The 72,089-nt window shown below is 38.0% G+C and overlaps 1 protein-coding gene across 2 annotated transcripts; it reads right to left on the bottom strand.

The window, feature by feature from the left end:
- Positions 1 to 6,107: 6,107 nt before the first annotated feature.
- On the bottom strand, positions 6,108 to 14,352 carry DYNAP (dynactin associated protein). 2 transcript variants are annotated; one of them, XM_055292315.2, is made up of 3 exons: positions 14,257 to 14,352; positions 10,481 to 10,645; positions 6,108 to 7,782 (listed from the first exon to the last, which is right to left on the bottom strand). In XM_055292315.2, exons 1-3 carry the CDS (start codon positions 14,311 to 14,313, stop codon positions 7,450 to 7,452), a joined length of 555 nt encoding a protein of 184 aa, XP_055148290.1. In that variant the 5' UTR covers positions 14,314 to 14,352; the 3' UTR covers positions 6,108 to 7,449. The 2 variants fall into 2 exon arrangements, with proteins under 2 accessions (XP_055148290.1, XP_055148302.1); XM_055292327.2 differs by lacking the exon at positions 10,481 to 10,645 and having other exon boundaries at positions 6,466 to 7,782; positions 14,257 to 14,328.
- Positions 14,353 to 72,089: the final 57,737 nt, after the last annotated feature.

A 72,089-nucleotide genomic window follows, 5' to 3' on the forward strand; every position in this document is an offset into this window, starting at 1 on the left:
AGGGAAAGAAGCACGCTTTTTGAAAGGTCAGAAGGCTCTGCAAAGCTTCAGGGGAGAATAAGCTGAAGGCAGCTGTTCTCTTACCCTGGGGCAGAGGGTGAGAAATGGGTATAAGGAAGTATAGGGGAATTTATCTAAACAGGGTTGTTTACACATGTCGTCCAGAAACCCACCTTTGGCCATCCACGCATGACTGCTCCCTGTAAGGGAGAAAATACTTAATTACTCACAGTTTGTGTTTGCTCCAGGCTTTCAGCATTATGTCTGTACTAAATAAAACCAAGTAGCGCTAGCTTATCAAGTCTGCTGCTCTCCCTTTGGCCCCGAGTACCCGCAGTCCCTTAGTGGCTCTTAACACTGCATACCTGTGTCTGAGTACTCCTCTCATCCATCGCTCGGCCAGGATCTGTGGGAGAGACCTGGCAAAAAGGGTGCCAAACCACCTAACCCAATTGGCGATAACAGGAAAGGCTTTCTGTAGGATTCAGCAGCTAAGCTGAGTCTTAAAGCCTTCATAAGGAGCAAGCCAGGTGAAAGAAAAGGAGTGATTGCTCCAGGAAGAGCTGGCAGCCTGTGAGGAGACTGACGGATCTTTCAAGAGCTCGAGAGCTCGTTAGGAGCAAGGACAGATGGAAAGGAAAGAAGGAGGCAGATCACGTGGAGCACACTGGTTCTCATTCTGAAGGCTATTTGAAACCACGGGATTCATTTAAGCATGCAAGTAGCAAAATAGAATTTGTAATTTTGAAAGCTCCCTCTAGCTGGTGTAAGGAGAATGGTTGAAAGGGCAAGAGGAAAGAGAAGGAGCTCATGCTTAAGGCTGAGAGAAAGAAATTATTTTAAGAAATAAAAAAGCAGTGTTTGCTAGTTTTCCTTGTAGAAGTCTTTCACCTTTGTGGTTAGGTACATTCCCAAGAATTTTATTTTATTTTTTCGCATCTATTGTAAAAGGGGTTGAGTTCTTGATTTAATTCTCAGCTTGGTTGCTGCTGGTGTATAGAAGAGCTACTGATTTGTGACATTAATTTTGTATCTGGACACTTTGCTGAATTCTTTTATCAGTTCTAGGAGCTTTCTGGAAGAGTCTTTAGGGTTTTCTAGGTAAATGATCATATCATCAGCAAACAGCGACAGTTTGACTTCCTCTTTACTGATTTGGATGCTCTTTATTTCTTTCTCTTGTCTGACTGCTCTGCCTAGGACTTCCGGTCCTATGTTGAAGAGGAGTGGTGAGATTGGGCATCCTTGTCTTGTTCCAGTTCTCAGAGGGAATGCTTTCAACTTTTTCCCATTCAGTATTACATTGACTGTGAGTTTGTCATAGATGGCTTTTATTATATTGAGGTATGTCCCTTGTATGCCGATTTTGCTGAGAGTTTTAATCATAAATGCATGCTGGATTTTCTCAAATGCTTTTTCTGCATCTATTGAGATGATCATGTGGTTTTTAATTCTGTTTATGTGGTGTATCACGTTTATTGACTTGCGTATGTTAAACCATCCCTGCATCCCTGTACGAAACCCACTTGATTATGGTGGATTATCTTTTTGATACCACCTGTTCCCCAATAACCTATGGAAATAAAAAAAAATTTTTTTAATAAAGAACAGTATCTGGCACACAGCAGGAATTCCATAAATATTTAAGAAAAGAAAAAGAAAACTTTTAGTGTAACCAAACACCACCTGTTCCCCAAAAACCTTTTGAAATAAAAAAATAAAATTTAAAAAAAGAAGATTACATTATTAAAAAATAAATAAAAAAGAAGAGCAGGTGCAGGGGCTCACGTCTGTAATCCCAGCACTTTGGGAGGCCGAAGGAGGTAGATTGCTTGAGCCCAGGAGTTTAAGGCCAGCCTGAGCAACAATGGTGAGACCCCATCTCTATAAAAAATACAAAAAAATTAGCTGGGCATGCTGGCGCATGCCTCTGATCCCAGCTACTCAGGAGGCTGAGGTGAGAGGACCACTTGAGCACAGGAAGTCAAGACTGCAGTGAGCCAGCCACAAAGGTGCCACTGCATTCCAGCCTAGGTGACAGAATGAGACCCTGTCTCAAATGAGTTTTTAAAAAGAGGTAAAATCAATATATTTTATAAATTTAATTATGGGTTAACCCAATTTCTGAAATTAAAGTTTCAGCTAATGGGATTTTCAATGTACGTAGCTTTTGTGATTAACCTAGCTTATTCTAATAGCTAAAAATATCCACTAGTGTAGCTAACCACGTATTGGGGAATCTAAGCTTATACAATTTACACATGAATTAGGTATATATTTTATCAAAACTATACAATGTTGAGTCCATCCTTGCCAATGGGTGACACAGTGCTTAATGACACTTTAGCCAGTCTATAATTTTTCTTTCTTTTGTTATTAACAGTCTTATTTTGGCATTTAGGCCCCAATCTTGACGAACTAAAATAAAAATGAAAACAAAAAATCCTTTAATCTCAAATTCAATTCACTACTCATCTCCCTCCTTTCTCCATCTGGGTCCATATTATTTTCTCCAGTATCTCTCAGATACTGAGGATGTACCAAGGGTAGCACACAGATCATAGTGGGTATGGGAATCTTTTATCTGAATCACCTCTTCCTCTTCTCTCTTATAAACTCTAGCTCCCTCCAGTTGGGAGCAGGGAAGAAGGATAACAAAGGCAAAAGTGGTTTACCTGTGATTCCACACAGCTCCACCCTTTGCTGGTGGCCTATACCCATATGGTCTCCACTGTATGAGGGACATGTACAATTTTGGAGTGGGTGCTGTATTCAGCTTCACTCCAGCCCCTCTGTAGCTGAAGACCCTATTAAACTCTACTAATGTCCTTAGCACTACCAGCAATCTCAACATATCCAGGAGTCTTTTCCTTACCCCAGAGGCTGACAAGGTCAAATGCTTCTGTCCCTTCATTAACCCTTTATCTGCAGCTAAGGTTACTCAGATACTCTTCCTACCTTCAAGAGCCTCACAGATGCTGCCATCGGGGGATGTTGCCATGGCTTTCTTAAGCAGATTCCAGTAAGGTCCCATTAAACCCTGCTGGTAAGGTTACTCCAACCAATGAACCAATCTTCTTCCTTCTTTCCTTCCTCCCTTTTTTCATGCTTTCCTTCCTTCCCACCAGCAATGTTCATCAGTTCCAACTACTCTGCTCTGCTCCTTGCTAGTAGCACTTGCTGTTCAGCACTTTTTGCTGTCAAGGTTTCTTATTTTGGTTTTTTTTTTTTTTTTTTAACTATTATAATAGTGCAGTATGTCTCACTGTGGTTTTAATGACTAATAATGATGAGCATCATTTTGTGTAGTTACTTGCCATGTATATATTTTCTTTGATGAATTGTCTGTTCAAATCATTCGGTTATTTTAATAGGTTGTCTTTTTGTTGATTGGTATGAATTCTGCATATATTCTAGCTGTAAGTCCAGTGTTAGATATTTTGTAAATATTTTTCCCAATTTGCAGGTCGGATTTTCATTTTACTGAGTGTTTTTTGAGGAGGAAAAGTTACTAATTTTGGTGGAGTCAATTTATAATATTTTCTTTTATGAATTGTGCTTTTGTTATCAAATACAAGAAATGTTTGCCAAACCAAAGACCACAAAGATTTTATCTTACGTGTTCTTATAGAAATTTCTTAGTCCTAGGTTTTACATTTAGGTCTTTATCTATCTTGAGTTACTTTTCGAAAGTGTGGGAAGTATGAGTCAAGGATCTTTTTAAAAGACATGTGCATATTTACATACACTGAAAAATTAGACAGTTGTACATATATGTGTATGTGTATAAAATTGCCCAATTGTTCAGCACCAACTATTGAAGACTATTCTTTTCCCACTGAATTGCCTTTGGACATTTGTCAAAGTTGAATTGACCATATGTTTGTAGATCTCTTTCTAGATTCTCTATTCTGGTCCATTGATCTGTGCTTCTTTCCATTTACCAGTATAACACTCTTGATTGCTGTAATTTATGGTAAGTCTTAAAATCATTACTGTGATTCTTTCAGCTTTTCTTTTTCAGAATTGTTTTAGCTATTCTAGTTCCTTCCCCTTTCCACATAAAGTTTAAAACCAGTTTCTTGATTTCACAGAAAATATTCCTGATATTTTGATTGGGATTACATTGAAACTCTAGACCAATATGGAGAAATCTGAACATCTTAACATTGACTCTTCCAATCCATTAACACAGTATATTTCTCTATTTAGGTCTTCTCTGATTTCTTTCAAAAGTACTTTGTAGTTTTCAGCAGATAGCTCTTGCACATATTCAGTTAGATTTATATCTATGCATATCATGTTTTGTGCTATTGTAAATGGTACTAGCAACTCTAATAGTATATAGAAATATAATTGATTTTTGTCTATTGACTTTATATCCTACACCTTTTCTCAACTTGTTAATTGTAGAAGCTATTTTGAAGAGTCTATGGATTCTCTTATTTTTTATTTTTATTGATGGAGAATATAATCTCTTTTTATTTATTATACTTACTGATATATTAATATATTTCTTTTTTGATATTAATTTATTTTTTAAAGATTGAGGTATGATCGATGAAAAATTTGTATATTTTATATACTTAAGGTGGAAAACATGTTTTTTTTTCATAAACACAGCAATTCCCAGGAATACAACATGGTGTTTTCATATAAGTATACCTTTGTAATGATTCCCACAATTGAGCTAATTAACATATTTTTTCACCTGACACAATTATCATTTTTCTTGTGTTTGCATTGGGAACACTTGAGATCTATTACCTTAGCAATTTTCAAGTATGCAATACATTATTATTAACTATAGATACCATACTGTACATTAGATCTTCAGAACTTATTCATCTTATAACTGATGTTTGTACCCTTTGACCTGTATCTGCCTATTTTCTCTATCCCCCATCCACTGGCAACCACCTTCCTACTCTCTGTTTCTCTAAGTTTGACTATTTTAGATTCCACATGTAAGTGATATCAAGCAATATTTGTCTTTCTGTGTCTGGTCTATGTTACTTAGTGTAATAGACTCCAAGTTAATTCATGTTGTTGCAAATGTCAGGCTTTCCTTCTTTTTAAAAGCTGAATAGTATTCTATTGTGCATACATATATAGTATACATGTGTCATACATATGATAAATTGTGTATATATAGATATATATATAAATTGTGTGTGTATATATATATACACACATATGTACATATATATGTATGTATATAAGATTGCCCAATATTTCAGCACCAACTATTGAAGAAACTATTCTTTTCCCACTGAATTGCCTTTGGATATTTGTCAAAGTTGAATTGACCATAAGTTTGTAGATCTCTTTCTAGATTCTCTATTCTAGTCCATTGATCTATGCTTCTTTCCATTTACCAATATAACACTCTTGATTGCTGTAATTTATGGTGTGTGTACACACACACACACACAATGGAATACTATTCAGCCTTCAAAAGTCTGAATATAGACAAATATTTTATATATATATATATATATATATATATATATATATATATGTCACATGTTCTTTATCCATTCATTCACTGATGGAAACTTAGATTGGTCCCATGTCTTGACTATTGTGAATAATACTGAAGTGAACATGGAAGTGCAGATATCTCTTCAAGCCACTGATTTTATGCCCAGCAGTGGGATTGTTGGATCATATGGTAGTTCTGTTTTTAATTTTTTGAGGAACCTCCATACTATTGTCCATGATGGCTTTATTAATTCACATTCTCATCAACAGTGTACAAGGGTCCCTTATTCTCCACATCTGCAATAACATTTGTTATCTCTTTACTTTTTGATAATAGTCAAACTAAGAGCTGTGAGGTGATATCTCACTGTAGTTTTAACTCTAAATTCCCTCATGGTTAGTGCTGTTGACCATCTTTTCATATACTTGTTGGCCATTTGTATGTCCTCTTTGGGAAAATGTATATTCCAATCTTTAGCCCATTTTTAAATCAGGTTATTTGTTTTTTTGCTATTGAGTTATGTGAATGCCTGATATATTTTAGATATTAACCACTTACTAGATATACAATTTACAAATACTTTCTCCTATTCTGCAGGCTGCCTTTTCATTTCATTCCCTTTGCTTTGAAGAAGCTTTTAATGTAGGCAATAATGTTATGTTAGCTAGAACTAGACTCACATATTGTACAATTTCAACTTTGGGGAAGAGCCAGTGTGGGGAGTAGTTGTAGGCTAATATTACTGGTGATAACTAAAAGTTAACTTAATGTAGAACAGGTCATTTTGATGACTGATGCTAGTTCTATCAAGTTTTAAGTGGTAATGGTGGCATTTGTGGTTGCAAGTTTGGATGTGTTGACAAAAAGAGTCAAACGCTGTAAAATATTTTAAGAGATTTATTCTGAGCCAAATATGAGTGACCATGGCTCATGACACAGCCCTCAGGAGGTCCTGAGAACATGTGTCCAAGGTGGCTGGGGTACAGTTTGGTTTTATATATTTTTAGGGAGGCATGAGACATCAATCAAATACATTTAAGAAATACATTGGCTTGGTTCAGAAAGGCAGGACAACTCTAAGTGGGGGCTTCCAGGCTATGGGTAAATTTAAACATGTTCTGGTTGACAATTGGTTTAGTTTATCTGAAGACCTGAGATCAATGGAAAGGAATGTTCAGGTTAAGATAAAGGATCGTGGAGACCAAGTTTTATTGTGCAGAGGAATCTCTCCGAAAGCAGACTTCAGAGAGAGCAGGTTGTAAAGTGTTTCTTATCAGACCTAAAAGGGTGCCTGGCTCTTAGTTGATTATCTCCTGGATCTGGAAAGAAAGGAGGGAAAACAAAAGGGGAAGGATATTCTCTATAGAATGTGGAGTTTCTCCACAAGAGACTTTGCAGGACAATTTCAAGGTATGGCAAGGAAATATATTTTGGGGTAAAACATTTTGATTTTTTTCCCTTGTTATGCCAGAGTCAGATTAGAAAGTAAGTCACAATATATAGGGTTAAATAAAACCCATCTGATGAGAATTTATGGTTTGTAGGGCATGACTCCCCACACCCCTTAGAAAGGAATTTGGGCAAGATAAAAAATCAGAGGTTAGTCCTCAGATGAATAGGTGGAGATTATACATTGTTGGAAAAGAGTGATGAGCATTGTTACTGTAGGCTAAGTAGAAGTTACAGTAGTTATAGGTTAAGTGGAAGTGGTTGCAGATTCAGTTGAAGGGAATGTAGTTGTTGATTCAGTCAAAGAGATGGTCGAAGTGGTGATTGAGTTGTCAAGTAAGTTGAAGTTGAAGTAGGACTTGATATTGTTGAAGTTGTAACTGTTATAGAGTCTGTTAAAGTGACTGCAGCCATGATTCCACTTGAAGTGATAGGAGTAGCTGTTATAGTTGCAAACTGAGTTGAAGTGGTAGAGGTTGAAGTTTCAGTTGAAGTGATGGCCATGGCTGTTCAAATTATAATTGATTGGTAGTTGCAACAGTTATAGGTTCTGTGGAAGTGGTGGCAGTTGTAGCTGTTGAAGTTGTACTTTCAGTGGTTGTACTTTCAGGTACAGTTGAAGTGGTGGTCACTGTAGGGGGACAAGCAGGAGAGGGTGTTCCAGGTTTGACAGTCACACACTCTCCATTGTTTGTGGATAGCTGGATAACAATGGAGGAATTGGCAGATCCTTTGTTATTCACCAAGCATATTATAAGTACTCCAATTGCTGTCATTATCACACAGGCTAAGAGACAAGCCAGGAAGACTTTCCACGTAGACCAGTCATTGCGGCAATATTCTTTTACCTAAGCATGTATATAAAAATATCAGCAATGAAAAACAAAAATGCTTGTAAGTTATCATCTCTTTTATATTACTTATAACTTATTAAGTTAACATCATTTGAGTCACTATGTGTCTCTGAAAGTTGGGCTTGAAGTCCATGTTTTCATGCAGGTGGAAATAATTGTCTGCTGCCCCTTACATTAGAAGAAAGACAAATCTGCAAAATCTCATCTTCTCTTATTCTATTTTCCATTTGTCTTTTTTCTTTTTAACAGACTTTATTTTTAGAGCAGTTTTAGGTTGACAGCAAAACTAAGCAGGAAATACGGAGATTTCCCACATCCCTCCTGCCCTCACAGATGTTCAGCCTCACCAGTTGTCAACTTCTCCCATCAGAGTAGAAGATTTGTTACAATTAATGAACCTACAATGATATACCATTATCAGATTACTTTAGGGTTCACTCTTGGTGGTGTATACTCTATGGGTTTGGACAACTATATGATGACATGTATTTACCATTACAGTATCATGCAGAGCAGTCTCACTGCCCTAAAAAATCCTCTGTATTCCTCTTATTCTTTCCTCTCTCACCCCTACCTTTTTTTTAATGCAGGAACAACATCTCATATTGTTGTTGAGAAGATTAAAAATAACATACATAAAGTCATTAGTTTTCAAAAATAATATTTTTGTTTTGGATGCAGTATAATATAGAATTTAGAAACAAGGGCTTTGGAGTCCAACAGATTATTTCAGTATTACCTGGATGAAAGTAAGATCTTCAAGGAATAGAATACAAAACTCATACCTTTCAGACAGAATACAGTAGTCTGAAATATTACAAAATATGTGCCATGGTATTTGTTGGAAGACAACAGTTTCATGAAAAGCCTGATGACACAAGACAGCAGCGAAAGAATGAGGGCAGTGGCCACCAAGGCCAGGGAAATGAGGGCCACTAAGACCAAGTTAGCCCTAGGACAAATAATGTCCTCTTTCCTTGATGGGAGGCACTGAAAAGGAGGTTCAAGAAAAGAAAGTGGCAAAAAGACTTATGTACATCCGGGAGAGGAGTCTATAATACTGCATCACAGAAACTTAAAAAGAGCCCTTTAGTGAAATAAAATGCACATGATCAGACAAAAGGAAACTAAGTTCTCCTCCTGCTTTGGCCCCTTCTGGCAAAAACCGTGTGAGTTCTAGCAACTCTCTAAACTTTCCTGAGCCATATTTTCCTTAATTGTTAAATAATTTAATGGGACTAGATCAGTCATTCTCATCACTAGTTGTACATTAGATTCATCTGGGTAGCTTTTAAAAACTATTGTTGTATGGGCCCCACCCCCCAGAGTTTCTGATTTAATTAGTCTGGGGTGGCGCTCAGGCACTTGATTTTTTCTTAAACAGTCCCCAGGTGATTTTAATATGCAGTCAAGTTTAAGAACCAGCAGAGGCTGGGCATGGAGGTTCATGCTTGTAATCCTAGCATTTGGGGAGGCTGAAGCGGGTGGATCCCTTGAGCCCAAGAGGTTGAGACCAGCCTGAGGTACATGGCAAGACCTCAACTCTACAAAAAATACAAAAATTAGCCAGGCATGATGGCATATGCATGTGGTCCTAGCTACTTAAGCAGGCTGAGATGGGAGGATTGTTTAAGCCCAGAAGATTGAGGCTGCAGTACGACGTGATTGTGCCACTGCGCTCCAGCCTAGGTGACAGAGTGAGACCCTGCCTCAAAAAACAAAAAATAAAAATAAAAAAAGAGCAAGCAGACTCAATGTTATTGAAGACCTCCTTCAATTCCATGATTGATATGGGTTACTTTACCTCTGCAAACAAGAAGAAACATTTTCTAACTCCATCCTACTGAGCTTACTTATTCTTTCAAATTGTCCCAGAAACAGTATAAAGTTCATATTGTTTTGTCCAGGATCAAGAAACAAGGCTCAGAGGCTCTCTACTGAGTCTCTATAGCAAGACTAAGCAGCAAAAGGAAGGAATTCCAGAGTCTGGGGAACCAAACCAAACTGCCAAGCCATATTGGTAATACATAGTCAATGTTAAATTTCTATACAAGGGCTGAAGACTTAAAGATACAGTCATGAGGTAAAGTTCATTCAGCCTACAGGACATGAGGTCAGGAACCAAGGACTGCTGAGTCTGGTCTCCAAAGCTAGTGGAGATGCTCCAGAGAACAGTAAGGTTTCTGTGTTAAGGTCATATACACCAGAGGCCAGAACCCAGGGAGCTAAAGAAAGTGCCACACACAGGTTCGGAGGCTGCACAGAGTAAGAAAATAAGGTAATCGCCAAAAGAATAGGACCCGTGAAACTTTAAATATGACAGTCTCCCATCAGAGTCTAATGGTGAATTAAACCCTAATATTGCCAACATTCTTATTCATCTGCCCTTCCCTAACCTTGCATTTGCACCTTACACTTATTCCTTTGATTTTCATGTATGTTCTCTATCTATTATGGATGTTTGAGTCCCCGATTAGAATATTAGCTCTTGGAAAACAGAGACTAGCAAATATTTATTTTCTTGTGAATTGCCTCACAGTGACTTGTACCTATACTGAGAATACAGCAAATGCTTAATACAAATATAAATGAATTAAGTAATTAAGTACATTTCTTGGGAAAGAATAGGCAAAGTACATGCCCATATAGAGCACATCCCAACCTGAATAAAAGCTCCTGTGCTAAACATTACCTGTGTGTTACAAGATTCTGACTGTAGACATCTTGAATGTGCAAGGACTCCTGGGTTCACGCAGACCCCAGTTAAGTTGGGAGAGACATCACTGGTTGTATCATTTGAAGGTCGACACCAGCATATGGAACTGTGAGCCTCTTGGTCATTTGGAAGTGTGATTGGCTACAAAGGCAGAGTGGAAGTGAGGAGGAAGCCTAGGAAACCATGATGTTGAGTTGCTAAAATAAAATTTTTCTATCAAACATACCTAAGAGTATGACTTTTAAAAGTAATAAATGTTTTCTTAACCTCTGAAGATAAAAAAATCTAGACAGATTATTATATATCATACTTTAATTTTGGTAAGTTACTAAAGTTCTAGTTCAGGAATGTGTATCCTCTTCCTCATGATATTACATAAATGGATTGAATATCCTTTTGTTGCAAGCTGCTGTATGTGCAGCATATATTAAGAAGCCTCTATAAGGAAGAGGATGGTGAGCTGAAGTCCTTGCATCTTACTGGGTACGACCTGTTCAGGTCATTTTGGAAATGAAAATATTGAAGTGAAAAGAGTTGAAATGATTTGTCATCATGACACAACAGCTAGCATGGGAGCTCGGACCTTCCAGTGTTAAGGCCCATGTACTCCACTACACTATACTAGGAATAGTATATTGTTATGCTGTGCCATGCTATGCTAATATAGTAATGTAGTATATACTATACTACATGATACTAGTGAAAAATTCTTACACAAAGTGACTGCTTTACATAATTCATACCATTCTCTATCCAAAGGAACTTGCAAGCCTATGACAGTGACACAGAAGACAAATCATTTGTCGAATTTGCAGTATGTTTTTGCTGGGTCCCTCTTGGGCATAGAGCAGTGTAAAAACAGTCCACAACAATATAGGTCTCTACTCTCAAGGAGTCTATTTGCTAACAGGGAGGCAAAACAGGTTAGTGTATAATTAACAAATAAATGCAATAATTGTAAATTATTCAGAAGAAGAGGTAAATAAGGATTGAAAACGACTGAGTTGGCAGGGAAAGACTTTAGGGAAGGGGTGTGTTAAAAGAGGGGAAGGATAAGATAAAGTGAACATGAGAGAGGAGTAGATTCAGGAATTTATGGATCTTGTGGAAAAGTTTTTTGTTTTGTTTTGTTTTGTTTTGTTTTGTTTTATTGAGATGGGCTCTGTCTCTGTAACCCAGGCTGTAGTGAAGAGACACAATCATGGTTCACTGAAACCTCAACCTCCCAAGGCTCAAGCAGTCCTCTCATCTCAGCCTTCCGAGTAGCCATGACTACAGGCGTATGCCTTCATGCTCATCTAATTATTTTTGATGTTATTTTTTGTAGCGATGGGGTCTCCATATGTTGCCCAGGCTGGTCTAGATCCCCTGGGCTCAAGCAATCCTCTGGCTCTGCCCTCCCAAGGTGCTGGCATTGTAAGCATGAGCTGCTGTACCCAGCCAAAAGTTTTGTTACATATCAAACATAATGTAGAATGATCTAAGGCTCTTCATCTCACAGGATGATAATGTTTACTTTCTAGCTGTGAATCAAGGTTATCTTTGGCCACTCCTATCAGCTTCAAAAGGAGAATACTAAAATTACCCACTTACAGATTTGCTCATATGATCACTGAGTAAATAACTACCAAATGCTTGGAGCAATGTCTGGCACATAATACCCCCCAGTGAATAGGTGTTAACTATCATTCTTGTTATTAGTAATAATATTTTAATTACTACCACTACTGCCACTAGTTGTCTTTGTGTTGATTTAATAACCCATTACCAATAGTTATAGAAATTACTGGCCAACCAACCAGTGAGTTCCATGAAAACTGTCAAACCAGAATGATACATAATCTTTGACCCATTAGGAATTATTATTAAAAATACAAAAATATAAAATTGTCATTAAATGTAGTTAAGATGGGATACTCCTGGCAGTAGACAATTAGCTAAGTTAATTTTTTCTGTAAGTATAATATAAATGAAATAGATATCAGTCCCATGCTTATCAAATATGAATAAACAAAATTCTACCTACTATACATTATACAAATTTGAAGAAGTTGAATTTATCTTTGTTAATACCCTTGCTTATTTAACTAGGTGCTGATCCTGTTGTTTTCATTACATCCAATTTGCTTGTGGCTGGTGAACCTGAACATTTTAATGTACTTTGCAAACAAAGTGAAACTTACTCAGTGGGGCAGTTTCCCAGAATTTTCTGGCCCTGTTAGAATTCCAGCCCTTTCAGAGAGGAAGGTGATGGGTGGGTCTACACTAAGGATGGGGAACCTGTGATCTAGGCCCAGTTTGCAGCCTAAGTAATAATTTTACTGTGTCAGGTTGCTCTGACTCATAGTATAGGTGGAGTCTCTATACAAAACTGGAAGAGTTGAAGAGCTGTAAATAATGTTTAACCAGCATTAGCATAATCAGCATTAGCTAATAATGGCCGCAGGCAACTGAAATGCATTAGTTGTACTTACTAAAGTACATTCTGTAAGTTTTTTACCCTAACTTTATAAGGATTAACTTGAGATTTCTTAGATCCCTAACAGAAAAATAAGGACACCAAAATTTATTTTCTGTGTGTTTATAATCTTCAAATACTTTTTAAATTCCATTATTGAATTTGAAGAGAAAAATATTGTTATATCTATGCCTGAATAATATAATAAAGTAAAATATTTAGTCAGCTATCCAGATATATGCTGTAAAAAAAAACAATGTAAGCTAATATTTGTAAACATCTTTACATTTGTTATTATCTAGAAAAACTATCAAGATGATACATACCTGGCCAAGTATAATTTTTTTTTTTCCATCTGAGTATTTGGACATCTTGAAGATCCGATTACAGTGTTACCCGAGCAACTGACCAAGCAGACTTCCAGACACCAACCCAGGGACTGAAGATCTTGGTTCTTTTGGTGAACCAGAAATCCTCTATAGGATTCTTGTATTAACACTTACTGAGAAACGGGACTTTCTTCTTTGGTATATCTCATGAGTTACACAGGCTGATTACCACAGTTCCATATGACAAAAGCAAGCTATTTCTTCACACGTGTTTCATTCATTCTTCAGGCAGTGAATTTTAACTCACTATTTTAATTTTCATTACAAGTCCTTCCTCTTTTCTGAAGTCAAAGATTATTTGGTTGGATATAAATAGATACATAAAATCTGTATGTGATACAGATATATGATTATGATAACTATACACTGAAGGCTTGGTTTTTGGTATAAAAATATTTTTTTTAAAAAAAGCAGACAAAATAGTCATATTTTGACACAGAGCAGGTATTTTTGGAGGTTTTCTTTCTTAGGAATATTAACATCTAGAATTAATATCTGGTTTTTCAGCATATTAAGAAATCTGAGTTCTGACAGGTCTAAAAATTCTAAGCATCCAATTGTAAAAATAGAACTTAATAAATAAACACTGACATCATTGGAGTTTATGTTTACATGAAGGTGAATATAGAAAGTTAAATGGATCTATTTGTATATCCTATGGCCATAGAAATATTTCTCATACTTTATAGCTATGCATATTTAAATTAATATCTAAATATATAACATAGCAAAATAAAACATGAAAGTTACAGCACAAAAATTGATACAGGGTTGCTCTTTATTTTGGAGAAGAATGCAAAATTATGATCTTGTCTAGAGAGTAATAAAGAGATTAAACTGCTTTTAAATGCTGAAAATGAAACTGTAATATAGGCAAACTATCAAGATGGAGCAAGGACACTCACCGGCTGGTTTTCAGAGTGCTCAACATTCAATACGTATTTTCCGTGCTTTCTGTCCATTCTTGAGCTGCCAATATCACAAGCTTCTCTCCAAGAATATTTTTCAATTTGTTCATTGCTCTTTATATCTGCAACCATGAAACAATTAAAACACTGGTGGAAATCAACTATGATGCATCAGTACAAGCGTGGATTAAACTAAATACTAATTATTCACTAAAACAGGATCCACCTTAGAGGAGGAAATGAAATGTTAACTGCAGAAAGACGCAAGAAAACCAATACTTCCTCTGAAAGGTATTGTGACTACTCCCTCTGAAAACCTTACATTATTCTTCTGTCTCTCCTCTTTAGTCCCATCATTCAGGAACTCACCTTTTATTTTAGGACCGACCCCAGAAAAACGTTCTGAGATAGAAATTTACCATTGCTTGCTTTCTACTCAAGCACGAAAGCCTCTCTCCCCTTGTTGGCACCATCTCTTAGTTACCGATGACCTTAGGGACACTTCACCTTTTCAGTCCCTGGGTTGGTGTCTGGAAGTCTCTTTGGTCAGTTGCTCAAGCAATTCACACTCATTAAAAACTATTAGAATCAATTTCCTAGAAAATAATGTCAAAGGAGTGATGGAATATTGAAAATCTTTAAGAAGAGGGTTTTTTTATTTTGGTCAAAAAATCTAGTTTGTCTTAAATTGTAAAATGTTCAACTCTTTTATTGGTTTATTCACTCAACAAGTGAGAATATTGAGTTTCAAAAGTGTGCCAGTTATGTTTGTAGTGCAGAAAGTTCCATAATAAAAAAAAAAATTCCTATTCTCTTTGTATATGACACTTTTGGATTCTGAATATTTTTAAAGTTTAATCTTTGAAATTTCTCTTATAAATGTATTCAATACCTTCAGCTTGTAAGTTTTACCCTTGTGCTGTAGAATATAAAGAACACGGAAAGCTGTCAAGGAATTGAAGAACTGGGAAAAAAAATTGTTCTAAAGAGGAGTTTAAAATATGATGATTTGCTACAACATGGATGAACCTTGAGGACATTGTGCTAAGTGAAATAAGTCATCACAAAAAAGAGAAATACTGTAAATTTCACTTATATAACATACCTAGAATAGTCAAAATCATAGAGACAGAAAGTAGAATGTTGGTTGCCAGGAGCTGGGAGGAGGGGGAAATGGGGAGTTATTGTTTAATGAATACACAATTTCAGTTTGGGATGATAAAAAGAGATCTGGAAATGGGTAGCAGTGATGGTTGCAGAATATTGTGAATGTATTTAATACTCTTAACTGTATACTTAAAATGATTAAGATAATGAACTTTGTGTTATGTGTATTTTACCACGAAGTTACGTGTATTTAAAAAGTGAAACACAAACAAAAACATAAAGATTTACTCTTCTTGAAGCAAAGCAAACAGCCATGGGGTACAAGGGACCAACATGGGTTAAAGGTGTCAATAATATTAAAAATGACTTTTGAATGACTTTTTCATTCATTTGAAAATCAGAAGAATATAATTAAACCAATAATATATATTTAATTGTATATTATTTAAAATATTACTATAATTTTCTTCTGCAAAAACATTTCATTTTGCAGTAGAGCCACATAGCCACGGTGGAAGTGAAACTCCATTACTATTGATGGCGTTTACACATTACATCAATGGCATAAAGAATGGAAGATTATTCTTGTCTCTGGAGTCTCACCCTCACAATCTCTAACCAGCCAAGCAGTTACATGACTCAGTCACAAAATTTGGGAGAAAATTTTAAAATTTAAAATCAAAAGAAATAGTAACATAAAAATGAGACAACACATTGTTCTATAGCTAAATATACCATGTGAAAGTCAGATTTTTATTTTGCAAAGAATATTTCTTCACCATGTATTATGAACAATTCTTTGAATGCCTCAATCTAAACCTTAACAGAAAAAGCAGAGCACACCTGGATTGTTGGAATGACAGACAGCATGGATACCTCTCATTACCTTGTCAGAGTCGCCAATAAAGGATCTTTGTTCTGAGCAGGATTTATAACCAAAAAGAAATCTGAAAGTCTTGCTGGCTGATATGTGGTTGAGAGAACTCTGATAGCTGGCCATTTTTTTCCACTCTAAGGCGGCAAGAGGAGGCAGCTGTTTTTCAGTCATCCAATAAAGAAGTGAATTGGCTGTTGTCTCAACGCCTAGGTCAAAGTTGATTTTTAAAAATCATCTTACTCAAAAATTTTCTTACCTGAAATTTTGATATGCTCTGATTATTATTTCTTTGGTCTATTGATAAACTGAGAGGCAACATGACAGCTTCGGCCATGTGATCTTAGACATTTTAGGGAAAGGGATTATTATATTTCATCTTTTTGTCAGACACAGAATTTCAAAGCCTAAGTAAAATGCTGACATGCAACCCAAAAAGCATGAAAGATCCTTGTGAAAAAGATAGAAACTGAACAATACATTTCCAAACTGACCTGTCAAAATTACCAAAGAAATTTGAACCAATCATTAAAAGGAAGAATAAAAACCGAAACATTCCGTAAATTCATACATTTTTTTCACAACACAATTAGCACGTCCTTTATTGTATGTTTTACAAAGCTGAGCCAATACTTATACCAAGTATTCCTTTACTGAATCAAAAGTAATGACAAAGTATTTAAGCAATACAATTGGATTAGAAAAATTAGTCCTATTCAAAATAGAAACTTCAGGAGGAAAACGTTTTGATTTATATCATTGAATTTTCCAATTCCAAATATAAAGTTTACTTATAACTTTTAAATATGGTTATATCGACAAAGCACAGTCTTCCATTAATTTATTCCCAACTGAAGGCCGGGCGCGGTGGCTCACGCCTGTAATCCCAGCATTTTGGGAGGCTGAGGTGGGCGAATCACCTGAGGTCAGGAGTTCAAGATCAGCCTGGCCAACCTAATGAAACCCTGTCTCTACAAAAATACAAAAATTAGCCGAGCATGATGACAGATGCCTGTAATCTCAGCTACTCAGGGGGCTGGGGTGGAAGAATCGCTTGAACCCAGGAGGCAGAGGTTGCAGTGAGCCGAGATCTGCCATCACGCTCCAGCTTGGGTGACAGAGCAAGACTCCATCTCAAAAAAAAAAATGATTCCCAACTGTTTATTGAGTGCCTAATGTATCATAGGCATGTCTGAAAACTGGATATCAAATTAGCAGCAACCAAGACAGACAAGACATCTGCTTACAGTCTATTCTTTATTTATCAAAAGCTTGACTTTTAACTTTCAAATTTGTTTAAAGTGTTACTATTTTTGTTCAATCAAAGAGAATGTTCTCTTTTAGCTTTTTGTATGTTGGAGTTAGAGAAAGGACCATAATGATAAATATGTAACAACTTCTACAGAATAAAAGGCAACTGTATAATTCACCTGTGTTTGAGCACAGTGACTAGGAATTCATGACTTACCTAGGAGTTGGTATTCAATTTTTGAGTGACCTTTGCTCTTTGAAAGTTCTTTCTCCTATAGATCCAAAATTTTCCTTGTCTCTCTAGCTGACTTACACCCTGGTCCTCCTATCTGGAGAGACCTAAAATAAAACAATTTTTTCTTCAGAATATGGATCTACAATCCCTGATACACAATTTCAAAAATCCAAAAGGCTTTGCAAACTGAAAATTAAATTGTATGTTTGGCATAAATTTATTTGGCAGTAAAAATTAATATAAACAAGAATACTTTGGGTCTTTAATAAATTTAGCATGGTTATTTATATGTTGAATTACAAAAATATCAATGTGTGTTGCAGGCTACTAATATGTGTTGTGTAATATGCAATATATGTATCATATTTCATAAAATTTTAAAAATTTTGAATTATGAAACATATCTAACTCAAGCTTTTCACATGAGGTATGATGGGTTTGTAGAAACTTTACATTTTTTTTATAGCCAGGACCTCACTGTGTTGTCCAGGCTGGACATGAACTCCTGGGCTCAAGCAACCCTCCCACCTCAGCATCCTAAGTAGCAGGAACTCCAGTTGTGCGCTATCGTACTCATTTGTGTAAAATTTTACAATTTTTTAAAGACAGTTACGTCCCTCCTTATTCTCATTGTGCTGAAAAACTATTTCATAAAAGACTTGAATTAGTAAACTGACTCTCTTGACTGCCATTTTAAAACTGTGAATGAGAAGACAATATAGCTTCATCAATTGTGAAAAAATATACCATTCTGATGGGAAATGTTGATGATGGGGTAGGCTATGCATGTGGCAGGGACCATCAAAACATATTTTTCCCCTCTGTACCTTTTACTCAATTTTGATGTGAATCTAAAACTACTCTAAAAAATAAAGTCTATTTGAAAAAAGAAGAAAAGAATAGCTTTAATTGCCGGAATGCAGGAAATGGTGCTACCCTTAGGCAATCTCTGATACAGATTTGATTTTACCATAGTATTACTGACATTATAGAAACGTTTATGTCCCTTCCAATTGGTGTACCACACTGCTCAAAGCTAATCCTTGTAATACCTACAAGAATTAAGTAGTAGTATCCCCACTTTTCTGATGAGACATGTATGCTTTCAGTGATCTTTTACAAACTCAAGTTAAGATTAGAGTGTGTGGCTCTCAAGATACCCATTCGTTTCTGGTCTGTGGCCATTTATTAGTGTCTAGTGTGTACCACACTGAGCCCTAAGAAGGATAGGGAGAAAAGGTGAAAGACAACTTAGAGCTTGAATTCATTGTCAAGATCATACAACTGTGGCACCTTTAGAGATTCTGATGACATGTATCAAGATTCATCAGGGAGGTATGGATATTTACTGGAAGCATGGCCAGGGTGGTGCTGCCACCTGGAATTAGACCAGCCCACGAAAACAGAGATGGCTGAAATTCAGGTTTTTAAATAACACAGAATTTAGCAACTCCCAGGGTGGAGACATGTCTCATCATCCTTGCTGACTCTCCAAGTTCTGTCCAAGCATGAGACAAATGTTAGGAAGTTCACAGAGTATGAGGATAGGCAATCAGCTGTGTGGGCCTTATTTTTGAGAACATCAAGGCCCCAGCTTTTGGAGCTGAGGTTTATTCATCAGTGGGACTACAGTTTTCAGGGATGAACACAAAAAGATTAAGGCAGGGATCCAGGCCTCATGAAAAAATTGCGGCAGATAGACTGCTTATTAGAATCAGAGCTCAGAATGAAAATCTCAGGAAATGTCAGGTTTAAAAGATGGGGCAAATAGAGAAACTGGGATTTATAAGGTCCGGAATCATAGCTGGGTTATCAGATCTGGACCCGAGATTGGGGTCAACTCAACCTAGGATCAGAGTGGGGTGCAAGGGCTCAGCGGTGGAACATCATAGCCCTGTTCAGGGCTGCAGTAGCCAGGCTCGGTGTACAGTGGGCAGTGCAAACCCAGCAGTCTCAGAGAGCAAAGTTAGGACTTGGCTCCTTTCATCCACCTCAGTGTGGATGGAGAATGGGGTGGTAAAAGACGAGAGCTCATGAAGCTGGAGCAGCTCCTAGAACTCATACCTGAGTCAGGTTTCGATATGGAACAAGGATGGGAACTAAGCAGGACTGAAGAAGGCTGTGATGAATTCAGCTCTGAGGAGCTGGTGAGGAGCGGCAGGTAGGCAGGATAGTGAGAGGAAGTGAGAATTAACCACTGGGACAGTGTTCAAAATATTAGGAAAGCAAAGGAAGTGATCTTTGAGGGATGAAGCTGGTGAGAGTTTGGAAGAGGCAAGTTCACATCCAAATCTTAAAGGTCCTCAGTGCACCTGGATGGACAGAGAGAAGGAAGGAGAAATTGTAGAAGAGAGAAGCAAAGACCACCATGAAGTGGTAGAAAGAGGCAAGGCACTGGGGGAAAGTAGGAAGAGTGGTCTGCAGGTAGAGTAAAAGCCAGAACGAAAATCGGTATTAACTAGATTACATAGGCAAAGAGGAAAGAAATGTCAGAATGTGAATTTTAAAATATGAATTGAAAAATTAACAATACAATAGTCTTTGGAGCATGAAAATTAGATGTAGAATAACTAGTTTTATGGCCCTGGTGTTAGTTAAAAAAAAGAAAATATTATAAATATCCCTAAATTAATTTAGATTTTAATACAATCTAGTCACACTGTTAACTGCCTTTTATGTCCCTTGTTGGGCATTGGATGTTGAAATAGAAATAAGGATTGCACCCTCACACCTGAGGAGGACCACATATGATGGTCCTGCCACTTCCATGTTTGCCCCTCTTTGATTCATTCCTCTCAAGGTAGCCAGAATACTGTTTCCAAAATGTTAGCCTGTTTATATCACCATCCTGCTCGAAACCCCTAAATGGCATCCATTGCCCCAGGTCAAAGTCTTCTCATGGCCCACGTGTCTCTGAACTTTCTGGCCTCTGCCTGCCTCTGAATCCCCATCCTGCACTATTTTACATATCACATACCACGCCCCAGCCACACCACTTTTAAAACATGCATTAAGAAATATTGCAACTACACAAAAAGGTATAAATAGCCACATTCCCATTGCTAAATAGCCACATTCCCATTGCCCAGCTTGAGTGATAACATTGTTTTACATGCAGTGAGAGCTACTCTGTCCCTGGGCCTGAGCACAGTCCCCTCCTGCCCTTCTCTGTCTTCCTACCAGGTGTCACAACTCTCCTTAATTGGTGTTTATATTTCCCATGGATGTTTTAATGTTTTAATATATTCCAAAAATATATAGTATAGTTTACATGTTTTAAAATTTGTATGAATCCTATTATACTGTATTTTTTCACAATGCAGGTGTGGAGTTGCCCAGATTATATTTATACAACTCAATTACATGGACACTTCTAACTCTATTTTATTCATTTTCACGTTTTATTACTATAAAAATTCATTCAATTATTAACCTATTGTCCTAATAATGGAAGTTGAGTTGGGTTCCCTTTTATTAGCATAATGAACAATGAGGCTATGAATACTCTAAAATATGCCTTGAATATGCCTTCTTGGGTATATTTATTAAATATTTATATTAATTATTAATATAAATATTAAATATTTCTAAATATATAATTAAAAGTGAAATTTCTGTATCACCAGGTGTGTATTTTATTAACTTTACCATATATTTCCAATATTGTTTCCAAAGTTGTATGAATATTCACTCCCATAAAAATATTCCCATTTTTCATAAATACTAATACTTAGTATTGTCAAATTTTTAAACTTGCTCATGTGTATGGTATAAAATATTCTGTTTTTTTCACTTTTTCTTTCACCCTACTTATATGTAAGTTGGAGTTTTTAGTCTTTTGTTTTTGAGTTGCACAACAGATGTTTGTTGTGGTGATTTTTGTTTACTCTTTTTTCTGCCTTGTATGAAAATACTGGAAGGTATTATTATCTGCATTCCAAGCTATTTTCAGGTGATCAGTTCCCAGAAGGTGGGATTACACAGTCAAAGGATATTTTATCACCCTTAATACAAACTGATTTCCAAGCTGCTGAAAAATTTTTTATTTGCTAAAAATATTGACAGCACATGTTCAAACACATGATTAGCAGTGCTGAGTAAAATAATATTTAAATATAGTACTAATTAAGTAGGTAAAGAGTGTGTAATTTTATTGTTATTTTACTTGTTATTATTGAGTTTAAGCATGTTACCATAACTCTGTTAATAATTGTAATGTATGGGCTTTTGCTCAGTTAACTATGAATATGTAAGTGATTTTCTTCCTCTAGAAGATGTAGTAGACATTTTGATTGGCAGTTAACGTTCATTCTTAGTTCCTTCTCTGTACTCTTGTTACACCAAGAGCTGAAATTCTGGAACTACATTCCCAGAACACCTAGGCTCTGCCAATGAGATGTATTCCCATGAGATTTATAAAGTCAAAGGGAAATGCCAACCCTTCTTACCCCAGCAGTGGGGGCGCCTGACATACACAAGCTTCAACAGATAATAAATAGGTAGCTTTTATGGTGACAGGCTGCACTCTACCTTTCAGTCTGTGGTTTGGGAGCTGCAGGAAAATGTGGCCTGGCAGGAGTTTTCTGCAGCCCTCTGACCACCCAGCAGGTCAGAGAAAACCTACAGATAGTCTTCCTTATTTTACTCCTGATACTATATTCAGCATCTGATAACTATATTCCTTTCTGCTTACATTACCTAAACCAGTTTCTGTTTTCCTAAGGTGTGCCCAGAAAAAAAGAGTGATTCCAAAAAATTGACCCTCAAAGATGCGAATCTTAGATTGTATATCTGTTATCTGACTTGGTATAGGATGATCAGTGAAACGTGTATTAAAAAGCGTTGATGGTTGTTGAAGCTGGATAATAAGTACTTGTTTGTGAACTGGAAATTTTCGTAAAAACGTTAAAAAATATATAGGTCACTGCCAAAACAATGATTATGTCAGTAGGAAGATAAGACTCTGGAAAACATGAATAATGAAAGCTAGGGTAGCTTAAGAGTAAAATGAATGTGGTGGAAAATAAAAGATATACGAGGTCAAAGAAGAAATAGCTCAAAAGAGAGATAAGCAGCGCTTGGTGGAGGAGGCAGGATTGATCCAAGTCCTGGAGTACAGATGGAATTCTAAGAGAGGAAGGAGAGGGACAACAGCATTTTTGAAGAACAGGACATGTGCCAAGTAGACGGGTTAGTACACGGTAGAGGCTCAAAGCCTTTTTTTGAATAAAGAGTTGATGATTAATTGACTGATTGGCTAATTATTTTATTGATTGGATGTGCCAGGGTCTGAAATATTCACTCAGCCATTTATTAAACAAATACATATTGACCACTGACTAAGTGTAAGTCTGGGGGAAAGTTACTATTGTTATAAAATCTAAAATTGAATTTGTTTCTAGAATATTTTTTTTTCTGACTTAGAAATTACAAATTAGAAAACATATTTCTTTTTAAATAGAAAAATACAGTCACAAATATCTGTATACAATAACACTACAGATAGAAATGACTTGGATCATTTCTTTTTCCTTTTTTTTTGAGATGGAGTCTTGCTCTGTCGTCCAGGCTGGAGTGCAGTGACGCGATCTCCACTCACTACAACCTCCACTTCCCGAGTTCACACCATTCTCCTGCCTCAGCTTCCTGAGTAGCTGGGACTACAGGTGCCCGCCACCATGCTTGGCTAACTTTTTGTATTTTTAGTAGAGATGGGGTTTCACTGTGTTAGCCAGGATGGTCTCAATCTCCTGACCTCGTGATCCTCCTGCCTCAGCCTCCCAAAGTGCTGGGATTACAGGCGTGAGCCATCGCACCTGGCCGGATCATTTCAACTGCATTTGTATTAGTAAGAAAGAAACAGCAATTTATGCTAATAAAATATAAGTTAAAAGATTTCAGTACAACTTTAATCTTTTATTAAAATTGCTGGCAGAACTTTTTAAAAATATTCTTGTGGAGCTAAGTGGAAGAACTGTTAAAAATTAATTCTTATTAGCTTAATAGACATTGAAATATATTTTTTCAATTTTTGCTTGAAAATAAGTTTTTCCTTTATCTAAGTGAAACATTTCTTCCCATGTGATTATATACCTGACAGTATTTATATATAATTCTTCATAGATTGGATTAAGATTAGTATTAATTTTTTCATATTTCTCTTGCTTATCTTAAAAATTGATTTTTTCTTTTTATGATTTAAAATAAGATCGTATAGTTTGTATCAGCTTCACAAAACCCACCAGTAAGATAGAGCATGTCAGAATGCTTTCGTTGGTTTACTGATTGGACCATGACTGTTAAACCTGCCTATGCATTAGAATCAGCTGTGAAGGTGTTTATAAACATACGTTCCTGCCACACTCCTGCTGGTTATAGGCCTGGGGAAGACCCAAGCAATATCAAAATCAATTAAAACCTTGATATCCAGGAAATGTAAACAAAGCGTGTTCACGTTAATTATTTTAGTGATTATCTTGCATCGTTATTTCTTCTGCATCTCCTTCAGTATTTTGGGAGATAGACATATAGTAAATGTCTGACATTTAATGACTATAAGGTTACATAAAGAATAGCAAATAGTTCTAACAACTGTGGTGTTAAACAGCAAAATAATCTGAAGAAAACTTATATAAATAAAATAATTTTACACATAAGGAAACAAAATGTGGTACTTAAAACATACATAGTATACTGATTCAATACATAGAGAATTGTCATACTAAATGAAATATTCTGAACAGTAAGAAACTGCATTTCCACTGATGAACTATTTAATTTTATAAAAGCAAAAACAACGTTGGTAATGAATACCAACCATGTTAATAAAGATTTCCTTGTGAGGTTTTATCAAATTACTTGGAGGGTGGTCCCTAGATTTTTTTTTCTAGGGAAATTACATGATCTGAAATTTTAGAAAAATTGTTAAATTATTACAAAATAAAATAATTCTAATAAAATGGAGATCTGTTAAGTATAAAAGACAAATGAAGTGGATTTGATGTCATGGCGCTGGTGCTTAGAAATGGGCTAAATTGTTATTGTTGGCCATTGCTTCAGGCTCTGCTGAAGTATTTCTGTTAGCTAAACAAATCACCTGTGATAGCATTTGCAGATTCAAATTTATCTTATGAGTAGCTATGGAAATGGTCAAAGATAATTTAATCAAAGTACTTAATGGTTTGATTGCCTTATAGGAGGCCACCACATTGTAGTTTCCGTGAGAATGGTGATGTTAGCACTTTCATTAGTAGATTCACTGGAAGGGAGGATAGAGGTTGTGCTGTCTCAGCCGATGTGCTGGTTTCTGTTGTTGGTGTACATTCAATTGAAATAGTGGTAGCTGTAAAAATTGAAGGTTCAGTTGAAGTGGTAGTTGCAGCTTAATTTGACACGATAATAGTGGCAGATTCAGTAGACATCGTGATAGCTACATTTTAGCTAAAGTGCTGGTAAGCACAAGGTTCACTTGAAGTATTCATTGTAGACCATGAGAGGTGGTGTCTATCAGTGGTGAAAAAACAGTGCTGCTGAAGGAGTATTTTGTTATTTGTCACAAATATTGCAGCCCAAGTCATAATTTTTATTGCCATTTTACTCTGGCTCTGTTCTGACTCTAAATTTTAAAATTTGAATAGGTAGAGAGCTGAGGATAATGTTTAATCAGCTGGTCAAAAATAGTCAATAATATCATTCAGTGCAGCTGACATGCATTTGGTATATTTACTGAAAAGTTATGAGGTAAGATGTACTATTTCTCCAAGAAGAAAGAAATACCTAACTTGACTTTTTGAATCTAACTTTCAAGTGATATTTTATTTCATTGGTCAAAATTGACCTCATTACATCAAAATATCCAGATGGAAGTAAAATTTCTAGAGTACTGTATAGTACTGTTTTTATAGGATTTCAAACATATCTAAATTTACTACTAACCCAAGAAAAGGTCAACATGATCAATTAATGCCTTAGCAAAGGCAACTACTTTTTTATTTAACTGGAGTACTTTCAAATAATGAAAATTCCATCAGAGAAGTGAGGATTCAGAAAGATCTGGAGACTATCTTTGAGGATCACATAAACTAAAACAAATAAGGGGGAAATCTCCTACTTTTGAGACAGAAGTATTTTTCTTGATGTTCAACCATTCAACAAATATACTTATTGAGCAACATGACTTTCTGCTTTGGTATATCTCTTGAATGAAGAAAAATGCTTCTCCACTCACTTTAAAATTGTTCTTTAAACTGTCCACTTCAAACTACATATCCACATTTGTTTCCGTTATCAAGGCAAGAGTTTGGCTCCTGGGTATGGAAAACATGATGCTGTCTATATATAAACCAGATTTTCTTGACTTATATATTGGACTTGTAGAGCATATATAAGATTAATTTTTTGGTTTTCAAAGATATCAGAATTATTTGAGTTTTGAAAGTTCTAGAATTAATCTCAAAAATCCAAGAATTCCATAGCAAAACCTAGACATCAAACTTCAAAAATACTTTCTAAAGTAGCTGAAGCCAGCATTGCATGGTTTTAACTGCATATTATTATTTTAACTCATTAAATTATATTCCAGAAAATACTAACATTTTAGTTTAATAAATATATAGAATACATTTTAAACTATTCCTTTAGTACCATAGAGTAATACAAAATTTCTGATTTTTAGACAATAGTTGAGAAGTTAATAAACTGCCTTTTCTGGCCTGGCGCAATGGCTCACACCTGTAATCCTAGCACTTTGCGAGGCCGAGGTGGGCAGATCACGAGGTCAGGAGATCAAGACCATCCTGGCTAGCACAGTGAAACCCCGTCTCTACTAAAAATACAAAAAATTAGCCGGGCATGGTGGTGCGTGCCTGTAGTCCCAGCTGCTCAGGAGGCTGAGGCAGGAGAATGGCATGAACCCAGGAGGCAGAGCTTGCAGTGAGCCAAGATCGTGCCACTGCACTCCAGCCTGGATGACAAAGCAAGACTCTTGTCTCAAAAAAATAATAATAATAAAAATAAATAAATAAATAAATAAATAAATAAATAAATAAAATTGCCTTTTCCTGAATCATTAAAAGTATGCATTCTTTTTTGTGAAGAATGTGTAAGCATTACTTCTATTATATTAAAAGCCATAGAGTTTTCTCTTAAAACCAGGCAAAAGATTCACATAAACACAATATCCAAATGGAACAACAGTTACTCATGGGCTGGTTTCTAGAGGGGCCAATATTTACCATGTATTCCCCATGTTTCCTCTCCATTCTTGAGCTGCCAGTATCACAAGTTTAACTTCAAAACTAATTTGCCTTTTGATCAGTGATTGCTCTTTATATTTGAAACCTTGACTAATATTTTAGTTGGCTGATGGCAAATTCACTATGATGCATCTGTACATGTGTTGATTAAATGAAACATTAAATATCAGAAGTAACAGAAGACCCACCTTAACAGTCAGAAGTAAAATATTCATTAATTGCAATAAGTAACACGAAAACCAATCCTGCCTCTAAGAGGTATTGTTGCTTCTTTCTCAGCATCCTGTCTAGCAGAAGGAAACTGTGGTAATATGTAATATTTCCTTTCCTGCTCTTGCTATCATCCCACAGACATCATTCCTCTAAAGTTCAGGGCCAGTCCATGAGAGGATTCTGAAGTAGGTGAAGTTTCCAGTTGCCTTCTTTCAAGCCTAGGATGACCCTTCTCCCTCTCCAGGACTGATACCTCCTCCGAGGGAGGTATCCAGGGCTTCTGAGCAGCTTGCCTTGACTCAGTCTGTCCCCAATACTCTGAAATTTTCAGTGCCACAGCCCTAGTATTTAGCAAGATGAAATTCCCTTGGGTAACACTTTCTTTCTTTCTTTTTTTTTTTTTTTGAGACGGAGTCTGGCTCTGTTGCCCAGGCTGGAGTGCAGTGGCCTGATCTCGGCTCACTACAACCTCCTGGGTTCAAGCGATTCTTCTGCCTCAGCCTCCCAAGTAGCTGGGACTACAGGCACCTGCTACCGCACACAGCTAATTTTTCTATTTTGAGTAGAGACGGGGTTTCACAGAGTATACATTCTTTTCAGCACCACACCACACCTATTCCAAAATTGACCACATAGTTGGAAGTAAAGATCTCCTCAGCAAGTGTAAAAGAACAGAAATTACAACAAACTGTCTCTCAGACCACAGTGCAATCAAACTAGAACTCAGGATTAAGAAACTCACTCGAAACTGCTCAACTACATGGAAACTGAACAACCTGCTCCTGAATGACTACTGGGTACATAACGAAATGAAGGCAGAAATAAAGATGTTCTTTGAAACCAACGAGAACAAAGACACAACATACCAGAATCTCTGGGACACATTTAAAGCAGTGTGTAGAGGGAAATTTATAGCACTAAATGCCCACAAGAGAAAGCAGGAAAGATCTAAAATTGACACCCTAACATCACAATTAAAAGAACTAGAGAAGCAAGAGCAAACACATTCAAAAGCTAGCAGAAGACAAGAAATAACTAAGATCAGAGCAGAACTGAAGGAGATAGAGACACAAAAATCCCTTCAAAAAATCAATGACTCCAGGAACTGGTTTTTTTAAAAGATCAACAAAATTGATAGACTGCTAGCAAGACTAATAAAGAAGAAAAGAGAGAAGAATCAAACAGACGCAATAAAAAATGATAAAGGGGATATCACCACCGATCCCACAGAAATAAACTACCATCGGAGAATACTATAAACACCTCTACGCAAACAAACTTGAAAATCTAGAAAAAATGGATAAATTCCTTGACACATAAACCCTCCCAAGACTAAACCAGAAAGAAGTTGAATCTCTGAATAGACCAATAACAGGCTCTGAAGTTGAGGCAATAATTAATAGCTTACCAACCAAAAAAAGTCCAGGACCAGATGGATTCACAGCCGAATTCTACCAGAGGTACGAGGAGGAGCTCATACCATTCCTTCTGAAACTATTCCAATCAATAGAAAAAGAGGGAGTCCTCCCTAACTCATTTTATGAGGCCAGCATCATCCTGATACCAAAGCCTGGTAGAGACACAACAAAAAAAGGGAATTTTAGGCCAATATCCCTGATGAACATCAATACAAAAATCCTCAATAAAATACGGGCAAACCAAATCCAGCACCACATCAAAAAGCTTATCCACCATGATCAAGTGGGCTTCATCCCTGGGATGCAAGTCTGGTTCAACATACGCAAATCAATAAACCTTATCCAACATATAAAGAGAACCAAAGACAAAAACCACATGATTATCTCAATAGATGCGGAAAAGGCCTTTGACAAAATTCAGCATGCTAAAACTCTTCAATGCTAAAAACTCTTGATAAATTAGGTATTGATGGGATGTATCTAAAAATAATAAGAGCTATTTATGACAAACGCACAGCCAATATCATACTGAATGGGCAAAAACTGGAAGCATTCCCTTTGAAAACTGGCACAAGACAGGGATGCCCTCTCTCACCACTCCTATTCAACATAGTGTTGGAAGTTCTGGCCAGGGCAATCAGGCAGGAGAAAGAAATAAAAGGTATTCAATTAGGAAAAGAGGAAGTCAAATTGTCCCTGTTTGCAGATGACATGATTGTATATCTAGAAAACCCCATCGTCTCAGCCCAAAATCTCCTTAAGCTGATAAGCAACTTTAGCAAAGTCTCAGGATACAAAATCAATGTGCAAAAATCACAAGCATTCTTATACACCAATAACAGACAAATAGAGAACCAAATCATGAGTGAACACCCATTCACAATTGCTTCAAAGAGAATAAAATACCTAGGAATCCAACTTACAAGAGATGTGAAGGACCTCTTCAAGGAGAACTACAAACCACTGCTCAATGAAATAAAAGAGGATACAAACAAATGGAAGAACATTCCATGCTCATGGGTAGGAAGAATCAGTATCATGAAAATGGTCATACTGCCCAAGGTAATTTATAGATTCAATGCCATCCCCATCAAGCTACCAATGACTTTCTTCACAGAATTGGAAAAAACTACTTTAAAGTTCATATGGAACCGAAAAAGAGCCCACATCGCCAAGTCAATCCTAAGCCAAAAGAACAAAGCTGGAGGCATCACACTACCTGACTTCAAACTATACCACAAGGCTACAGTAACCAAAACAGCATGGTACTGGTACCAAAACAGAGATATAGACCAATGGAACAGAACGGAGCTCTCAAAAATAATACCACACATCTACAACTATCTGATCTTTGACAAACCTGACAAAAACAAGAAATGGGGAAAGGATTCCCTATTTAATAAATGGTGCTGGGAAAACTGGCTAGCCATATGTAGAAAGCTGAAACTGGATCCCTTCCTTACACCTTATACAAAAATTAATTCAAGATGGATTAAAGACTTAAATTTTAGACCTAAAACCATAAAAACCCTAGAAGAAAACCTAGGCAATACCATTCAGGACATAGGCATGGGCAAGGACTTCACATCTAACACACCAAAAGCAATGGCAACAAAAGCCAAAATTGACAAATGGGATCTAATTAAACTAAAGAGCTTCTGCACAGCAAAAGAAACTACCATCAGAGTGAACAGGCAACCTATGGAATGGGAGAAAATTTTTGCAATCTACTCATCTGACAAAGGGCTAATATCCAGAATCTACAAAGAACTCAAACAAATTTACAAGAAAAAAACAACCCCATCAAGAAGGGGGCAAAGGATATGAACAGACACTTCTCAAAAGAAGACATTTATGCAGCCAACAGACACATGAAAAAACGCTCATCATCACTGGCCATCAGAGAAATGCAAATCAAAACCACAATGAGATATTATCTCAAACCAGTTAGAATGGCGATCATTAAAAAGTCAGGGAACAACAGGTGCTGGAGAGGATGTGGAGAAACAGGAACACTTTTACACTGTTGGTGGTACTGTAAACTAGTTCAACCATTGTGGAAGTCAGTGTGGCAATTCCTCAGAGATCTAGAACTAGAAATACCATTTGACCCAGCCATCCCATTACTGGGTATATACCCAAAGGAATATAAATCATGCTGCTATAAAGACACATGCACACGTATGTTTATTGCGGCACTACTCACAATAGCAAAGACTTGGAACTAACCCAAAAGTTCAACAATGATAGACTGCATTAAGAAAATGTGGCACATATACACCATGGAATACTATGCAGCCATAAAAAATGATGAGTTCATGTCCTTTGTAGGGACATGGATGAAGCTGGAAACCACCCTTCTCAGCAAACTATCGCAAGGACAAAAAACCAAACACCGCATGTTCTCACTCATAAGTGGGAATTGAACAATGAGAACACTTGGACACAGGAAGGGGAACATCAATCATGAGGGCCTGTTGTGGGGTGGGGGGAGGGGGGAGGGATAGCATTAGGAGATATACCTAATGTTAAATGATGAGTTAATGGGTGCAGCACACCACCATGGCACATGTATACATACATATGCAACAAACCTGCACGTTGTGCACATGTATTCTAGAACTTAAAGTATAATAATAAATATATATATAAAGAAATAACTTTTAAAAATAATTGATTCATTAAAAATTATTTACTTTCCATGCATCATGCTAATCTGTAAATTTTCAATAATAAACAAACAAGTGACATCCCTGCATTGCTGAGACATTGTATTATACCCTGTATGTTGATTCTGAATTTAAAAGAAAAACATAGGCTCTTTTAAAAACTACTCAATTTTTTTCCCTGCCTTTCGTTTAGGGAATTCTACTGGAAGAAGTGGAAGTAAAATGACATAGTCTAAAGCCTCTAAAAGTGTGAATGGTTCTCAGAATGGCATACTCACAATGGAATACTACCCAGGTATTAAATAAATAGAAGATGCACACATGCAGTTACAAATTATATGTGGGAATTTCCCACCCGGGGTGCATTTGACATGCCCTAGAAGCAGGATAAGGCAAGGAAATGGACTGTCCTCCAGAGATAATAACTTTTATTATCTGTTTTATTTTAAAAATAATAAATTTGTGTTGAGTTAAGCCCCTATGTTTTTCGTAATTTGTTTCAGCAGTAATAGAAAACTAATATACAAGTCAATTAACATTTATCTATTTATATATGTGGGCAGGTAGATATTCATGTAATGGATATTTATTAAGCACCTATTACATGTCAAGCTGAGAAGAATCTTACTATCTTTTTTAAAATAAGCTTGTGTATGTGTGTGTTATTTAATTAAATGAAGAGAAGAGAATTGTAATTTGCATGATTATAATCTAGATTAATGTATCCAAATGGATTATGTCACCTTTAAGTATGTATAATTATAGGAGATAGACTAAAATATTGAAAACAATATCCTGTTGAAGTAACATGGAAGAATTTTTTAAAATATTTTAAACTAGCATGGTTGATATTAAAATATTTATTTAAAAATTTTTCCTTAATCATACATACTTTTTTACTATATGGTAAGCAAAATATTCCCCCTTAACCCCTGCCAGAATGAAATCATGTTTAATAGGAGTACATTCTTTATAGGCTAACATTTTTTACAGTATGTCTCAACAACTAATTTTTCTTAACAACTCTTTAATATCTACGGATTTATAAAACATATTCCTGGTCCACCTCATTGGTTCCATAGTCTTCTAGAGAAGCCTGGCCATTGTAAGTATTCATTTTAACCTCATCAGTTGGCAGAAATTCTAAACAATAAAAGTCCATATTAATAATCATATTACTTATCCTGCACTGTTATTTTCTTTCTTTACTTCTTCAGTATTTAATGCTTCCATTTAAAAATAGAAAAAGCTCTTTACACAATAATGTTAGTAGCATTAGCAGTAGCAGTCAATAGAACATGCAAAAAGACAATCTTAGGAGAAAATAACTACCTTTTTGTGTTGCATACATAGGAAAAAATACAATAATTGGAAATATTCTATTTATGTTTAACACATTTCTATATTGAAAGTTCACCCTATAAATGCATTAATATTACCAACAGATATCAAAGTGATTTTATTATGAGATTTCATCAGACTTTTCTTAGATAAGGCTTTTTAGATAGCAAACTAGGCTCATTTTCTAGGCAAATTACATAATCAGAAACTTTAAGAAAACTGACACAAACATTTTAAATTAAAATTTCAGTTCTAGTGAAATGGTCTAATGAATGCAGAAGACAATGTGAGTTTTATCTCATTATAGTGATGGAGGATTGATCATGGACCAAATGGTTGTCCTTTTGCCCTTCAAAAGATGATAAACTTCCAATGAAATATTCCTGTTGGTTAAAGAATCAGCTAGGCATAGATATAAACTCAGGAGTAGAAGAGATAGTGGGGGATAAACAATGGGATAATTAAAAGTAGTAATAAAAGTTTCTTTGCCGTGAGGAAGTCCTTGTGTTGTTGCAGGTGTTTTGTGTGTTTGTTTGTTTGTGTTGATGGTTGTAGGTTCAGGAGTTGTATGTTCCATTGAAGCGGTTATCGTTGTAAGGTCTGCTGGAGTAACATTAGGTATAACTTCTGTAGACATGGCCATAACTGTTGTGGTGCTATTATGCTCAATTGAAGTGAGAGATTCTGTTGGAGTGGTGGTACTATCCATTATAGTAGAAGATTTCATTGAAATGCTGATGATTGTTTCCATTATGGTAATAGCTTCCGTTGAAGTGAAGGTTACTGGGGTTATGTTTGCAGGTTCGCTTGAAATCGTGTTGGCTGCAGGTTCAGGTGACATGGTGGTAGAGGACCTTACGGTCATAAATTCAGTTGAAATTTTAGAATTGTCTGTTGTGGTAGTTGTACATACAATTGCTGTAGTTAGTTCTGTTGTGGTGGTCACTGTAGATTAAGAGATAGGCAATGTGGTTGTTCCAGAATAATCCAATGATTATTCTAGGTTCCCCATCATCTAGGGGTACATGGATAATAATGGAGGCAGTGTTGTCCTCATATTTATTGACCAGGCACACAATGAGCGCTCCAATTGCTGCTGTTATTACACAAGCTAAGAGACAAATAAGAAAGATTTTCCACAAAGACTAGTCACTAGATATATTTTGTGTCACCTAAAAACAATTTAAATAAAAATAGTAAAAATGAAATCAAACATTTCAAGAAAAATGAAGGTCATTGTTGCTTCTTTATAATTTTAATTTGTGCTTGTTATTTATAGTTTGCCACATACTTGTAATTTGCCTCACCAAAAGTATGTAAATGTCACTATTATTTATTTTTTCATAATAAATACTAAGTTAAATTTCTACATTTCATCCTGAGCAATGATTGGTCTTAAGCTTTTCCTACCACTGGAGTAAAGAAACTTGCATACAACTCTCATCCTTTCTTATTCTTATGTCTGAATCTTATAAAGAAAATCTTGCTAAAAAGCCTGTAATCCCAGCACTTTGGGAGGCCGAGGCGGGCGGATCCCGAGGTCAGGAGATCGAGACCATCCTGGCTAACACGGTGAAACCCCGTCTCTACTAAAAATACAAAAAATTAGCCAGGCGTGTTGGCGGGCGCCTGTAGTCCTAGCTACTCGGGAGGCTGAGGCAGGAGAATGGCGTGAACCCAGGAGGTGGAGGTTGTGGTGAGCCGAGATCGTGCCACTGCACTCCAGCCTGGGGGAGAGAGAAAGACTCCGTCTCAAAAAAAAAAAAAAAAAAAAAAAAAAACAAAATCCTCAAAGATCAGTACACAGGTAGGTTGTTGACTTTATATTGTCAATAAGGAATCGCCTAAATTCTCCTGATAAAAATTTTCTCCTTTCTGAGCCTATTAAAACCCAAAATTCTTCCATTAAGTAGAATCTTCCAGTGGCTTACTTTTAAATTATTAGACAAAACATATTAATCTGCTAATCTTCAGCTTGTATTAGGAGTTGTCAGCATGACAATTTTCAGACAGATCTTAGGAGAGTCTAGCTTCTGCAAGCTACTAGCTATTTTCCCTTGGAAAATTGCTTATCCTCTTTGAGCCTAAGTCCTCATCTGTAAAATTAGGAACAGGAGTGCTAGTAGACATATAATACTGGCATTAAGATTCATGTGGGTGAAATAACTTTGTGAACTACAAAGAGCTGTTCAAGTGAGAGGTTGAATACATGGTGGTTGGATGGCATAGAGTCTGGAGCCACAAAAATCTTGGCTTCCAACCTGGCTCTGCCACTTACAATGTTGCCTTGAGCAAGTTATTCAATTCTGCTTTTCATAGTCTTCATCTGTAAAATAAGGATAATAATATAACCTGGCACATGGGGTTGCTGTGCAGCTTAAATGAGATAAATGTGTAAAGTTCTTATCTCACTCTCCGGGATTTAGCACATGCTATAAAATGCTTGTGATTATGTTGGTACTGATGATTATCATGACATGGCAACAAATCTTTTTTGTTATTATTAAGTGGATAGATAGCATGATAATGGGAAAAGAATAGGCTTTTTTAAAAATCAAGCATTCTTAAGTCTCAAAACTATGATATTTAGTAAAAGTTTCTAAGTTTGCCTGATACTAGTTCATCTCAGCCACTAACTAGTTGTATAAATTCTAGCAAAATATTCAACTTTCCTGAAGGTGTATTTCCAGTTATTAAATGAAGAGGTTGGATTAAATGGTAGCTAAGATAACTTTCAGCTTGAAAATCGAAATGTTTTATTTCACTTTTGCAGACAAGGAGACACATCCTCTTACTTCTCTTTAAGCTCACTCCAACATCCATATTGCCTCAGCTCTGCTAAAGTTGTATCAAGGACCAGGACCGAGACCCTCTAGAAGATGCTCTATAATGGCAAGAAAAAGAGGAGGGGTGGATTCAAAGCCAGGATAACCCAACCGAGCTGCCAAACATCTCACCCACAAAGCAATGGCAATTTTCTGCCAGGTTCAGAGCTTAGGGTCATGCTATGAGATGAAGTAAATATAGCAACATGGCAGGAGTTCAGAAATGTGGGAGATCTGAGTCTGGGCAACAAACCAAAGTGAAAAACACGGGGAAACAAAGTAAGGTTTCTAAGTCAAGGTTAAAAACACTAAGATTACCCCACCTGTAATTCTACTACTTCGGGAGGCCGAGATGGGCGGCTCACTTGAGGTCAAGAATACAAGACCAGCCTGACCAACAAGACAAAACCCCGTCTCGACTAAAAACACAAAAATTAGCCGGGCATGATGGCAAGCACCTGTTGTCCCAGCTACTCAGGAGGCTGAGGCGTGAGAATTGCTTGAACCCAGGAGGCAGAGTGAGCTGAGATCACACCACTGCACTCCAGCCTGGGGATGGAGCGAGACTTTGTCTCCAAAAACCAAGCAAAACAAAAACAAAAAGAAAACCGCTAAGATTAGAATCAGGAGGGCAAAAGAAAGTTTGTGGTCCTTGGAGCTAATTATAAGTCTGAGGTGTGCAAAGTCCAAGATGATATTCCTAGGACATTCCTTCCTTCAGCAAGAGATCTGTCAAAGATTAATGGAATTTTGCCAATAAGACACAAGAGTCAACTTGAAGGGGCTCCTAACTGGCCAGAAGGAAAAATTAAACCATGAAAGAAGGAATTATAACATTGACTCTTAAAAATCAAACCTCACGGTTCACCACTGGAGGTTGCTACGGCACCAGCAAGCTCATTCCTTGAAAATTAATAAATAAAATGAAATATTGAAATATTTCTGCAGTCCTTTCTTTAAGGATTGCGTTTCAAGGTAATAAAATAGCTGGTTCATCTTTGTCAAAGAACTCTAATAATTGTAAAGGGAAATATATAATCAGAAAATCACCAGTTTCCAACCCCTAATGGGAAAACAAGAGTGAATCTAGGTAAAGATTATCAGTAGATACTAAAGCTATTATGTGGAAGAGTTAAGGAACTTTATGATAGTGCTATCAGCCTGAAACCACATGAATCTACAGACTTAGCATCACAGTAAGTGGAAAAAACAGACTTTCTGTGCAGTAAAATGTAGAATGCATCACCTATATATTTTTCTTGCCTGTGGCTTGCAGGAAATACAGAGGATAAAGTAACAAGTCAAAAAGTATCAGGAAGAAACAACCAACCCAATCCTGAATGTGGGACATTCTACATGGAAATGACCTAGTTTCTTCAACAAATCAATGTCATCTGAAAAAAACGGAGGGGGTGGGGGAGGAAAAACTATATTAGACTAAAAGAGATTCGGATATATAACAATCAAAGAAATGTGTAGACTTTATTTAGATCCTCATTAAAACCAAAAATTTTAATTTTGGGGATAATAGGGACAATTCAAACATAGATTGGCAGTTAGGTAATAATAAGGAGTTGCTGTTAATTTTTATAAGTATGGTAACAGAAGAGTGGTGATGTTATTTAAAATGTCCTTATCAGATAGAGAAGTATGCTGAGTTACCTGCGAGTCAAAAGACCTAAAGTGAATGAAAAAGGATAAATGAAACACATTTGGGAAAATGTTGATACTTGTTGAAGCTGAACAATATAAATACGAGGTTATTTTATACTATTTGCTCTACTTTTCTGCATGTCTTAAATTTCCCATAATAAAAAGTTTTTTTAAAAAAAGAAGTCAGAGCCCAGAGGGGTAAAGAAAGGACAGTCAGGCTGACTCAGAGGCTGGATTGGGATTGCAGCAAGAGGCAGGTTCCTACAGAGCAGGGCCTTTAGAGTCTTGGAGCACATTGACACCTCTATCTTGCTACTTGAGCTTAGTTTACCTGCCTATTCCATATATATATGGGATATATATGTGTGTATATATGTATTGGATATTAGATAATATTATACACATGCACATGTATATGCATACACACATATATATGTGTATACATATGTATATATACATACACATCATTCTATAGAAATATACACTCTCTATATATATATATATAAAATTCTTAATGTATAATACCTATATTATTATATACTAAACCCATTCAATAAATACTGAGCCAGGAGTACTGCCACGGAAGTATCACTGGAGAAACAAGCAATATTATCATAAACATTATCTGGCCCTGCTGGAATAGTCTTTCTGGGAGTTCTGACGGTTCAGGCGTTCCTGGACTGATGCAGACAGCATTGATATTGGTGCAAGCCCTACTGGTGACATCAGTAGAAACTGACATGCTGAACTATGAGCTTCATGGTTGTTTAGACTCTGGAGTGTCTACAGGGACAAAACAATGGAACAAATGGGAAGAAAACGAAGCTGCTGTATTGAATTTTTAAAGCAAAATTATTCTAAAAATTTTAAACTGTCTTGTGACATGTAATAAAATTATTAGTAGAAGATCAATATTTAAAACAAGACTTGTACTGAATAAATCAAAATTTTCATTTTATTTAATGAATAAATATAGTCTTTAAATAAAATTATCTCTCAAAGTAATTAAATCCAGTCAGGTCACTAGCTTTTATTATTTCACATACTTTATTAATATTATGAGGCAAGATCACCCATCATCTGTTATCATCATATTATGATGCATATTTATTAAATATCCCCATATTTCAAGCATAGGTGCATCCTATGAAGATATACCACAACAGAGCTTCTATTAGGTATAGAAACAAGGGGTCACAGATGATCAGAGCTAAAAGAAAACCAATTGCTTACCAAAAGTAACCCTGCCAGTTATTTTAGAAATAAAATTACTGAGACCAAGAGTGGTGCGGAGACTTTCCATAATAACTGTTTAGAAAGTTCTATCAACCAATTTTCTCCTGCTAATCCTGGAATGCCTGCAACTAAGACCACCATTTAAAACCCCCCAGGCAAAGACGCGTTCTGTATTAGTAACTCAATGCTCTGACAGAATACCAGAGTCCAAGCTCAAGGCAAAGCTAAGAAATATCAAGTATTTTGCAATTGATCAACATGCATTGTGTGGTCTCTATCTCGCCTCAAGGCCTTCATGCTTTGTTATAGGGAATAAAGAAGTGATATGTCTCTGTGTATAATAGATTGTTCATCTATAAAAAATAATAAGGCACTGTTATGAGTGTGACAGGATTAGGAAAGATGAAGAAATTTGAGTTCGGCCAAACAGAGGACAGAGGCTATAATCAGAGCAGGAGAGGGCTGGGAAGGAAGGACGCCATCCTTTATGATGTGTCACTCCTGAAACAGGACGGTTAATGCATTGTATGATAATCAGCTTACTTACTCTTCATGGGTTGACTTTGACTCAACATAGAGAAGAATAATCTAATAGTGTAAGTCAACTCAAGAGATCAAGGCAACATCCTATGAATCACAGAGTAGCAAAGTGAAAAAAGCTTGAACCTCTAAAACCTTCATAAAGAAGAATTACTGCAGCACTGTAGACTTTTATAACAGCTGAATTACATCTTTAGTAGTACACTAACATATTACGGAGGGAGGAGATACTATCTTAATTTGGCCCTGGGGCACAATAACCACAGCATAGATAAAATTTTGCAAGCATTCTTTTGTATTTATACCTTATTTTGATAGCCTACAGATGAATAAATTATTTCTGATGCTTGTACAATAACTGGCACGTTCCACTTTCAAAATGCCTAATGGATTACACAGTCGCAAGACTCAATTACCAAGTACCAAAGAAAATATGTTACTGCAAAATTCATCCGATCTCTACATTGTCAAAGAATATTTCTTATGCAGGTATTAGTATATTATTCAGAATAGAATACCTGGATTAATATGATGTGCAAAGAATGTATGGGTAAATCCAGGATTGTCACTTTTCCCAATACCAGGGGCAAAAGTGCACCTTAGATTTTTTTGCACCTTAGATTGTAAAAATGATGCCACTTGCAGTTGCGTATCCCACCATCTTCACAGTCATATACTTCCACTCTGGTTTTTCTTTTTTTTTCCGCCAAAAGAATTTGGAAACACTTATTAGTAAAGTAGTGAAAGTGCTTTGATATTTGGCCATTCTTTAGCCAAAGAAACTTGGTGGTCTCTTTTAGGTTCATCTATTAATGCTATGTCAATTTGTTTTCTATTTTGATTAACACAGATACACACAAACTCCTTGGCTGAAATATCACTATGGCCTAATGATAATTAAAGCAACTTAGTTCATTCATTGGCTGAGACCAATATGACAGCTCCAGTTCTCTGATTTTTGACAATATTCAGGCAAAGAGATTATCTTAGTTCCCTTTTTAACTGTTTGATTGGCATAGTAACTAAGAAGCCAGCCAAGAGGTTTTAAAATATAGTGCAATCAGTGATAACTATATTTCCAGTATTATTCAATTAATGTATGAAAAGTCATTATAAAAATACACAGAGGTACAAAAAAATTTCAAAAATCTTCTCAGATTGGTATTAATTCAGTGAGTGCTTTGCATAAAATCACTAAATGTAGAAGTTAAAAAAAAGAAAATTTTACACATTCTCTTATGTAATTATCATAAAGAATAAGAGTGGTTCTTTATTTTACTCAACTTCTAATACCAGTGACAGAATGTCCTTTCAACAGATTAAAATTAATGAAAAATAAATTAGATGGTATCTTGTAATAATACTATTCAAAATGGAAACAAGCAGCTGAAAAATGTTTTGAATGATTGATTAAAAATGCCAAATGCATTTTTAATGATAGTGTCTTTTCTTCATTCATTCAGAAAATGTTTATTGAAAATGTAATACAAGTCAGGTTTTTCTGGGAAATAATGATCTACAAAGCAATAAATAAAACAGATTAAGTACTTGTGTTATTGGAGCTTACATTCTAGTCTTAATGCAGTTGGTAATACATATAATAATTGACTTTTGGTTACAAATGTAAAAGTTCTTTTAAGTAACAGTAGTTGTATTTTTTTTTTAAGGCAGGGTCTTACTCTGTCGCCCAGGCTGGAATACAGTTGGCATTATCACACTCACTGCAGCCTCAGCCTCCTGGATTCAAGCAGTCCTCCCACCTCAGCCTCCTGTAGCTGGGACCACAGGCACACACCACCATGCTCGACTAATTTTTTGTACTTTTTGTAAAGACAGGTTTTGCCATGTTGCCCAGGCGGGTCTCAAACTCCTGAGCTCAAGCGATCTGCCTGCCTCAGCCTCTCAAAGTAGTTGTATTTTATTATGGATAATAGTCTGCTTTTTAAAAATGTACGCAATTATATTTTAGATACAAGGACCTAGAAATATGATCAAACTCCAATGAACAAAAGTGAACTCTATCTTCCAGACTCTATGTCAACTTACAATGACCAGGAGCTCATTCATTTTCTAGGGTGCAACATTTTCTCTTGAGTTGACCTACACTACTAGATCATTCTTCTCTATGTTGAGTCAAAGTCTTCTCAGTAACTTTAACTTATCGCCCCGGGTTCTGTTTTGTAGAGAGATACACAAAATAAATCAAATTATCCTTCTACACATGCACTCATATGTTCACCACTGCATGATTCACAATAGCAAAGATATGGAATCAACCCAGGTGTCCATCACTGATAGACTGGATAAAGAAAATGTGGTACATATATACCATGGAGTATTATGCTGCCATAAAAAGAATGAAATCATGTTGATTGCTGCAACATGGATGGAGCTAGAGACCATCATCTTAAGCAAAATTAATGCAGGAACAGAAAACCAAATGCTGCATTTTCTCACTTACAAGTGGGAGCTAACATTAAGCACACACGAACATAAATATGGAAACAATGGACTACTGTATGGTAGAGGGAGGGGCTGTGGGTTTAAAAAGTACTTATCAGGTACTATGCCCACTATCTGGGTGACAGGATCCATACTCCAAACCTCAGCATCATGCCACATTCCTGTGTAACAAACCTGCTCATGTATCCCCTGTATCTAAAATAAAAGTTGAAATTTTTAAAATTCTTCTAAATGGCAGTTCTTATTTTAGCATCACAAACATGCCCCTCATTACTCAAATTAAAAAAAAAAAAAAAAAACTTCTTACAAAAAAAATTATGATTTGACTTTTACCTAAGTCAGTTATTTTTAATGGGGAAGAGGTAAGGAAATGAATAGCACCATCTGTTGTTACAAAATGTCACTGCAGCCTCCTGAATGAGTGTTAACACCTGGGCAGCATTTTCCACGCTTGCCAGGACTATTACAATTGTAATAATAATAATTAGTACCACTCAAAATGGAAAAAAGCAGCTGAAAAATATGTTTTGACCCATATGAGTAATTTGTCTAATTCCACATTACGTTAGATTAAAAATGTCAAATGTGTTTTTATCAATAGAATGTTGTCTTTTACTCCTTCATTCAGAATGAATAAATTCACTGTAAAAAGATGTGTGCTGAACGAGTAGGTGCACCTCTGTGTTCATAATTTAATTCTTATAACCCCTCTAAGAAGGAAAGATTATTATCCCCATGTGTTGATGAGACATCAACTCTTAAAGAAACACTCAGTGACTTACAAGCTAAGTTTAGTGTGTGAATCTGAGGTTACCTCACTTATCCAACAATCATTTAATTAAGGTCGTTCTATAATTATTGTACACCTTTGTTAAGAATAATAGGAGAAGAAAAAGTGTACATTGTAAAATGGCAAATTTTATGATATGTGAATTATTTCTCAATAAAGTTGATATTTGAAAAGTATATTGAGGGGAGATGGGAAAAGTGAATTAGAAATGAAAGATATTTAGAAGTGAATCATTCAAAGGAACCAAACAAAAACACTGAAAAAAATAAAAATACTGGTCACTTTTCAAATGCATCAGGGATCCCTATATGTTATTAACACAAGACAGGGCAGCAAAACAGAGTTAGTGCTGAGGGCTGGAAATAGAATATCCATGGGGCAGGAGTTGCAGGAGTCCAAGCTGTAAGTAGTAGCAATGGCTTAGCAAATCTAATTGAAGATGCCAGGCTTCCTATCCATGCAAACACTCCAATCTCCAACCCAGATATAAACAGATGATCAGCACTAAGGCATCCCCATTGGAGAAGCCCATCCTCTCACCGAGTATAAGAATCATTAATCCATCAAGAGCTCTGCAGGTCTTGCAGTCTTAGTCAAGGTCTGTAGGAGTCAGCAGGTCTTTAGCCTTTGGAGGTAAAGTTTATGCAAAAGACCTAGTCTCCAGGGGTGAGGCCTGAAAAGAACAAAGTATGGCTGTAAGCACTATTGGGAAATGAGTGGGAATCAACCAGATATTCATCAACAACACAAAAGGGATCCTCTAATTATCAGAGGCTGCAAACTAGCTCACAGAAAAGGGATTAAAAGCTGCAGGGCCATGATGGAGTTGTCCAATCTGAGGTCCTGTGGGAGCTGGGGACAGCTCTAACCCTACAATCACAGTGGGACTGCAGGAATCAGCATTGGGACATTCAGCCCCCACTCAGCGCCACAGCAAGGAAAGTTTTGAGCAGAATGTCAGGGTAGGACTGTGCTGTCACAGTGGTCAGAGTATGGGATTTGCCATCTAATCTGAGTTGAAGGTGGCAGAAGATGAGTATGAAGCACCCCTGCCCAACAGCAGAAGATAAGGGGCAGTAGCACTAATATAATTGTTTTCTTTGACCCAGTTCTGCCTGGGACTAGGACAGACGCTGGGGCAAGATAGAGGTTACAGGTGAGGGGGTTTGGTGGATTCAGCCATGAGGACCTGAGAGAGGCTCAGGCAGGGCCCAAGGGATGGAGCTGGAAATAAACATATTTGGAGTGATGATTTTCAACGTGTAAGAAAGCAAAGAAAATAATCTCTGAGCAAAGAAGCTGGTCACAGCATGGAGAAGATAATCAGATCTTAAAGGTTATGATGTACACAGGTTAGAAAAGGGGAGGAAGAAGGGCATTGGAGAAGGCAAGAGCAGCTAAGACAATGCAGAGGAGCTATAAGATTGAAGGAAATTATAAAGATAGGGCCAGGTATACAGAGAGGCTGCTGTGAAAATGTAGAGAAATTATATCAATCTACAAAGTGAGAAAGCAGATGATGAGAACATTGATTTTAAATCTAGAAGAGATAAGACATAACTTCAAGAAAACAGCATGGTCATTGTATGTGAATAAAATATTGAGGGTTGGGGTTCCATTCTCAGTAAAGGACAAATGACTGTATATCCCTGGATTGTCTGAGCAATAAGAGTAATATTCAAGGTATTGATCACTCACCGCATGTTAGGCACTATGTTGAGTCTTTTCACCCAACCCACCCTCCCTTCCTACCAAATCCATTGCAAACTCTCCCAACTGTCCTCCCTATTTCCACTTTTACAATCCCCCAATCCCTTTTCCACACAGCATCCACATTGTTGATCTAAAATCAAAGCAAATATGCCACTATCCTCCTCAGAACACCTCAATGGCATTTCCTCTTCAGAGGGGAAATCACTAAAACTTAGAATGACCTGTAAGACCTTAAGGGGGGGTAACCTCTGCTCCCCTGTCAAGCTTCATTGTTCACTCATTTATATACTTACTTACTATGTCCCAACCATGCTGTCTTAAAAAATAAATATTTCAAATATACAAACAGACAGAAAGAATTTTACATGGAACAGAATGTAAATGTTTCTAAACTATATATCTAAGAATAGATTTGCTAGATTCAAGTGTATATGTATCTTCAATTGCCATGTTTTGCCAAATCGAGCTCTAAAACTACCTGTGTACATTCTTGTAGGGATGGTCTCAGTTTTATACCTACTTGCTAAAAATTAGGTATTGTCAGATTTTTAATTTCATCAGTTTGTTATAGGAATTGATATACCCTAGTTACTGTAATTTGTATCTTGTTCATTTATCAATTTATTAGTTCAAGAAATATTTATTGGATGCCTATATCTTCCAGGTCCTGACCAGAATTTTGAACAACGAATAAAATAGCAAACATTCCTGTCCTCACAGAGCTTCTATTCTAAATTCTGCATGCAAAAGGATGGGTCTTGATAAACATTACAGGTATTTATTTGGGATCCAAAGAACTGTCTCTGACTAGGTTAGAGATGAACTGGAAACAAACTGACCCTCACAAGCAGGAAACCTCAAGTTTGAGTCATTTCCACACCTCATTGAATTAAGGTGATCCACCTCCAGCCCAGCTGCCTGCCAGAAGCAGATGTAGATCATTTCTGGAGAAAGAGAATCCTTCTAAGATTCTCAAATTATTTCTATAAATTTTTCATGAAAAAATATTGGGCAAAAATTACTAGGCATGTAAGAAAATAACATTTGTATGAAAAACAAGAGAAAGAAAATATACAAAAAAACAGACACACAGGAATAAAGTTACTGGAATTTCAGATATGACTTAAAAATCTTTATGATTAACATGTTCAGGAAATTAAAGATAAGGAGGTGAATTTGGCAGAAACACAAAACTATTTTAAAAATTTAAATTATAAAACTGAAAATAAAATAATATTAAGAATTCAATGGATGGCTTTGCAAACCAAAAATAAAATTTTAAGCTGTCCAACCATCTGAATAGACCTCTCCTCCTGGCAAGGGCATCCCAGAGTTAATCTGAAAAACTAGTTCAGGCCATGATGGGAAGGGGAGCAGCTAGACATGCCTCACTATAACCTCCTCCTTTTTGGAATGACTGAGAAGAGACTCTTTAAGTCATAAGAAACATTTACTCTCTGAAGCCTACTACCTGGAGGCTTTATCTACATGATAAATTCTTGGTCTCCACAATCCCTTATCACAACCCAGGCATTCCTTTTTTTATTTTTCTTTTGAGACAGTATCTTTCTCTGTTGCCCAGGCTGGAGTGCAGTGGTGCGATCTTGGCTCACTGCAACCTCTGTTCCTGGGTGCAAGGATTCTCCTGCCTCAGCCTCCTGAGTAGCTGGGATTTACAGGCCCCAGACCTTGTTATTCATAATAATTCTTTCAACCAATTGCCAATCAGAAAATCCTTCAATCTACCTGTGACCTGGAAGCCCCTGCTTTGAGTTGTCCAGCCCTTCTGGACCAAACCAATATACATCTTACATATATTGATGGATGTCTCATGTCTCTCTAAAATGTATAAAACCAAGCTCTACCCTCATCACCTTGGGCACATGTCATCAGGACCTCCTGAGACTGTGTCACAAGCTCATCCTTAATCTTGGCAAAATAAACTTTCTAAACTGTTGAGACCTGTCTCAGATACTTTTTGTTTACAAATTGGCAACCTCAAAGGTATTCTGAGTAGAGGTGCCTCTGACCTTTGACAAATCTCCTGTCAATGCCTGGCACCAGCTTGAGCTATCTTTATTGCTCAAACCAATAGGACAATTTTCTGGAGCCTGGGAACTCCCTTCTCCATAGAATCCCCAATCTCCCAAAATCTGGTTGAGATTTAAAGTTTATTTAGCTGTACAGCTCCTTTTCTGGAGTTTTACTCACTTCCAACAAGTAAGGCGCTTGTTCCTGCTTCCATGGCAATAGAGAGGAGGCAACTGCTTTCTGGAGTTTCAGCTCACTTCCAATAGGGAAGGTGAATTTGAAGGGTTTTTTCCCCCCTGCTGCTAGGATGGTAGATAGCAGTCTTGAACCTGGGCCCCGTTCCTGGGTAAGTAACTGAGTTGGGATTTTGTCTTGAAAATTCTCCTAAATAACTAAAAGTTAAAATTGACAACCAACTGGTCTTAATTTCTCCTTACCATTAGAGCACTCAGTAATCATTGTTTGTTTTTTTGTTTTGTTTTGTTTTGTTCGCTGTTGTTCTGGTCTTCCTTTGGATTTGACCAGCTCTACCTAACTTGGTCAAATCTGATTAGGAATTCCAAATTATGGAGACAAGGCCTTTGAACCGGCTAAAATTCCTTGCAACTAAAAAACAAAAACATCCAGTTGGTTTCTCTGTTCACTTCCTTTCTTTAAAAAAATTGTTCTTTCATTTACTTTTCTTCTACCCTATTCCTCCTTCACTCTTGGCCATCTTCAGTATCAAGTGAAAAAAAAATGTAGAGAAGTCCTCTAATGACTCAGGTTCCTTAAAGAACTCAGAATAGGCTGGGCGTGCTGGCTCACACATGTAATCCCAACACTTTGGGAGGCCGAGGCAGGCGGATCACAAGGTCAGGAGATTGAGACCATCATGGCTAACACAGTGAAACCCTGTCTCTACTAAAAATACAAAAAATTAGCCAGGCGTGGTGGTGGGTGCCTGTAGTCCCAGCTAAGTGGGAAGCTGAGGCAGGAGAATAGTGTGAACCCAGGAGGCAGAGCTTGCAGTGAGCCGAGATTGCACTACTGCACTCTAGCCTGGGTGAATGAGTGAGACTCCATCTCAAAAAAAAAAAAAAAAAGAACTCAGAATAAAGGTGCTGCTCACCCCTTTGGGGCATGTTCTGTTTTCTTTGTGGAGTTTCAAGAGTCATGGGCAGATTCTTCTTAGGTCTACAGCCCTGCTTTCTTGTATTGCATTAACTGACCTCTTTGGCTTTGTGGGGGTATCAGAGGCTACCTTGTATTGTGAGAAGATTTGACCTTGGTGTGTGTAAAGGAGGACAAGAACTACAACATTAGGGGTGGCTGAGGACAGTTTACAGAAAGTGGTCTTATCTGGGTTTTTTCCCTCCTAAGAAGTTGTTGTTGAAAATCCTGTCTAGTTTGGTGGTGCATTCTAAAGGGTCTTCTCCATTGCCTTGTCTCTCAAAATTAATCTCGATTGGTATGTCTGTACATTTGTGTGAGGAACTGAACTGTCATTCTTGTAGATACATGAGAAACTGAGTTCCTCAGCTCTAAAGAGAAAGGGCCTTTTTCTCCTCCCAGCCAAAAGGTGCCCCTGGGTGACCAAGTGGGCCCGAGTGGGATTGTCTAGGGAGTTGACCTCCCTGCAAAGTGCAGTGGCCCTGCAGGGAAACTCCAGCAAAATTTAAAAGGCTTGTCCAGGAAGCACATATAAGAGCTGGTCACTCTATACTTTGAACCTCTTAAAGGTGCTAGCCCTTCAGAGAGAGAAAAAGGGAAGGAATGACTCAATAGTGACATGCTGTGGAGTTCTACTCAATCAGCACACTTCTCTCCACTACACTAAACCCTAGGCTACAGCTCAGTTTCTCCTTTTAAGAAAAAAATGTGGGAAACAAACCATCTCAGAATGAGGAAAGACAAGAAGGACTCCTTTTTGGGCACCTCATTGGTTTTATGGTGCTTCTACTTGCAAGTATTTGTGCAAAATGGAAAAGGTTGAGGGCATGCCAGTTTCTCTAGTACTCCAGCTGGTTGCATATTATGGTTATTTTGTGCACATTTTAAACTGATGGACAAATTACATCAAGGAAAAATTCAGAGCCCAGAAGCTGACCTGCAGCTAAAGAGTTTCTAAGTTGTCTATTTCTTTATTTTCTTTTCTGCCTGCTTTAAATCTGCTGTTACTTTTCTACTGAGATAAAACCTAGTATTTGAATGCAACTTTTAATTTTTGTTATTGTTTTTGTAAACCAGTGAGTTTGTATTAGTATCCCATGCCTAGAGCTCTAAAGTAAAAGCCATAGGATCTTAGTTTGTATGAGCATGTATGTGAGTGTTTAATGTGTACATACATGTACACATGTACATGTATTTTGTTATGTGATTTGGCCACAAGGTACCAAATTGTCTTAAAGAATACTCATAAAACTAAATAATAAGCCCAAATGCTTTTCAAGTTCATGTGACTTAAGTAAAATATTTAATAAATAAGCTGGTTTTAAAAGTATTGGTAAAGTAATATTAGAAATGTCTTAAGAACTGTCAGCATTTTTGTTTCTACTTACTGATCAAGTGGTTCATACTTATCCCTGCCAAATACTCTAAGTTATCAAAATTTGCCATAAGGGCTATAAAACAACCCAGCACAAAACAGAATGATCTTTGATTGTGAAATGTTTGATAAATATGATATTTAATATAGTTGGTTTAATAAAAACATCTAAATCCTGAGTTACTGGTAAAATACTTATATATTTAACTTAAGGTTCTTATTTAGGTAAACATCTAAAATTCACAGGATATAAAAAATGGTTAACAGGAAAAAACTTTAAATGATGACTATCACAGTTTTCATCAATAATGTAGGTAAACTATTAAAAAAATAATAAGTTAATCAAGTAAATGTAATGGAATAAATGCATATAAGTAAAATTGTCATATAATTTAGAATCTAAACTTATACCAAATTAAATAACAGATATTTATTCAATGTCTGGGTCATTTCCAGTTTAAGAAATCATATGAAAACAACTATCTAAATAAATGTGTTTTTGTCTAATTCAGAGGTTATTTATAAAGCAAGGTAAAAGGAAACAGGAAGTAAGAGATATAAAGAAGGTTGTAGATATAAAGATATATTTTTGGTAAGAAAGGTTATGAGAAAGAATCACATAGTAAATTTTGACCTAAAATAAAATGACTGGTTGTTTAAGAGAGATGTTTAGAACAAAACAGAAAGTCCAAGCACATCACAAATAGTCTGTGTAAGTCATAATAAGGTTCATTGAAAGAAGGAATTTATAAAAATGTTATGTGATTAAGTTGGTCATAGTTAAAGGAAATTATAACAAATAGTCTTTCTAAAAATTGGACTGATATTAAAAGAACACTAATATAAAACTAAAGAATTGGTTAGAACTATATTTTCTTATAATTTGATTTACTCAGTGAAATTGCAAGAAGCTTTTAATTTTTAAAATCTATTGTCTCTTTCTTTTTAAAATTCTTCAGATTGATACCCCAGAAGTTCAACTCCTGCTGTACCCTGCTGCTTCAGCTCTTTCTCCGTTTTAGGCCTGGGATGGTAACTCTCTCTAACTTTTGTTGGCTGCTGTGTAATTTTTTTTAATTAATAGTCTAAAGTAAGGGAAAATTTTTCAAAACTGGCAAATGGCAAATGAAAACTCTTACAGGATCTGCTTCTGTCTGTGTGTTTGTTATATCTATATATTTATATATGTCATGTGGAAGTGATATTTCACTACCCATTATATGAAAAAGCTCTGATCAATTGGCTTGAAAAACAAAAGTAAGTGCTTCTCAGACTAACAGAATCTAGCTCAGATGCTTTTTAGTTCATATGACTAGTAATCTTTGGTAAGATTAATTTGTTAAATTAAATCTCAATTTTCTCCAGTAGTTTAAAATCTTCTTAAAGTCATGCTATGTTAAATTAAGTAATACTAGGTTTTCCTATGGGAATTAGGATTGCTAATAGAACAGTAGGAAATAAAAAATGTGTTTTTGGTAAGTTTATAAAAACATGAATATGTAGTTTTTGCTAAAGAAAATGTAATTTTTCTCATTTATAGACTAAGGGTTGCTTCAAAATAAAAGAAAAGATATAAATAAAACTAATGAATAAAGAGAAATAAAAGTGCAGGAAATAAGAAACCTTTGACTACTGGGTGGCCATGTGGTCACCCATGGTATGGAGTTGCAGCAGGGCTGTATTCAGTTACTAAAAGCAAAAGTAACCAGTGGAATTTAGATGATGGATCATACTCTAAATTCCAAAATCCAAAAGCTATTCATAAATATTTTGATTTTATGACAATATAGTTATTTGCATAAGTTTAGTAAGAATCCCTTCTTTTGAAACAAGTCACAATTGGAGACGCTGGTTATTTTACCAAGGGTTTGACTGAACTAACACATTTTCAGGTAAAGTTCCAGCAAAGTCAACTTGAAAAGAGCCTATATGGCCAATCAATTCTTTTTGCACTTTATGCAAATAATCAAGCCAAGTATAATAAGCCTAAAACTTATTTTGCACACAAATTGGTCTTATTATTTCTCTTTAGTAGAAAATGAGGGCTAAAAAAGGAAATTGTTTCAAAGGAAAACTGTACCACATATTACTAGATTCTAGCCCTGACTTTTGAGTGCAGATTGAAAAATGAATTGTTTCTTGGCTACAATAATCATCTAAAGAGCACAGCATCAGGTTATAATTTTCTTCACATTTTTAGTTGGCGCTCTAATGGAATAGATTCCTTTTTCTGTTCTGACACATGTATTATCTTTTAATTGTCCAATTATTAATATTATTTATTTCCCATAGTTTTACTTAGTCTGAGAAAACTAGAATTATGATATTCTAAAGACTAGAGATGATTTGGCAAAGCCTGTAAATTTTCCTCATTTAGAATCCCACTGAGCCCAATCTATTTTTCACTGCAAATGCACTGCTGCTAAAAGTATACAAGCACCCAGGCCCAGGACTATCCTGGAAGAGGTGGGTCCATGAGATTGTAAGGGCCACTTTTGAGGGCTGGAATTAATTCAGATCCTCCAAATCAAGGATGAGCTACACAGATGTCTAAGCAGCTGGCAAAATAATGGGCTTTGCCTCCTGTGTTATTATGTGCATGGCACCTTTTCATCCACCCCAACCATAAAGAATTTTTCTCTTTCCCATATAATTGAAAGAAAATTATTACCAAGAGGATATAATGATACCTCATGACAAAGCCTTCTGGGTATAATACTCCTAGGTATGAAATTTATGCAGATATATATATTTTTAAATTTTATCAGCCATCTTACAACAAAATTACTAAAATACCACAAAAAGCACTGTGGCACAACAAAAGCCTCTAAATTTCTTAGTGTAAAAGGTTTTAATAATGATTATGTTTTCTTTTTCTTTTTTTTTTTTCAAGACAGAGCCTTGCTGTTGTCAGGCTGGAGTGCAGTGGCATAATCTCAGCTCACTGCAACCTCTGCCTCCGAGGTTCAAGTGATTCTCCTGCCTCAGCCTCCCAAGTAGCTGGGCTTACAGGCACACACCACCATGCCCAGCTAGTTTTTGTATTTTTAGTAGAAACAGGGTTTTACCATGTTGGCCAGGATATTCTCGATCCCTTGATCTCATGATCAACACCCCTCAGCCTCCCAAAGTGCTGGGATTACAGGCATGAGCTACCGTGCCTGGCCAATAATAATTATGTTTTCTATAGCTAATTTCTATAAGTCTGTAACCAAAACCAAGATTACAGTAGCTCAATGCATAGAAGTTAAAGATAGATAAAGTCAACTTTCTAACCTTGCAGTTGGCTTTTGTTTGTTGGATTTTATACTACTTTAAAATTTTTAAGGGGTAATGAATGCCTGTCCACATCCATTCCTATCTGGCCTAAAAAATTTCATTGGCTATAAGTCTTTTGGCTCTAAGTCCCTTGGCCTTTGGGAGTCCCACTGACGAACAGGATGGGCCTATGGCAGGCAGACATGCCACCCTGTTAACACTGTGAGACAAAGTAAAAGTTTGGTGGCATTGATTCTGGCAAATCCTGGACAGAAGGGGGAGAATGTAAACCAAAAATAAAATTCTAAGCCCCACAACATCTGAATGGACCCTCTTCTCAGCCAAGGTTATTCCAAAGTTAATCTGAAAAACTAGTTCAGGCCATGATGGGAACCAGGGAGCTGGACATGCCTCATTATACCCTCTTCCCTTTTGGAATTACTGATAGAACAGACTCTTTAAGTGTGATAAGAAACATTTGCAGTGTATTCTCTCTGAAGCCTACTACCTGGTGGCTTTATCTGCCTGATAAATACTTGGTCTCCACAACCCCTTATCATAACCCAGACATTCCTTTCTATTACTAATAATTCTTTCAACTAATTCCCAATCAGAAAATCTACCTGTGACCTGGAAGCCCCTGCTTCGAGTTGTCTATCCTTTCCAGACTGAACCAATGTACTTCTTATATGTATTGATGGATGTCTCATGTCTCCCTAAAATGTATGAAACCATGCTATACCTCGACCACCTTGGGCACATGTCATCAGGACCTCTACAGGCTATGTCACGAGCATGTTCTTAACCTTCACAAAAATAAACTTTCTAAACTGAATGAGCCTCACCTCCAATACTTTTGGTTTACAGCTTTGTATTAGTCTATTATCACACTGCTCTGAAGAAATACCAAGACTAGGTAATTTATAAAGGAAAAGAAGTTTAATGGACTCACAGTTCTGCAGGACTGGGGAGGCCTCAGGAAACTTACAATCATGGTGGAAGGGGAAGCAACATGGTGGTAGCAAGGAGAAATGCCTAGCAAAATGGGGAAAAAACCCTTATAAAACCATCAGATCTTGTAAGAACTCACTATCATGAGAAGAACAGCATGTAGGTAACCACACTATGATTCAATTACCTCCCACTGGGTCCTTCCCACAACATGTGGGGATTATGAGAACTACAGTTCAAGATGAGATTTGGGTGGGAACACAGCCAAACCATATTATTCCACCCCAGCTCCTCCCAAATCTCAAGTCCTCACACTTAAAAACAAAATCATGCCTTCCCAACAGTCCCGCAAATTCTTAACTCATTCCATCATTAACCCAAAAGTCCAAATCCAAAATCTCATCAGAGACAAGGCAAGTCCCTTCCACCTATGAGCCTGTAATATCAAAAGCAAGTTAGTTACTGCCTACATGAATGAAGGCACTACATGCCTCATGCAAGTCCAAAATCTAGTGGGGCATCAAATCTTAAAGCTCCAGAATGATCTCCTTTGACTCCATGTCTCACATCCAGGTTACACCCCCATGGCCTTGGGCAGCTCCACCCCTGTGGCTTTGCAAGGTATAGCCCCCCTCCTAGCTTCCTTCACGGAGTGTCATTGAGTGTCTGTGGCTTTTCCAGGCGTGCAAGGCAAGCTGGTGGCAGATCTACCATTTTGGGGTCTGGAGGACCGTGACTGTCTTCTCACAGGTCCACTAGGCAGTGCCCCAGTGGGGACTCAGTATGAGGGCTCCAACCCCACATTTCCCTTCTGCACTGCCCTAGCAGAGGTTCTCCATCAGGGCTCAGCCTCTGCAGCAAACTTCTGCCTAGACATCCAGGCATTTCCATACATCCTCTAAAATCTAAGCGGAGATTCCTAAACTTCAATTCTTGACTTCTGTGCACCTGCAGGCCCAAGACCATATGTAAGCCACCAAGGCTTGGGGCTTGCACCTCTGAAGCAATGGCCTGGGCTGTACATTGGCCCCTTTTAGCTGTGGCTGGAGCTGAAGCAACTGGGATACAGGGCACCATGTCCCAAAGCTGCATAGAGCAGGGGGGCCCACCCAGGAAACCACATTTTCCTCCTAGGCCTCCAGGCCTATGGTTTAACATCAAGGGCTGCTGTGAAGGTCTCTGTCATGCCCTGAAGACATTTTCCCCCATTGTCTTTGTGATTAGCATTTGGCTCCTCCTTACTTATGTTAATTTCTGCAGCTTGCTTGAATTTCTCCCCAAAAAATGGGGTTTTCTTTTCTATCACATTGCCAGGGTGCAAATTTTTCAAACTTTTAAGCTCTGCTTCCTCTTGAATGCTTTGCTACACAGAAATTTCTTCTGCCAGATACCCTAAATCATCTCTCTTAAGTTCAAAGTTCCACAGATACCTAGGGCAGGGGCAAAATGCCACCAGTCTCTTTGCATAGCAAGAGTGACCTTTACTCCAGTTCCCAACAAGTTCCTCATCTCCATCTGAGACCACCTCAGCTTGGACTTCATTGTCCATATCACTATCAGCATTTTGGTCAAAGCCATTCAACGAGTCTCTAAGAAGTTCCAATCTTTCCCACGTTTTCCTGTCTTCTTGTGAGCCCTCCAAACTATTCCAACCTCTGCCTGTTACCCAGTTCCAAAGTCACGTCCACATTTTTGGGTATCTTTACAGCAGCGTCCCACTCTACCAGTACAAATTTACAGTGTTAGTCCATTCTCATGCTGCTATGAAGAAATATCCAAAACTGGGTAATTTATAAAGGAAAGAGGTTTAATTGACTCACAGTTTCCACAGGGCTGGGGAGGCCTTGGGAAACTTATAGTCATGGTGGAAGGTAAAGAAAACACATCTTTCTTCACATGGTGGCAGCAAGGAGAAGTGCTGAGCAAAAGGGGGAAAAACCCCTTATAAAACCATTAGATCTCATGAGAACTCACTCACTATTATGAGAACAGCAGCATGAGGGTAACTGCCCCCATGATTTAATTACCTCCCACCAGCTCCCTCCCATGACATGTGGGGTTCATGGGAACTACAGTTCAAGATGAGATTTGGGTGGGGACACAGCCAAATCATATCAGGCTTTATTAGCAAATTAGATACAATTAAGGAGAGAGATTAGCAAACTAGAAGATGTATCAGAAAAAATACGGAGTGAAGCACACAGAGACAAAAAAAATGGGGGAATAGCATGAGTCCAAATGGACATGATTTAAATATATCCATCACAGAAGAGGGAAGAGAGAGGATAAGCAGAAGCAGTTATGTTGGAAAATATTATGATTTCATATTTTTCAAACTAATACAAAAAACATTAAGCCCAAAACTAAAGAGCATTGAAATATAAATCAATAAAAGCTTCATCACTAAATAAATGCAAGTAAAACTATGACAGAGGGAGATCACACTTGAACTTCAAGAAACCAAAAACAAAAAAGAAAATCTTAAAAGCAACCAGAGTAAAAGATAGATTTTCTTCAAAGCAGGAACAGTTGATTGATAATTTTCTTATCAACAGCAAGAGTTTGAGAAAGAAGAGTAGCTCAGAGCAGTGTGAACTATGTGAGGTATACAAAATTGATCAGGTTCAGAGAAACATGAATATGAGACTTCAGTCAGGACAGGACTTCCCATCCCCCACCACCCACTACACCCACCCCTCACCCCATCAAATACATGCCCAGGGACAATTGTTAAAGGCATTTTTTCTTTCTTTTCTTCCTTATATAGTTTCCAGACTAGCTGATAAATTACCTAAAATGTCATCACATGAGAGAGTGACCTACACTCAGTATCTTCACAAGATTAAATAAAGATATCTCATGAAGAAAAGTTATAGCCAATCAATAGCTTATGTTATTTTAATGAACAATGTAGGAACTGCTTTCTTTTTTTCCTCTAAAAACTCATTTTTGATAGCTGCTAATTAGAGCATATATTCAGGGAAAATTAAATCTGTGTCTCTCAGGTTGCAGTCCTGAAGTTTGGCCCAAATAAACTCTCTACTTATTTTAATTTTGCCTCAGTTCCTTTCTTTAGGTTGACAACTTTGAGGCCAACTTCATATGGAGAAAATAAGATAACCTCAAACCACATAAAAACCTTCTGCTCTTGCTTTTACTTTTTCTTTCTCTTCTTTTTCCTTGCCTTTCTGAACTGTTCAGCCCTAAAGCCCACTAGGTGGGACAGAGCAAAGCAGGCATCTGCTTTGAAAGTGAAAAGGGCCAGAATGGCTCTAGGAGGACACTCAGAGGCTGAACGGGGTAAAGCGGATGTTATGAGAGATGACGCTGGGTTTTGTTGCTGAGTGGCATGAAGGGGGCATCTGTGTCACTGAAGGAGTGGCAGGAGTGTCATGGAATGGGACCTTGGTTACACACAGGGAGAATTAATCAAGCAAATTCACGATAACAGGAGTCAAAAGGCAGACGTGATTTATGACAAGGTAAGACAGCAGAGAAGTGGGAAAGGATAGCCTTTTAAATAAATGAGGCAGGATCCTTTGGATAGCCACATGGATCAGTACCTAACACTAGGAACCGTTGGTATAAGCAAAAACATATATGAATCTCACAAATAAAAGGTTGAGTCAAAGAAGCCAGACGAAGAGACAGATGAAGAGAGTTCCTGTGATACCATTTCATTTCTACTATGTTCATAATCAGACAAAGTAATTAACAGTGTTAGAAATCAAAACAGTGTTTACCTTGTGGGGAAGAAAAACGAAGTGGTGATTGGAGAATGGCACATGAGAGTTTCTGAAGTGCTGATAATGTTCTATTTCTTGATTTGCATATGGGTGTGTTGACTTTGTGATAATTCATCGCTTTGTGTCTTATGATTTGTGCATTTTCTGCTAATATGTTGTACTTCAACTAAAAAAATTAGAAAACTAATACGAATAATAATAGGAATAGATTAACATTAACAAAAGTAGATTAAAAATTGAGGTAACAGTGTAATTCCAATTCTAGTCATCCTAGTTTGGTAATAAATTCTTACAATGATCACTATTTTCTTTTCTGGAACAAATATTTATTATCTACTAGCTGCCAGGTACACATAGTGGTTAAACATAGAGGCCAGGTCCCTGGCTCTGAAAGTTTACCTCATATTGCCTTCCTATGATGCATTTACGTGCTCACAGTTGACCCTTGAACGTCATGGGATTGAACTGTGCTGCAAATTTCTTACATCTCCACCACACTGAGAAAGCAAGACCAAACCCTCCTCTTCCTCCTCCTTAGCCTACTCAACATGAAGACAAGAAGGAAGAAGTCTATGATGATCTACTTCCACTTAATAAATAGTAAATGTGCTTTCTTTTCCTTCTGATTTTCTTAATAATTTCTTTTATCTAGCTTACTTTATTGTAAGAATACAGTCTGTAATACATATACAAAAGATGTGTAGGTTGACTATGTCATCAGAAATGCTTCTGGTCAACAGTAGGTTAGTAGTAGTTAAATTTTTGAGGAGTTAAAAGTTATATGCAGGTTTTAGACTGAGCAGAGATCAAGGGTCAACTGCATTAAATAAATATCTATTAAGCACCTACAATGTGTTAAACTGGGAAAATCCTCTATCTTTTAAAAAAACAAACTTGTATTTATTTACATAATGAATTTACTCTGGAACATTTCTTATCCTAATTAGCAGCAGAAATGTAGAACTAGAAAATAGTAAAAGTTATAACTAATAAAAGTTATTTTACTATAATATTTACTAAAATTTACTGTGAAAGAATTTGTAGAAAGAGAAAAGTTTAATCAGTGATACATTTAATAATAAAGTAATACTAATTGAAAATATAATGAAGAAAGGAAAGATAGAATTAAAGCATTTGAATACAGTTTTGTTAAATTAATTGCATATAATGACAGTAAGCATGCTAGCAAAATGGGGGGAAAACACTTTTATAGGAATGACATTAAAAAAACAGTTAAATATGATTTCTAAGTAACATAAAGGCTATCAAAATCTTTGTTTTAAATTTATTAAGAACACTTTTTTTGGTAAATAAAGCATTTTCACTCCCACTCCCAACCACGTGCTCAAGTGAAGTGCCTGTATACCACCATCTTTTGTTTATACATGCAATAACACCAAAAAGTGATTGAATTTTCTTAGTGCTTAAAAACTGTTAGATGATTTGTATCAATCTCATCAACACCAGCCAAAAGCTGTAACAAGTCACAATGTCCTCCTGAGTTCAACACTTCATTGGGTAGTTATGAGCCCTGGCTACACACTTTTTGAAAAATATGGAATTCTGGCCCATCCTTGATGATTTTGATTCAGTAGAACTGCACTGGAATGCAAGTACCATCAACATTAACTTAAATCTGTCAATTACCAAGAATTCTAGATAACAGAACCCAAATTTGTAAGTTTTTTACCGTTTTCTGCATTTTTTTTTTCTTTTTAGAGACTTGCTCTGTCACCCAGGCTTGAGTGCAGTGGCACGATCATAGCTTACTGAAGCCTTGAGCTCCTGGGCCAAGCAATCCCCTCACCTCAGCCTACCGAGTAGCTGGGACTACAGGTGTGCACCACCACGTCCAGCTAATTTTTTTTACTTTTTGTAGAGGCAGGGTCTCTCCCTGTTGTCCAGGCTGGTCTTGAACTCCTGACCTTAAGCAATCCTCCTGTCTCAGGGTCCCAAAATGTTGGAATTACAGATGTGAGCCTCTGTGCTTGGCCTGCATTGCTATTTTCTTTTCCTAAATTTTCTTCAGTATTTCAGCAAATAGCAGGCACATAGTAAATGGTTACTCAAAGTTTTTAATTGAATGACTGTACAAGATTACGGAAAAAACAGCGGAAAATAAATTTTTAAAACCAAAAATAGGGAGAACACATTCATAAATTTACTTAAATAGTAAAACAATTTAAACAGTAAATAATTAAATGGAAATAATTTCACACAATCTGAAGAGGAAATGTGGTACTTCATACATTTAATATACCCTTACCATACAGAATGTTCTTTCCCTATTACTTAAGGAGTATATGTATTAAGCACTAAATCTTTGGAATAATAAAAGACTATATTCATATTTGGTAACTTATTTATTTAATCAGAACAGGTTTTCAACATAAATAAATAGATTGAACTTACTTTGTATAAAAATTGTATTATCTAAAACTTCACAGAGAAAATAGGAAAACTCCACGTTAAGTGTTCAGGTCTGCTAAGTCATATTTTTAAATCTAAGTGTAGGCATGAAAATGATGTCATTGTCATGGTAGTAATAGCTGAACTGGTCAATAAGTAAGTCTTGTTTTAGAAGTGGTTGTTTCTGGTAACCACTATAACACCACGTTTTTGGAGTTATATGTTGGCAGTGATATTGGCTATAGAATTCCCTATGGTATTGATGGTTGATACAGAATCTGGTATAGGAATGAGGATAGTAGGTGTTAGGATTTAACTTCTAGGTATACTAACCACAGTTGCCCTAGGAATAATTAGAAAGTTGCCATTTTTGTCAAGTGAGAGTAGTAATCTGACTTAGTCAATTTACTAGAAAAAAATGATAGTGTTGCATTTATGAATAAGTAGTGAATGGCTATGAATAACATGCTAATAGAAATTGCAATGCTTGTAGATTCCAGTGATAGGGTACTAAAAGGTTCAGTAAAGTTTTGTCTATTGTAGGAGTACATAGAGTAGAAATGTGGTCTCTATTGTGAAATTTCAGTAGATGTCATGGGAGTAGCACATTTTGCTGATGTGGCATGGTTGTTGTGGCAATGAATGGACTCATTTGAAGGGGCCACGGAAGAGCTGGCAGTATTATGATAGCAGATTATGTAGAAACTGTAATTGCATTTTCTATTAACAGGTAATGATGCTCATGGAGATTGTAAATTGAGCTGACATTGCTAGGGAGTTGTGATCAAAGAGTCAGTTGAGTTAGTACTGTATGTGTTGGCTTTCATTTAGGTGAGTTGGTGGCAGTGGAGGTTAAAGATGATGTTTTAGTTGTATCAGAAAACAGAATAGATTCAGTAACTGAGTTGGAGGTAGCTGTTGTAAGGGTTGTAAATTCAATTAAAGTGCTGGTAGTAGTGTCTGATGATTTTGTTAAAGTAATAGTCATTTGTAGGTTCATTTGATATGAGAGTAATTCATGGTTGAGTTAAAGTTGTTGGATGATTTAGGTAGTTGTAGCTGTAACTGAAGTGGGAGTTTTGGCCACTGTGGATACCAATGAGTGAAACTTTTATTGTAATCTTATGATAGTAGATTCAGTAAAAAGTTACAATGGTTGTAGACTCAGTTAATATGAACCTGGTTGTCATGGCTGTGGCCTCAATTGAAAAGATAATTGTGATTGTGGTAATGTATTCAGTTGAAGGAAAAAAGCTTGAAGTTACAGTGATAAGTTTGGATTAAGAAATGGTGCTCATAAATATGTTGACACGTTCAGATGAGGTGCTACCAGTAGGTGGCCTTATAGTAACTTCAGTTAAAGTAGCAGCTGCTGTTGTGGTTATTAGTTTATTTAAAATGGTAGCAGGCCAGGTGTGGTGGCTCATGCCTATAATCCCAGAATTTTGGGAGGCTGAGGCCAGTGGATCACGAGGTCAGGAGATTGAGACCATCCTAGATAACACGGTGAAACCCCATCTCTAATAAAAATACAAAAAATTAGCCAGGCGTGGTGGCACATGCCTGTAGTCCCAGCTACTTGGGAGGCTGAGGCAGGAGAATTGCTTGAACTCAGGAGGCAGAGGTGGCACCACTGCAATCCAGCCTGGGCAACAGAGTGAGACTCTGTCTCAAAAAAAAAAAAAAAAAAATGGTAGCACTACCAATAGCATCTACACACTCATTAGATGAGGTCCATGTTGTTGTTCTGTTAAATTCAGCTGAAGTGCTATATATGGTTGTGTGGTTTGTGGTTAAATTGAAGGAATGGCTGCTGTTGTGATAATTGGTTCTTTTGAAGCAATTGTCCTGGCTCTTATACTTACAGGCTAGTAGAAATGCTGCCTATGATTGTTATGGTAATGACCGTAGTAAAAATGGTGGCTATTTCTGTTTTCCAGGTTTAGTTCAGTCAAAGTGGTAGATGCTGTTGGAGTAGTGGGTTCAGTAGAAGTAGTAATGGGGACTTTTGTGGTTGTAGCCTGAGTCGGAGTGCCTGCAGTTGTTGTGGTGGTCAGTTCAGGTGAACTGGTGGCTGTAGTTGTGGCTGAAGATTCAGTAGAAGCAGAGTTGGGATCATTGTGATTGATGGTTCAGTGGAAGTCCCTGCAGTTGTACTAGTCTGTTCAGTGGGCATCATGGCTGCTATTGTGGTTGTATACTCAGTGAGGGCAATAGCAGTGGCAATTTTGGTTGTACCCACTATGGAAGTACCAACAGTCATTGTGGTAGTCTGTTTAGTTTCAGTGCTGGCTGCTATTGTGGTTATGGGTACAGCAGAAGGGAGAGTAGTGGCTGTTGTAGTTGTAGCCACAGCGGAAGGGCCTGATGTTATTATAGCAGCTGTTTCAATGGAGGTATGGGTTGCTATTGGTGTTATAGATCAAGTAGAGGAGGTAGTAGTGCTCACCAAGGTGGTAGCCTCAGTAAAAGTGCTGGTAATTAGGTGGCTGGTTGGCTTGAAGTGGTGACTTCTGAGGAAGCAGTGGTGGTGGCCAATATGGTTGAAGACTCAGCAGAAGTTGCTGCACTTGTTGTGACAAACTGTTCCATTTCAATGCTGGCTGTTGTAGTGCCGGACTCAGTAGAGGTGGCAGTGGTGGTAATTGTGGTAGCAGTATCAGTGGAAGTGCCTGCAGTTGTTGTGGCAGACTGTTCAGTTGCAGTGCTGGCTGTTGTTGTGGTTTTAGGGTCAGTAGAGATGGCAGTGGTGGCTGTGGTGGTTATAGCTTCAGTGGAAGTGCCTGTAGTTGTGGTGGCAGACTATTCAGTTACAGTGCTGGTTGTTGTGGTGGTGGGTTCAGTAGAGGTGGTAGTGGTGATTGTTGTGGTTGCAGCCTCAGTGGAAGTGCCTGCAGTTGTAGTGGGAGACAATTCAGTTGCAGTGCTGGAGTTTGTAGTGCTGGGTTCAGTAGACGTGGCAGTGGTGTCTGTTGTGGTTGTAACTGCAGTGGAAATACCCCCCAGTTGTTGTGGCAGTGGTATCTGTTGTGGTTGTAACTCCAGTGGAAGTACCTTCAATTGTTGCGGTAGACTGTTCAGTTGTAGTGCTGGCTGTTGTTGTGGTTGTGGGTTCAGTAGAGGTGGTAGTGGTTGCTGTTGTAGTTGCAGCCTCAATGGAAGTGTCAGCAGTTGTGGTGGCAGACTGTTCAGTTGCAGTGCTTGCTGTGGCTGTCACCGTGTGTTCAGTAGAAGTGGTAGTGGTGGCTGTTGTGATTGTAGTCTCAGTGGCAGTGGCTGCAGTTGTGGTAGCAGACTCTTCACTTGCAGTGCTTGCTGTGGTTGTCATGACGGTTTTGGTAGAAGTGGCAGTGGTGACTGTTGTGGATGTAGCCTCAGTGGAAGTACATACCGTTGTGGTGGCAGACTGTTCAGTCACAGTGCTGGCTGTTGTTGTGTTTGTGGGTTCAGTAGAGTGGTGGTAGAGTGGTGGCTGCTGTGGTTGTAGTCTCAGTAGCAGTGGCTGCAGTTGTGGTGGCAGACTGTTCAGTTGCAGTGCCTGCTGTGGTTGTCATTGTGGGTTCAGCAGAAGTGGCAGTGGTGGCTGTTGTGGTTGTCTCAGTGGAAGTGCCAGCAGTTGTTGTGGCAGACTGTTCAGTTGCAGTGGTGGCTGCTGTTGTGGTTGAGGGTTCAGCAGAAGTGGCAGTGGTGGCTGATGGGGTTGTAGTCTCAGTGGAAGTGCCTGCAGTTGTGATGGCAGACTGTTCAGTTACAGACCTGGCTGTTGTTGTGGTTGTGGGTTCAGTAGAGGTGGCAGTGGTGGCTGTTGTGGTTGTAGTCTCAGTGACCGTGGCGGCAGTTGTGGTGGCAGACTGTTCAGTTGCAGTGCTTGATGTGGTCGTCATTGTGGGTTCAGTAGAAGTGGTAGTAGTGGCTGTTGTCTCAGTGGAAGTGCCTGTAGTTGTGGTGGCAGACTGTTCAGTCACAGTGCTGGCTGTTGTGGTTGTGGGTTCAGTAGAGGTGGTAGTGGTTGCTGTTGTAGTTGCAGCCTCAGTGGAAGTGTCAGCAGTTGTGGTGGCGGACTGTTCAGTTGCAGTGCTTGCTGTGATTGTCATTGTGGGTTCAGTAGAAGTGGTAGTAGTGGCTGTTGTGGCTGTTGTCTCAGTGGAAGTGCCTGTAGTTGTGGTGGCAGACTGTTCAGTCACAGTGCTGGCTGTTGTTGTGGTTGTGGGTTCAGTAGAGGTGGTAGCGGTTGCTGTTGTAGTTGCAGCCTCAGTGGAAGTGTCAGCAGTTGTGGTGGCAGATTGTTCAGTTGCAGTGCTTGCTGTGGTTGTCATTGTGGGTTCAGTAGAAGTGGTAGGGGTGGCTGTTGCGATTGTAGTCTCAATGGAAGTACCAGCAGTTGTGGCGGCAGACTCTTCACTTGCAGTGCTTGCTGTGGTTGTCATGACGGTTTTGGTAGAAGTGGCAGTGGTGACTGTTGTGGATGTAGCCTCAGTGGAAGTACATACCGTTGTGGTGGCAGACTGTTCAGTCACAGTGCTGGCTGTTGTTGTGGTTGTGGGTTCAGTAGAGTGGTGGTAGAGTGGTGGCTGCTGTGGTTGTAGTCTCAGTAGCAGTGGCTGCAGTTGTGGTGGCAGACTGTTCAGTTGCAGTGCTTGCTGTGGTTGTCATTGTGGGTTCAGTAGAAGTGGTAGTAGTGGCTGTTGTGGCTGTTGTCTCAGTGGAAGTGCCTGTAGTTGTGGTGGCAGACTGTTCAGTTACAGTGCTGGCTGTTGTTGTGGTTGTGGGTTCAGTAGAGGTGGTAGTGGTTGCTGTTGTACTTGCAGCTGCAGTGGAAGTGTCAGCAGTTGTGGTGGCAGACTGTTCAGTTGTAGTGCTTGCTGTGGTTGTCATTGTGGGTTCAGTAGAAGTGGTAGTAGTGGCTGTTGTCTCAGTGGAAGTGCCTGTAGTTGTGGTGTCAGACTGTTCAGTTACAGTGCTGGCTGTTGTGGTGGTGGTGGGTTCAGTAGAGGTGGTAGTAATGGCTGTTGTGGTTGTAGTCTCAGTGGAAGTGCCTGCAGTTGTGGTGGCAGACTGTTCAGTCGCAGTGCCAATTGTTGTAGTGCTTGGTTCAGTAGAGGTGGTAGTGGTTGCTGTTGTGGTTGTAACTCCAGTTGAAGTACCTTCAGTTGTTGTGGCAGACTGTTCAGTTGTAGTGCTGGCTGTTGTTGTGTTTGTGGGTTCAGTAGAGGTGGCAGTGGTGGCTGTTATGGTTGTAGTCTCAGTAGCAGTGGCTGCAGTTGTGTTGGCAGACTGTTCAGTTTCAGTGCTTGCTGTGGTTGTCATTGTGGGTTCAGTAGATGTGGTAGTGGTGGCTGTTGTGGTTGTCTCAGTGGAAGTGCCAGCAGTTGTGGTGGCATTCTGTTCAGTTGCAGTGCTGGCAGTTGTTGTGGTTGTATGTTCAGTAGAGGTGGCAGTGGTGGCTGTTGTGGTTGTGGTCTCAGTAGCAGTGGCTGCAGTTGTGGCATCAGACTCTTCAGTTGCAGTGCTTGCTTTCGTTGTCATTGTGGGTTCAGTAGAAGTGGTAATGGTGGTTGTCATGGCTGTTGTCTCAGTGGAAGTGCCAGCGGTTGTGGTGGCAAACTGTTCAGTTGCAGTGCTGGCTGCTGTTGTGGTGGTGGGTTCAGTAAAGGTGGTAGTGGTGGCTGTTGTGGTTGTAGTCTCAATGTAAGTGCCAGCAGTTGTGGTGGCAGACTGTTCAGTTGCTGTGCTTGCTGTGGTTGTCGTGGGTTCAGCAGAAGTGGTAGTGGTGGCTGTGGTGGATGTAGCCTCAGTGGACATGCCTGCAGTTGTAGTGGCATCCCTTTCAGTTGCAATGCTGGCTGTTGTTGTGGCTGTGGAGTCAGTAGAGGTTGTTGTGGTGGCTGTTGTGGCTGTTGTCTCAGTGGAAGTGCCAGAAGTTGTGGTTGCAGACTGTTCAGTTGCAGTGCTGACTGGTGTGGTTGTAGGTTCAGTAGACATGGTAGTGGTGGCTGTTGTGGTTGTAGTCTCAGTGGAAGTGCCTACATTTGTGGTGGCAGACTGTTCAGTTGCACTACTGGCTGTTGTTGTGGTTGTGGGTTCAGTAGAAGTGGCAGTGATGGCTGTTGTGCTTGTAGACTCAGTGGAAGTGCCTGCAGTTGTTGTGGTGGACTGTTCAGTTGCATTGCTTGTTGTTGTTGTGGATGTGTATTCAGTGGAAGTGTTAGTGGTGGCTGTTTTGGTTGTAGCTTCTGTGGAAATTCCTGCTGTTGTTGTGGCTGTGGCTTCAGTTGAAGTGGTGGCTGGTGATATTGTAATTGCAGTTGAAGTATTATTGGAGGTCACTGTGCTGGTAGGTTCTACAGAAGTGCTTGCAGTGGTTCTTATAATAGTAGGTTTAGGTGAAGTGGATTTTGTGGTAGAATTTATTACAGTAGTGGTAACAGTAGGATGAGAATCTGTAGATGAGGTTATTCCAGTGGCAGATGAGGGTGTTCCATGGCTTTGGGGAAATTGGATAACAATGGAGGCATTATTATTTTTCCCGTTATATACCAGGGATACTATGAGTACTCCAATTGCTGTCGTTATCACACAGGCTAAGAGACAAGCCAGAAAGGTTTTCCACAGAGACCAGTCACAGAAGAAATTTCGTGTCACCTGGAACGGATTTAAATAAAATTACTAAGGATGAAAATAAATATTTTGTGAAAAATTAATGCCATTGTTCATCCTTTTTATATGTTTTCTTCTAGTAGCATTATAGTTTCAAGTCTTATACTTGAGTGTTTTGCCATTTTGTGTTGATATTGGTATATGATGTGTGATCAGAGTCCAATTTCCCTCTTCTCCAGATGGATATTTAGTTTTCCCAGCATCATTTTTGAAAAGACTGTTCTTCATTGTGTGTTCTTGACATCTTTGTTGAAAAACCAATCGATCATTAATGTGTGGATTTATTTCTGGACTCTGTCCTCTTCAATTCGTCTGGTTTTTTAGTGCCAATACCATCCTGTTTTGATTACTACAGCTTTGTAGTAGATTTTGAAATAGATTACTTCATTGAAAGAATGTATAAATGAAACCAACTTTGCAAAAATTATAACAGTGAGAAAATTTTGATGGTGAAAGATATTTGATCTAATCAACCCTCATCTTGCCTTTAACCTCCAAACTGTCCTTACTTGTTCCTAGGCATAATAGCCCTTTCCCAAAACTAAACTGCCTTTGTAAAGCTAATGAAAGACCACCAGGTTAGGAAGATGAGAGGAGCCTGAATTCTGATCAGGTGTAGACATAAATGATTACCTGTCATTATTCTGGAGATCACAAGATTTACCACTTCCCCAAATACTCCTGCAGATTCCTTCACTATTGCAGCACCTAAGATTGGTCTTTTGAGATTCCTCTTCAGGTTTTTGCATTTCTGATGACTGGTGGCCCCAGATGGTCCTGTGGCCCCACCCAGAATCAACTTCAGTGGCCATGAGGACCATTTCCCACACTCCTATGATTGCACCCCCAACCAGTCAGTAGCACCCCTTCCCTAGCCACCTCTCCTTCTCCCAAACTATGTTTGAAAAACTCTAGCCTCCAAATTTAGGGGGAGGCGGATATGAGTAATAATAAAACTCTGGCCTCCCATTTAGCCAGCTCTAAGTGTGTAAAACTCTTTATTGCAATCCCCCTGTCTTGACAAATTGGTTCTTTCTAAGCAGTGGGCAAGAAGAACCCATTGAGCATAAAGCAGGAAGATAAAAACTATTTTAAATGACAAACGCTGGGGCCAAATTTTAGCTTTTATTAGGAAAGCTTGTACTTTTGTTTCCTTAATGTTCAAAGAAATTTCCACTTATCTCTCATGCTTTCTCATTCACATGAATATATCTTTTCAAATTAAAAAATAATAAATATCTTCTTGGAACCTCTTTATACCTCCCAGGGTACATAAACCATCTAAGTCAAGGCTGAAAACATATGAGGTCAGAGGCAGGAGGGCTACAGGAAGGCCCACAGTTAGGCTCAGAGGCACGCAGGAAGGCAGAGTGAGACAGATCATCCACAGATTAGGGCCTGGACCTCAACACATGACGTCATCTTCCATCTGAGCAAGGTTTACAGACAATGTCATTCACTGCCAATGTATTTGTTATGTTGCTACCTATTCAGTACTTCAAAAATAAAAGCCTCTAATTTTTGTTTTCTTTGACCCTCTCTAAACTCCTTATATGTTTTTGTCTTTCTATTAAGATCATTAACTTCTTAAACAAACAAACAGCCCCATAAATCTTCTATCTCTCCTATATTCCCTCTCAGTGACTTCACATTTTCAAAGCATTTCTCAAAAGAAAAATGTTAATGTTGGCCAGGCGCAGTGGCTCACACCTGTAATCCCAGCACTTTGGGAGGCCATCCTGGCTAACACAGTGAAACCCCGTCTCTAATAAAAATACAAAAAATTAGCTGGGCGTAATGGCAGGCGCCTGTAGTCCCAGCTACTCGGGAGGCTGAGGCAGGAGAATGGTGTGAACCCGGGAGGCGGAGCTTGCAGTGAGCTGAGATCGAGCCACTGCATTCCAGCCTGGGCGACAGAGCGAGACTCTGACTTAATGTTTTTCCTCCAAATATTGGATCAAGAGTATTTTCATGTGGATTATATCTTAATCCAGAAAACAGTGTTGTCCCAAGTATTACCTGATAATGTTGGAATTCTCTGTTTGGAATTTCTGAGTGTTCAAGGGTCGCTGGGCTGGTGCAGACACCAGTTAAATTCGTACCAACATCACCAGTTATTTCAGTTGATGTAGAGAACTGACATGCTGAATTGTGAGCTTCATGGTTTCTTGGACTCAGGAAAGGCTATAGGCAGAAAAGAATGGGAAAAAATGTAAAACATATACTACCTATTGAGATGTCTGGCTCCAGGTCAAAATTCTATATGTGACCTTTCAGATGCAACCACAGGCCACTGCAAAGTCTTCACCTGGAAAGCCTCAAAGAAGAAAGCTGCCCTCCCTGAAGATTTGGTGCAGCTGTGCATTGCAGTTTCTGGAGGAAGCTGCAGTCAGGAAGCTGCATTGCATTTGTGCACTGCAGTCTCTGAAGGAAGGTGCAGTCAGGAATTCAGCCTCCCCTTCCCCCATGCCACCCTGGGCAATCATGCTGTTGGGCATATCTTCATTCCTTGCCTAGGAACTTCCATCTGGAGGCTTCCTTGTTTGGTGAGGGGGTAGAAGCAAGGGTTGCCTCAGGGGAGATACTGTTCAAGCACTTATGTGGAGATCTCCTTATCAGGGGCCTTGAAGACAATTTTCTCCACCCTGACTCAGTACTCAGTTCTTTCCCACTTCTAGACCTTCTTCCTCTTTCTCCTTCTGTCTCCCAGGTCCATAAAATGGCAGAAGCCCTTTGTTCAGTGCTCCCTTGGCAATGGGGTCATCCTGGTCTATGCTGATCCACTTAACTCTTGCCCAGTGCTGTTATGCAGAGAAAAAAAAAAAAATGGAACATTATGGTGGCTGACACCCTTTCCTCTTTGACCTCTTGCTTATACTATTGCAATAAGTGAATAAGGGCTTAGTCATTACTTTTAGCTTGGCTCAAAGTCCTAATTGAACACCTGGACAGCTAGCAGCTCTCAGCATCTATCATATGACACAGTCACTGTGTTCCTGCCTGTACATCCAAGAGCTATGAAAGTATATGTGCTCCATAAGCCATGGACAAGGAAGTTTGTAATGCCTAACCTTGTTTTCACCAACCCAGTTTTTAGACTCTCCCTTTTTCTCCCTTAATCACCTAGCCTTGTTTCTACATGAATAGACTCTCCCTTAGCTGAGAAAGCCAGACGAACTCTATCTGGCTCCCTTGATTTACAAGACGTTAAGGACTCCTTACCACCCCTTTTCCTAAAGGAGTTAACTTGTGTAAGTAGATTCTCAAAATATCAAGAGTCCAATTAAATGATAAGGTACTAAAACAAGCAATGTATGAAGTTCCCAGGATTTTGCTCAAAAGATAACACCATAAAGCTTTGAGTTTATGTCCGGCATAGCACCCATATCTAACATCTTATGAAGGATTTAGAGCCCCCGCACCTGGTACTGTTGCTTCTCTGTAACCATTTGTCTTTTAAATTGTTTCTCTGTAATCATTTGTACTTTTTAATTTTTTTGCATGTTTTACCTCTGTAGAATTATTGCATCTGTACCCCCCTCCCCTACCTAAACCAAAGTATAAAAGAAAATCAAGCCCCTTCCTCATGGCCGAGAGAATTTTGAGCATTAGCCACCTCTAGGTCGCCGGCTAAATAAAGGATCTTAATTTCGTCTCAAAGTGTGGCATTTCTCTAACTCGCTCAGGTACAACAAGTTCACAGAAGCTTGATTCATAATGGCAAAAAATGAAAACAACTCAACTGTCCGTCAACAGGAAAATGGATCGATAAATTATGGTTTGTTTATGCAAATGAAATATTTTACAGTTATAAAGAAGAAACCAGTGATATAGATATGGTGATGAGCAACATAAGCCACACACATAAGAGTACTGTACAACTCCATTTATGCAGAATTCAGGAAAACACAAAACTAAGCTGTGGCAACAGAAGTAAGAGTGCTTACCTCTGAAAGGATGGGGTACTGACTGGCAGCAGCATAGGGGGTCTTCTTGGATGTTGCAAATGTTCTGTACTTAGATCTAGGGGATGTCACAGGTGATCAGTGACTATCTGGGCCAGTGGCACGGGTGGTAAAAATAATTTATCAAAACACTTGTAGGTAAAGAAAGATAGATTTATCAGAGAAAGGGGCAAAATAAGTTGCAAGGAAACAGTGGGCAAGTTAGCAAGAGAGGAGCTGGCAGCAAGGAGATAAAGGCTTGCTGGGGATTTTGTAGGATGGTGCCTGTGCTGTGTGCTGAAGAGGGATTTATGCAGTATTGATAATGCCAAGATTGCAGTGAGCTAACTTGCAGGTGTCTGGTGATCGGTTGGGCACAGGAAGATTGTGAGTTATTTGCACAGGACAGCTGTGTGTCCTGGACCATGAAGAATGGCAGACTTCAGCTTATCTGCTTTTGGTTTTTGCTTTCTCTTGGTTCCACCAGCCTGACTCCTTTTCCCTAATTAAGACTCTACAGGGGATGGTTACAAAGGTATGTGTTTGATGTATACATGTACATATATGTGTGTAAAAATTCATTAACCTGTTCACTTAAATATAAGTTTACTTTATGTATATTTTACATAAAGTATGTTGTACCTTAATTTTTAAAAATTCAAAATAATGAGTATACTAAGCTACAGCAAGAATGAACCTCAATATATGAAAATTTTTGAAAATCATGTAGGACATTGGAGAATCCCAAAATGGAATGCAGAGTAGGATGAAACAACCTGACTATATTACAAATGTAAGAATCAACAACTTCACTGAAGTGGATGGAGTAAAAGGGTGCTGACTAAAGGAACTTTGGGAACAAGTGGAGTCTGTCACACTAAAAGCAAAAAATTGGACACAGCATTGAATCATAGTTGATGAGGTTGTTACCTTAATTATTTCTGGAATGAAATAATTAAGCAAACAGATGGAGGATGGCAGTGTGGGAGCCAGGTTTCTCCCTGTTAGAGTAGAAGTTTACGGATAAGCAAGATAAGAAAGTATAAACCAACAGTAAAATTCTAAGCTGCCCAACCAAATGAACAGACTCAACTCTTGGCCAGGGGATCCCAAAGAACCCTGAAAAACTACTTCAAGCCACAAAACGAAGGGCAGGTCAGACATACTTCATTGTTCCCTCCTCCCTTTGGAATTTACGCACAACTGACCAGAATTAACATTAAAATAGAGATCAGAGACTAACAAAACAGACTCTTTGTAGCAGTGAGATACCCAGCTCCAACCTGACCTTGATTTAGCATCACATGACAGACAGCAGGCACTGATGGAAATAAAAGAATTTTACTCCAAAATATATTTCTTTGACATATTTTGAAATGGCCCTGCAAAGCCATCTCTTGTGGGGGAAATTTGTGCTCTGTAGAAAAAGCCCCTTCCTTTTCCAGGTGTTTTCCTGATTCGGGAGAGATTTAACTGAGCCTGACAGCTTTTAAAGTCACATAAGAATCATTTACCATCTATTCTCTCTAAAGCCTGCCACCTGGAAGCTTCATCCCCATAAGAAGAATCTTGGCTCCCACAATCTTCCTTATCTTAACTCAAGCCTTTCTTTCTGCTGATTTCCACTCTTCAGGCAAAGATCAACGCTTTCAACCAATTGCCAATCAGGAAACCTTTGAATCCACCTATGACCAGTGTGTCCACTGCTCCCCCACCCCACCCACTTTGAGATGCCCTGACTTTCCAGGCCAAAACAATGTATACCTTACATGTATTCATTTACATCTATGCCTGTAACTTCTGACACCAGAAAATGTATAAAACCAAAAGATGTAACACAACCACCTTCGGCACATGTTCTCTGGACTTCTTGAGGCCATGTCATGAGCCATGGTCACTCATATTTGGCTCATATAAAACCTTTTCAAATATTTTACAGTTTGGCTTTTTTCATCAGAGGAGGCTAGAATGATCCATGGATCATTACAGTTGGAGACTGGATGAATTATAGTTGGAGATATCAATATAAACTCATGTTTAGCTTAATAGCAACATTGATAGTTACATATAGAAATATTTATAGATATGTTTATATGCATGGGTTAGTACACTCACATATGTCTCCTTGCTTTGTTGGCTGAGAGGACCCAGAATCAACAAAATGCCAGTAGCAACAAGCACACCCAGCACCCAAATCTTGGTTTTTAAATACCATTTCCAATAAAAGGACCCAGGGATCCTTGGAGAAATGTCTGATTCTAGTGCTAGAGCAGGAAATATATAAGATGAGCCTGAATATCTTGTAGTATCAGAGAGTAAAAAAGTCTCCACTCCCTCCTTTGGAAAAACCCACGGCCGGGCGCAGTGGCTTACGCCTGTAATCCCAGCACTTTGGGAGGCTGAGGTGGGTGGATCACCTGAGGTCAGGAGTTCAAGATCACCCTGGCCAACATGGTGAAATGCCATCCCTACTAAAAATATAAAAATTAGTCAGATGTGGTGGCGGACACCTGTAATCCCAGCTACTCCAGAGGCTGAGGCACAGGAATCACTTGAACATGGGATGCAGGAGTTGCAATGAGTCGAGCTCATGTCACTGCACTCCAGCCTGGGCAACAGAGTGAGACTCTGTCTCCAAAAAAACAGAAGAAGATTCCATCTGTGTTTGGTACATGGGTGCCTACTTAAAATTTTTTTAAACTAAATGTATTAAAAATGTGGGTTC

The sequence above is a fragment of the Symphalangus syndactylus genome, chromosome 1 (genome assembly GCF_028878055.3).
Source record: "Symphalangus syndactylus isolate Jambi chromosome 1, NHGRI_mSymSyn1-v2.1_pri, whole genome shotgun sequence".
NCBI lineage: Eukaryota > Metazoa > Chordata > Mammalia > Primates > Hylobatidae > Symphalangus > Symphalangus syndactylus.

Bases quoted from the DNA above. Each gene is read 5' to 3' on its own strand.
- DYNAP (XM_055292315.2), bottom strand. From the start codon at position 14,313: ATGGACAGAAAGCACGGAAAATACGTATTGAATGTTGAGCACTCTGAA. The intron at 10,646-14,256 runs GTGAGTGTCCTT...CTGCCTTTGTAG, and splicing joins AGCACTCTGAAAACCAGCCG to CCAATCACACTTCCAAATGA. The intron at 7,783-10,480 runs GTAATGTTTAGC...ATACATGCTTAG, and splicing joins CAGAATCTTGTAACACACAG to GTAAAAGAATATTGCCGCAA.